The sequence below is a fragment of the Cupressus sempervirens genome, chromosome 4 (genome assembly GCF_028749045.1).
Source record: "Cupressus sempervirens isolate cs-2001-9-10 chromosome 4, ASM2874904v1, whole genome shotgun sequence".
Taxonomy (NCBI): domain Eukaryota; kingdom Viridiplantae; phylum Streptophyta; class Pinopsida; order Cupressales; family Cupressaceae; genus Cupressus; species Cupressus sempervirens.
In genome coordinates this window covers 163,458,555-163,530,643 of record NC_143121.1, presented here as the reverse complement: position 1 = coordinate 163,530,643, position 72,089 = coordinate 163,458,555, and the positions used below count along the sequence as shown (strand labels likewise).

General features: G+C 34.6%; 2 pseudogenes across 2 annotated transcripts in view; both read right to left on the bottom strand.

The window, feature by feature from the left end:
* Nucleotides 1-28,842: 28,842 nt before the first annotated feature.
* LOC149560491 (cysteine-rich receptor-like protein kinase 10) lies at nt 28,843-52,065 on the bottom strand (annotated as a pseudogene). The gene is made up of 8 exons (XR_016364222.1): nt 51,850-52,065; nt 43,644-44,229; nt 42,803-42,946; nt 42,548-42,690; nt 42,255-42,465; nt 41,944-42,178; nt 29,342-29,487; nt 28,843-29,280 (listed from the first exon to the last, which is right to left on the bottom strand). The product of XR_016364222.1 is annotated as a cysteine-rich receptor-like protein kinase 10 (transcript).
* Nucleotides 52,066-66,677: 14,612 nt separating this feature from the next.
* Nucleotides 66,678-72,089, bottom strand: part of LOC149560490 (cysteine-rich receptor-like protein kinase 15) — a 6,357-nt pseudogene continuing 945 nt past the window's right edge. Inside the window, exons 1-6 of the transcript XR_016363696.1 lie at nt 71,863-72,089; nt 71,067-71,210; nt 70,812-70,954; nt 70,505-70,715; nt 70,195-70,429; nt 66,678-67,663 (exon numbers count right to left, since the gene is read on the bottom strand). The exon at nt 71,863-72,089 is cut by the window's right edge and continues 945 nt beyond it. The product of XR_016363696.1 is annotated as a cysteine-rich receptor-like protein kinase 15 (transcript). The remainder of the gene's footprint in view (nt 67,664-70,194; nt 70,430-70,504; nt 70,716-70,811; nt 70,955-71,066; nt 71,211-71,862) is intronic.

Here is a 72,089-nt window from a genome sequence, read left to right as displayed (position 1 = left end):
AGCATGAAAGCAATTCTACCTAGTTCTAATCTAAGGAGGTGATGCACCAAAATAGAGTGTTTAGACTCATTTCTTCCCATATATGCACTACAAAACCAAGATAACATTCAAAATACATACACACCTAGACTTATGTCAATCAACAACCACATACAAATCAAGAAACCAAACTGAATAACACAAGGAAAAGGATTTCACTTATATATTATCCAATAGGCCGAAAATAGATACAGTATGCAAGTCCTAGATCTCAACAGTACACCAACGAGAGGCAAGATGGATGCACATACACATTGATGGCTGAAGGAGATGATATAGAATGTCATACAGCTTAGAGACAAAGGGAATTTTACACTGCAGACCTGCGAGTAGTAGCAGAGAAATCAGAAAAGGAGTCCTTCTCTAGAAAAGATCACAAAATTGCCTTTATAGTTCAGGCATAACTGTGGATTTTTTGCATTACATTTACTTCTTACCTACTGGCATTAACTTCTCACCCTGAAAATTCGATCAAAGATCTAGTTCAAACATGGTTTTGAGTACCAAAAATTTGATATTCCTTTGAGAAAGAGCCTAGAGAAGATAGAATGGCACCAGAAAACATCCCCTAACATAATAGATAGATCTATAATGGTGGTAGAATGTCCTTGCACTTTGCATTCACTTCTGAGTCAGTGGCATTGATCACAGGATTGAAATCTCGTAGCAAAAAACCTGATTCATTATTTTTGGCTCATGAATCCACGAGGTCAAAGCAAGTCAAACAGTTCCTTATGTGCCAACTAGGCCATGCAGGCCAATCGTCTCTCTTTATTTTGCCACCTCCTCAAGGTCCCACGAGCTGACCATTCCTTACGTTGGACTGGGCGCTATGTCGCTATGGGCACCATGCCTCGAGGGTCATTATAGTGACATAGCGCCCCACTATAATCTCTAACCGCGGTGGTCACCAACCTGACTGCGCCACCTTTCCACCATCTAGCTGCAACATCAAAACTAACTGCCATGTTGATTGCGACGATCGCACCGACTATCAGTCGTTAATCGTCAACCCTGGTCTGCCAACGAGACATGTGTCAGCAAGATGCTATGTCGCTATGGTAAAGATCATGCAACTTTTCCATAGCGAGACAGCGCCTTCCGTTGATCTACCCTAATCTAACGATCATGAAGACTCATCATGTTTCGTACTTGCTTTTCAACTTTTGGGCTCGCAAAATGCTGTCAACACACCTGGCATCACCTCAATGATCGCACTTTGGTGAGACCTGGCCCCACTAACACATGGTGAAAGGGTGCCATGTCACCATGGTAAAGATCACACAACTTCACCATGGTGACATGGTGCCTTTCGTCAAATTTCCTTGATCAATGGCAAGCAAGATAGATACTGCCCCCTGCCCCTCAGTGTATCAATCAATGGGAACCAACCACATGCCAACTATCTATATTTCCTACACCTCCAAACTTGGACCCACAAGGACACATGTCCTCTAGGCACCAACTCGCTATCGTAATTCTCGTGCAGCTCCTCCATAGCGCAATGGTGCCTGCCATTGATCTCTGCAGATCTGACAGTGGAGAACTTACCCCTAAACTGCACTGGCCGCGTTGAAGATCTGATCCCACGATCTATCTGTATTCTGACCTAGCATACGTGGTTGTTCCCCATTGGCCTAACGAAGCACCACCTTGGTCTTACAAGGCACCAACCTGGAGGGTTTGTACTGCTTTGACCCTACTGAGGGGACACGTGGTGCCCAGGTGCTATGTTGCTATGGGAAAATTGAGGCCAACTTCCCATAGTGCCATGGTGCCCAACGATGACATGTCTTCTGATTTGCACATGTCTTCCAATGATTCGCCACCATGGTACCAGACTCCACCAACTGGGCAGATGAGGTACAAAATGGGACCCAACCACTTGCCTGAAGCTCTTGCCGTGGTGACTTTTTCGTTGCCATGAACCTTGCCCACCGAACACTAGGACTCACCGTAGAACACCCTCCGGTCGGCTGGGCGCTATGTCGCTATCGAAAAACTCATGAGTTTTTCGATGGCGACATGGTGCCTTTCCGCCTTTTGAACTTTTCGGCCCATGAAACTGATCATTCACTGTGAACATTTCCCGGTGATGTAACCTGCCCATCGAAAGACATTTCCGTCAGGTGCTATGTCGTTATGAAGATTTTCCAGTCAACATATGATAGCATCATAGCGTCCACAGTGCCGTGGAACTTTTCTAATCTGCCAAAACATGTTGCCCGGCCTATTGGACCTACCGGACACGTGTCATCAGGGTGCCATGTTGTGAACATAAATCTCGTGTAGCTTCCGATGGCGAGACAGTGCCAACTGTCGATCTTCCTCAGATCTGACGGTAGAGAGCTTGCGGGCCGCAAAAAATATGTTATAAGGTCTGGAGCTTGGTATTTTAATATTTCCATGGGTATTTGATTATGGACATTTCAAAGGCAAGAAGGGTAATATGAATTATGAATTTTGGCGGGAAGATTAAAATACAACAATTGTATCTCCCCCTTTTTGGGTATCTCCCCCTTTTGGGTCTCCTAATTTATTATCTCCCCCTTTTTGACACTTATGACAAAGGGTTCTATGCATTAATTGAATACTTAGCCAAAAAAGATTTGTTTACCTCCATTATGATCTTTAAAGTAGCATCCCAATTATTTAATGTGATTTCTAGTGCTTTAAGTTCGATGGTTGTTTCTGCTGCAAGCTATACTAGGCCTTCCAATATAGAAAGATTGGGATATTTCTTCAAGACATTATTTGCATAGGGCAGTTCTTTGTGTGAAACTTCCATATGAGGGGTTATAGCGGACTATATTTGTATTAACTTGGCCTTTATGTTAGCCTCATATGTTGTGAGCATAGCTATTTCCTTTTGAGTGTGAAGCATAGTAGCAAAGTGCTTCTCACTCTAAGCTAGATCCTTGGGTAGTTGCATGCTTGATACTTTCAGATCCTCTCCAAGCTCATAATCCTCTGGCTAGTCTCTTATGTGAAAATTGATGGATCACATAGTTTGGAGTACAATGAGAATATGTTTTCAAGTACTGCTTTTACCTTTTCAACTTTCTTAGCTAGTTCCATGTATGATAGTGCTATCTCACTTGATATGTGTTCATTCACCTTCATTTGGAATTTCTTTTTAGACCATTCTAGCAATTTTGCATTTGTGTGTAGGTCTTCATTTTGTACCTGGTCCACTATGCTAGCTAATTGCTCCATTATGGGCTTACTTTCATCAAATACTTGCAAGTTGAATGCATCAAGAAAGATGTCTTTAATTTTAATTAGAGCTTTCCTTTGTTTATACTCATTCCTGAGTATCTCTTATTTCTTCTTCTTCTCTAGTGCCCCTTGCACTTCATTAATTTGGTTTATGTTCATAATTTTATAGTCATACCTTGGAATTACTATCTCCTCATTAAGAGTAGGGTCTCCATAGTGAAGTACCCTTGCAACCTTGGTAGAGCTCGAGCTTGGAGCTGATATCTAAAGTGGTACTAGATCTATGCTCGACTGCAATGTTTTTTCTTATGGGAGTCCCTATTGTAGGAAAGTTTATCAATGTTTGAATTGCCTCTTGTTCTTTCTCCTTAGAGCTCTCCTTGTCCTCTTCAATTCTACCTTGATCAATGATTTTAATTTGAGGTGGTCCACCTTGTCCTTGTGCTGTAGGAATAGAGATGTCCTTCTATCCTATTTTCTCTTTTGTTGGCTCCTTGGTAGTAGAAGTTATTGTGACTGTAACTGTGGAATCAATCCTAGCTGATGCATCTTGTGTCGCTTTCTCTTATGGATGTCCACTTGTGTTGGAATTATGATATATTTTTCATTAGCCACAACACTTATGCGATTCTGAATGCTTACCGAGCTCATCACCTAGTCTACAGTTCACGCCAAGCATTCAACAATTACCTTATAAATTCCACAAGAAAATAGTTGATACTGAGCATTCCTTTGGAAACTGAGCATATGGGCAGTTCAACAGTATTTAACAAGTTCATAGTGGTTACCAAGCAGAACAGTGTTCTCCAAGCAGTTAGTGGTTACCGAGTAGAATAGTGTTCCCCAAGCAGTCAGTGCTCACCGAGTCATCAAAAGAACTTAGTGTTTACCGAGTGATCAAGGTAAATAAAGAACTTAGTGTTTACCGAGTGATCAAGGTAAACAAAGAACTTAGTGTTTACCGAGTGACCAAGGTAAATGAAGGAATCAATATTTACCAAGTGAAGAAGGTTATCAATGGATTCAATTTTTATCGAGTGACACAATATTCATTGAGTCACCAATGGTTACCGAGTTCCAAGCTACTTAGAATGATTAGTATGGACCGTGCCTCTACTCTTACTGAGTGCATGATGATGTAGTGTATTGTAGTGGATGCCGAGTATCAGAAGGTCACCGAGTCAGTTTGTGGAACCCGAGTTTTCTACCACCTAGCCGACTCAGTAATACTTGTTCACTTGTATTTGGACGACCTTACCAATGTAAATATTGGATTGATATATATCATGTGAAATGATGAGATGTTAAAGAGTTGATGATGATGTGTTGCAATTTTTTGAGAAGGAAAGCGAATCACCAACAGAACAGAGAAATACAACAAGGTCAACATTGATGCAGAAAGGATATATTCATCACATTAGGTGATCAAAGTGCAAAGGATCTTATCAGAAATTAGTTGTAATCAGATCCACTGCTTCATCCTAATAGGTGAATCAAATTGCTAAATCCTTTAACAAGGTAGACTTAATAGTCTTTTGTAAATCTCCTAACAGAGTGCATACTTCATTGTATGTTTGTAAATCATTTAACAAGGTGGATCTAGCAATCCTACTTGCTCCTAATAGGTTAGATCATTAGAAGTGATCATTGTAAGCCTTAACTGGCCAACTTTATACTGTAGTATTGAAGTTTTGTGGGTATCATCCCCACCCCAATTTTACTTTCTAATTGGAAGGTTTCTGGCTCACCAAATCTGTGTGTTCATGTGTTACAAATGTTTATCTTTTCATGCATACAATAGTTTAGATGGATGAATGTTAAAAATATTATTATGCAAAATTGAGTTAAAGTTTTAGAGTTACTGATTCGCCCCTCCCCTCTCAGTAACCTTGTTAGTATTGATTATTTCCAACAATTGATATCAGAGCATTGTGGTTCTCAGGATAAAGCTTGACAGCTTGAAGCAAAGATCAAGAACAATGGAGATATTCAGACTTGAAAAATCTATTGAAAATGAAAAGCTAGATCTAGAAATGGCCATGACTCAACTCAAAGAAGCAAAAGAGCATCTTTCTCAATCTTTGAAAAGAAGGAAGGAACTTGCAAGACAAATGAATGATCATCAATATATTGAAGAAAGGATTGAAGACCTTTTACCATCATGTAGTTCAAATGAAGCTAATGAAGCAATCAAGGAACTCCTAGCAAAGAATGGTTCTCTGCAGGAAGAAGTAAGAAAGCTCAAAAGACAACAAGAAGTCCAATCCATCAGGTTATGTGAAGTTTTGGAATAGAGAAACAAGACAAATGAAGACTTAGAGGTAAGAAATAATCTATCCTTCAGCATGAAGATCTTATAGGACAACTATCTAATGCAAATGAAGAAATTATGAATCTAAGATCTGAGAATGAAAGTTTGAGAAATGATTTAATCACTGAAAGACAAATCAATGCAAGTTTGCAAAGTGATTTGAGATCTGAAAGACAAATCAATGAGAGTTTGAAAAATGACTTAAATGTTGAAAAACAAGTCAATGAAAGGATGATAAAATTTCAAGCAGATATGGATCAATTGAATTTCCAAAATGAGCAGAATCTTCATAGACAAAAAGGTAAAGAAGGCCTTGGATACAATGAAGAAGGTGAATCTTCCAAACAGGGTACCCAAAAGAATCAAAGACCTACTTGCAATCACTGTGGAAAGTTAGGTCATACATCTAACAGATGTTGTAGCAATGGTAAATGCTACAATTGCAATCAACATGGTCACAAAGCAAATGAATGCAAGGAAAAACCAAAGTAAAAGAAAATTCAATGGTAAATGCTACAATTGCAATCAACATGGTCACAAAGAAAATGAATGCAAGGAAAAACCAAAGTTTGAGGGCAAATGTCACAAATGCAAGAAACAAGGTCACAAGGCATTTGAATGTAGATCAAAATCATTCAATCCAGCAGAATAGGTTATCAAAGCATTATTTGGTTGGGACTACAATACTTGGTGCAGATGTCACTATTGTGGAGAATATGGACACATTGGAATAAACTGTGCAAGGCATCACCTAAGGAAGAAAGATACTACTATAAGATGTTATACATGTACCAAACTTGGTCATATATCCAAGAATTGCATGAATACAGGAAGAATTGAAGATGAAAAGAAAGCCAGAGCTAACAAAATCCGAAAGCAGATGAGACAACAGTGGATTCCAAAATCTACCGAGCCAAAAAATTCAAATAAGGGCTATGTCACTCAAGAAGTGGGTGACTCTGCCATTTCTAATTAGACTCATCAAGAAAGATCAGGGATTGCATCTTCAAGTAATATCCTAAGCAGTTCCAAAATATAGAAGTACAAAAGACAAATCAGTATTTCAGATACTAGACATATTTCACTGTGATGCGTGTACCGAGCAAGGTTGATTTCAGACTTAACCGAGCTAGGTTGGTAATGTGAAAGGTTTTGTTTGTTTACCGAGTTGCAAGGTTTACCGAGTAAGTCAATGACTATCTGACAAACCCTAGGTCATCTCAGTTGCCTTTGTACCTGAGCATTAATTGCAGATTTTTCATCAAAAAGGCAAAATTTGATCTCATTTTTCATTGCGAATTTAGAATATACAGAGCAAAGAAATTTCCAAGAGTGCGAAAGAGAGTTAAAGTGATTTGAAGATTTTCCAGCGAAGAATTTGTTTAATGAAATCATTCACTCACCAAGCAGCACTGGCATCCACAAGCACTAGTAGTAGCAAGGCAAAAAGAGGCTCTGAAATGCTTGTGAAGGGAGCAGAATGGAAAGCACCCAACTTCAAGCTCGTTCCCGCCATAGCTGAATCACTCGACCCACATGGAGCCCAATCAAAAATTCCACCAAAGGTACTTCTTATAAACGACATTCGTACTCATTTCAAATGCACTATTCAAGAGATAGGGACACTAGATATGGATAATGCCCTAGCCGAGTTGTGTGTGGATGGAACCCTCAAACTTGAGTTCAAACATCTGGAAACCAAAGGTTTGACCCATATCCCACACCTACCAAGGAAATTTCAAATGAAATGGATAAGATACATTTTAAGCCATGTGCATAATGGTCAGTTATGGTTAGAGCAACCCATCTTGATAACAAAGAAAATGATTCATAAGATCACGGGTTTGCCAATGTTAAGTAAATCAAAAACCACCAAAACCCTAAGTCGGGATGAACTCCAGAAGTTAACCCTAGCTGAATGGGATGGCAGAGGATTAAAACCTAATAATGTATCTAATGCAAAGTTAAGATTCGAAATTTATTTAATTGCATATAAGATGTATAGTTCCAGCAGATTGAATAGTGTGCCCTGTGAGGATGTAGATTTAGCCTATAAGGTTGTGAAGAAAAACATGGAGTTTGACTTAGGAGATGTGCTGCTAAAACAACTTAATAAGAACATGGACAGTATAAGGACCTCAAAAACCAATTCTTGTAAATTTGGTTCTTTGTTAGTTTGTTTATTTTTCTATGTACAAAATTTTTTCCCTTCAAAAGGTACAGTTGCATGGAGGAAAGATATTCTAGTTTTGTATCAAATAAATGAGTTTGTAGCAGAGATGGGTGAAAATTTTGATAGTATAATGGATAATTATTTTGAAGACTTCAAGGAAAGAATGAATAATAGATTTAGAATCCCTCCTAAGCTTGTTGAGGACTACAAAGATGATGTGTGCTTCATGGTTGACTGTGACAAGGTATACATTCAGGCAGTCAGACCCCGAGTTGCATGGGTAAAACCTCTTCCTTATGAGCTAAATATTGATGAAACTAGAGACATCATAGAGGCACTAGTAAATGAGCTAGTAGACCCAAGGCAACCAATTTTTGGAACCTATGAAGAAGCTAAGGCCAGAATTGAGCTTGAAATCAAGCTACCACAGGCCATAAGCAAGGGCAAGAGGAAAATAGCAAAATTGAAAACTTCTACCTATTCTCTTATGCTCACCAAGGGAAAAGGTGAAGATGAAGAAGGAGAAGAAGAAGAAAGAGAAGAAGAAGAAGGTGAAGAAGAAGGAGAAGAAGAATCTGTAGAGGAACAACCAAAGAAGAAAGGTAAGGTAATCATTACCAAACCCAAAAAGAAGCCTACTGCAGTATTCACCAGAAGAACTAGGAAAGGTAAGCAGGAACCTATACTAGTTAGGCCTGCACCCACATTCGAGAAAAGGCTCAAACAATTGGAGGAAGGAGCTGGCATCACAAATTTCAAAGCATTGAAATTTGAAACTAGAACTAATGCAAAGAATATGCAGATTCAGGAACTGGTACTCAGCAAGATGGGTAAATGGAAATACTCCCCAGACCAGATTGCCCCTCAAATCTCAAAAGAACTACTAGAGAGATTGCAACTGAGATGGGAGTTAGCCACCAAAATGGTAAAAGATATTTATGAACAATCTCTAAGGAATCTCCGACCAAGTCTCACTAGAGTAGAAGTAAAAGCTGAAATGAAAAACCATGAAGGTAAAATGATGATCAGATTCCGCACTTGTTTGATTTTGATTAAAGACATTGAACATGTTGTAAATGATGCTACAAACATGTGGAAAAATATCTATCACCTACATAAGCCCAGTGTAGACCCAGTAGAAATCAAAGATGATGACAGCGATAGTGATGATGAGCTTGATAGCACTCCATCTGTCACAGTCTCATCAGGAGAGTTGCATGCACTGATGGAAGATAAGGAGGTAGAAGCTGAACAGGCAGATGAGGAAGAGGATGACCCTATGAAAATTGTAGCAGCAATTATTGCATCCCTTCCTCACTCTCCACCTAAAATTGTGATATCATCAAGGTTGGAGTCAGCTTCGGTAGGTTTGGTCACAACTACATCAGATATATCATCTGCACCTTCCACATCTTAGCTCTAGGTATCATCAATGGAAGTGTCTACCACTTCATCTATCAAGCTGCATACCTCCACTTCATCTATTGAGCTACATACCTCCACTTCATCTATCGAGTTTTAGGCAACTCCTTTGGTTACCGAGTCATCCACTGCAGCAATCACCACATCAGAAGTATCTATTACTCTTGTAGTATGTATAGTAAGTTTTCCAATTTGCTCTCCAATTTTGTCAACTTCAGCTACATTAGCACCAATTTTTGCATCAGTGAGCTCTTCAATTGTAAATATTCTAGTATGCACATCAATTCTGGGAAGTATACCAATTTTGGATACATTTAGCCCCTCTCTCAGTCTTCCTTTAGTTGGTCCTGTTCTAGTTTTGATAGCCAGTCCAACCTCATCAACCATTGTCTCTATTTCAAAAGGCAAAGATGTTAGTATAAAAGAAAAACCAAAGACTCCATTAAAACTTCTACTTACAGGCAAGGCAATTGATGATGATGTAGACTTGGATACTGAAATTGTCATTCCAAAGATAGATACAGATACTGCTTCAGTTGATGAACTAAGACTGCTCAGTCAGCGAATAGAACTGAAGGAAAAATAGAAACAACTAAGGAATGAAAGAGATAGACAATTTAGAATTATTGATGAAGCAAAAAATATAATTACTGAGGCTATAGGTGTTGATGTTGATACTTCTCAACACATTTTGCTACAATTAGAAGAGGCAGTCAATAAATTCAATAAGGACACCTCCGATCAAGAAAAGTTGAAAGAGAATGCAGAGAAGAAATTTGATAATAAGGTGCTTGAGCACATTGCTCAGCATATAGCAATAAAATAGGTTGAATTAACCTCAGTTTTGGCCAACATTGAAAATTCTTTTAATAATGTAACATCTCTTTTTGCTAAGCTTTGTGATGTTACTGAGTATACTAAAGAAATAGGAGAGCAATTGAATAAGATAGATGAGGATCTGAAGACAACCGCACAAAATCTAAAGCTTGATCCCAGTTCAACCTCATCTCATCACCTCATAATCAAATTTTTGTCAGAAAAACAAGCAAAATTGCTGAGAGAAAGTCAAGGATCCGATCTACATTGTTAGATATTCAGAATATGATCCTTCCCATCATGGACACAATGCAAAAGCACATTGCCCATTCAAAAATATTGATCCATGACAACAATTTCTCCGTTGCAGACCATGTGATTGAACTCTCTACAAAAGTTCAAATAGCTCTATCCACATGCAAAATCTTGCAAGAGAATTGGGACAAGACTCTGCAACTCATTCTTTAGGTTCATTCAGAGTTTATCTCACATTTTGGTGTTTCTATGTAAATACATTTTTTTTATTCTTTGGCATTATTGTCAAAAAGGGGGAGAAAAAGATACTCAGGAAGAGTTATTGGTGAGATAACTATACAAAATAGACAAAGAGATACTATAAATAAAAGTCATATAACTCAGGTAAATACCTTGTGTATATTATATGGGGGAGTCATATGCAAGGAAGCCATGTATATTCAGTAGAATCAGTTGGCAGTATGTCAGATATTGTATATAAGTTTTGACTCATAAGTGTTTTTGTCACTAATGCCAAAGGGGGAGATTGTTGGAATTATGATATATTTGTCATTAGTCACAACACTTATTCTATTCTGAATGCTTACAGAGCTCATCACCTAGTCTATAGTTCACACCAAGCATTCAACAGTTACCTTATAACTTTTGTGGGAAAACAGTTGATACCGAGCATTCCTTTGGAAATCGAGCATATGGGCAGTTCAGCAGTATTTACCAAGTTCACAGTGGTTATCGAGCAAAATAGTGTTCTCCAAGCAATTAGTGGTTATCGAGCAGAACCGTGTTCCCCAAGCAGTCAGTGCTCACTGAGTCATCAAAAGAACTTAGTGTTTATCAAGTGATCAAGGTAAACAAAGAACTTAGTGTTTACCGAGTGACCAAGGTAAATGAAGGAATCAATATTTACCAAGTGAAGAAGGTTATCAATGGATTCAATTTTTACCGAGTGACACAATATTCACCAAGTCACTAATGGTTACCGAGTTCCAAGCTACTTATATGATTAGTATGGACCGTGTCTCTACTCTTACCGAGTGCATGACGATGCAGTGTATTGTAGTGGATGCCGAGTATCAGAAGGTCACCGAGTCAGTTTGTGAAACCCAAATTTTCTACCACCTAGCTGACTCAGTAATACTTGTTCACTTGTATTTTTCCGACCTTGCCAATGTAAATATTGGATTGATATATATCATGTGAAATGATGAGATGTTAAAGAGTTGATGATGATGTGTTGCAATTTTTTGAGAAGAAGGAAAGCAATTCACCAGCAGAATAGAGGAATGCAGCAAGGTCAACATTGATGCAGAAAGGATATATTCATCACATCAGGTGATCAGAGCACAAAGGATCTTATCAGCAATCAGTTGTAATAAGATCCACTGCTTCATCCTAACAGTTGAATCATATTGCTAAATCCTTTAACAAGGTAGACTTAACAGTCTTTTGTAAATCTCCTAACAGAGTGCATACTTCATTGTATGTTTGTAAATCCTTTAACAAGGTGGATCTAGCAATCTTACTTGCTCCTAACAGGGCAGATCATCAAAAGTGATCATTGTAAGCCTTAACTGGCACCCTTTATACTGCAGTATTGAATTTTTTTGGGTATCATCCCCACCCCAGTTTTACTTTCTAATTGAAAGGTTTTTGGGTCACCAAATCTGTGTGTTCATGTGTTACAAATGTTTATCTTTTCATGCATACAATAGTTTAGATGGATGAATGGTAAAAATACTATTATGCAGAATTGAGTTAAAGTTTTAGAGTTACTGATTCACCCCTCCCCTCTTAGTAACCTTGTTAGTCTTGATTATTTCCAACACACTTGTAGCCATTGGAGTATGTGAAGGTGGTTCTTGTGGATTCACCTTCTCCTTTATTATCTCAGCTACAACTTTTTGAAGTTCCTCCACACTCACCAAAACTGGATTGGTACGTAGTTGTGATTGTAAAGTAGTTTGGTGAAGGATCTTTTTAAGATCCTCTATAGTCAGTGGGTTGATGTTCTAACCAAAGGTGTTAGTAACATCCTTTACAATTACTATCTCTATAGGTGTGGGTATTACAAGTGGAGGACTTGGTGGTGGCATTTGTGTGTCTTGCACACTATTCCTATTATTGATGTGCAGTAGTTGCCTTTTCACTTTCTTGTATATTTTTCTCCACTGTAACATTCTCCTTCTTCTTCCTTATCATTTTCTTCTTCTTCTTTATCATTGTTTCTTCCCTCAAAGGGATCTTCCTATCCTTCCTTTATAGTTTTGAGCCCATAAATTACTTTCCACATTAGAGTGGACTTCTTCACAACATCTTCAATTTTATTTTGCAAAGTATTGACTTGGGTGCAAATTTTCTCCCATGCTTCTTATTTGCCTTGCTTATTTGGCCTTTTGTGAGTTTAGGCATCACACAAGCCAATGTTGACTCTCTTATTTCATTTTCCATGTTTAGGAAATAATGCCATTTATTCTCTACAATGGAATAAAACTCCTTGGGCATAGTATTATCTAGTTCAAGTGGAGTATTCTTGAACTTTTCCATCATGGTGTATATTGATTCTTCTACCATGTTGTGTTCATCTCTTGTTAGTTTATTGAAGTCAATACCTTTGAGCCCTGACAAGTCTTTATTGTCCCTAATGTTGCCAAAAATGTTTTCCAAATCAGATTTAGTGGTGTGACTTACCACTCTAAACTACTTGTTATCATCAGACTTGGTTTTCTCCTCATCTGACTCTGGAGGTGCCACATACTTTCTTTTTTACTTCTCTACTAGTTCTCCCTACTCTATGGCTTTCTTCTTTTCTTGTTCTTTGGCCACCTTCATTATAGGCCTTGTATCTACCCTAGTGGTAGGTTTTGTTGGACTTAGCTTAGCTTTCTTCTTACCCTTAGGCTGAGTAGCAAGTTATTCCTGTGCTTTCCTCTTCTTGGGCTCTACCTTAGGTGCTTCCTCTTCTTCCTCGACACCTTCTTGTTCTTCAACATTTTCACCCATGCCTTGGGTTAGTGCTAGTGGCTCCTACCCCTATTTCTCTTCATCTTCACCTTCCTCTTCATCATCATCATCTTCTTCTTCTTCTGCTTTTTTTGAGCCTTCACCAAATTTAGCCTTGAGCTTCTTCACTAATTCATCCTTTTTCTTCAATGTAGAAGTAGTCTTCAATTCCATATACACTTTAGATTTTACTACATCATAAGTGCCAAAGTTTTGGGCACTTTTATCTACTTCTTCTACAAGAAATTTTGTAATTATTGCAAATGCTTCATCAATATTATCTCATAACCTAGTGGTCTAAGCCATCTTACCCTTATTATGGCTGCTTGGATGTAGATGTAATCAATATCAACAAGAAAAATATATCATTTATCTGCTGCTCCACAAGTGAGACTAGAATCCTAAGTCTTTGTTTCATTGATTTCTTGAAATCTTCAAAATAACTGGTCATGATAGTCTCAAAATTGGCTCCCATTTGTTCTATGTATTCATTTACTTGGGCTACTATAGACCTATTAGTTTTCTAGCTTATTTTTCCATAAGAGGGGAATTCATTATGTACATAGAAGAATATACATATCAAAATTGCTCCAAATTTACATTGAGCTCCCTTTTGTCTTCTGATAGATCCCAAATTCTCATTGATCTGTTGTAATTGTAGTTCAGCTAGATCATAAGTATGATCCTTTTTAACAAGTTTATAAGCAATATCTACTACAATACATGGAACACTGTTGAGTCTGCTAGATTGGTAGAATTTGTGGGATATGACTCTAACAAAAAAATCAATAAGAGGATACATAATAGTATCAATGGTCACACCTCTCTTATTCCACTTTACTCCAATATTCTTCTCAATAGCTACTTTGGAGTCACTTCTAAGGGTTTTAGGCCATTCTAGGGTTGGATACTCTATTACCCTATGAATAATCCTTTTTGATATTTTAACTAGCCCATCTTCTAACCAAAAACTACCATCATGTATCCTACTTGACACAATTATGATCCATTCAGTCTTAAATGAGGTAGGAAAATCTAGGGCATGGGTTAAGCCCTTCTTCTCAATGATTTGGAACTCTTCTTTCAAGACCCCATTTTCACACAATTTATTGTATTCATCCTTGATTTCCATGTCTCCAATAGCACCAATCTTATAGTTCTATCAGCTCCTAACATCTTGAACCATTACAACCTTAGGAGGAATTACGGATAGGGCTCTAATAGGGTCATTTTTGTATGCAACTTTGGGGATAGGTCTGAAATTAGGTTGTTTGACTTCATTTGATACTAATTGGACATCAAACTACTCTTTATCCTAAGGTTTTCTAGAGCTAAAGGCCATTTCTTCAAACTAGGGTTTTAACATGAAGAAATTTTGAAACTACATAGCTCAACACAAGTAAAATACCTTGAATCATCGAAACTATGTTGAATCTCTATTGAAATCTACTCAAATGCTTGGTTCTCTACTTCAAAATCCTTTTTACGCTCTTCTCATTCTTTCTTTTTGCTTGCGATGGTGAAAAATGATTCAAAATATGATCATATACCCTTATTTCATAGCATTTAATGCTTAGTGTATTGATAGCTATCCACTTGACTCCTTAAGCAATTATGCTTTACTCGGATTCCATTATCTTTTTAACACGTGGCATATACTGGAGTTTCATTTACTCAACTTCAATATAAATTTCCTTTTGCTCGACATCCACTACTAACACTACTACAACTAATCACATGGCTTCTACTAATTTTGGTAGACAATTCAACATGCACTAGAATTTTACTTGGCTTCTGAAGGCAAATTGGAAATACTTATTAAAACTTGAAGTTTTAACTTTGCATCTCTATTCATGCTGATCTATCTGTTTCAGTACTTACTTATCTTGGAACTGATGTATGATAAATCACTTAAATATCAGTCCCACACACCTTCTTTTTCTTAGCTAGATGAAGTGTGACCACTTGACCTTTTAGTTGAAGTGATCGCTCCATTAGATGCACTATTTCCATCTTTCTTCTTCCATGTTTTATTCATCTCTCCTCTAATGTGTTCAACATCTATCTTCCCTTTTCCTTTGTTGAACTTTAAGTTGGGTGCCTTTGACCTCATTGGGCAATTTTTGCTAATGTGTCCAATCTTCAAACAACTGAAGCATGTAGTCTATCTCAACCATCTATTGTATTTTCCATTGAAATGTGTTCTTATGCAATTTTTAGGGATATGTCCATATTCTTGACAGTAGTGACAACTCTGCCTAGTGTTATAGTCCCAATTGAAGTGATGTCCATGAATTTTGGTCTTTGCTAGTTGGTTTGGTGTCCACGTAGGCTTTGATCTGCACTCAAAAGCTCTATGTCCATACTTCTTGCAATTGTAGTAGTAACCTTCAAATCTTGTTGTTCTCATGGTTCTAGTCCTGCAGTCATGTGCCCAATGACCTTGCTTATTGCACTTGTGATAGGGACCCATTTTTTTGAGTTTGTCATGTTGATTAGCATTCTTGCTCCTGCACACATTAGAGGTATGTCCTTTTTTACCACAAAAATGACAAGTGGGTTTAGTATTTTTACCTTTGTCACTTCTTTCCTCTGCAATCTTGGATGAGTCTACTTTTTCAGTGCTGGTGTATCCTAGTCTTGAAGTGTCATTGCTAGATCTTGGTGATTTTAGACGTTGTTCAAAATAATTGATGGGTTCATTAGGTTTTTTGAAGCTCTCTACAATTTCCTTCTCTCTTCTCAAGTCATTTTGTATTTTTTCATTTTGCATCTTCAGTGTGGAGATCTCAATGTCCTTGACATTCAACTCATGATGTGCATTCATCATCTCTCTTAGGGTGTCTAGCTACATGTTGGAAATTTTTGCAAGCTCAATTGAATTTTCTTCCAATTTGTTGACAAGGTTTCTCTTGTCATCTTCTATCATAGTCTTATCTTTAATAGCTCTTTTCTTCTATCTAGTCACTTCACAAAGCATCATGGCTTGTGATTCTTGTTCAATCTTGAGAGTTTTGATCTCTTCTTCTTGAGCTCTATTCTTCTCCATCAGGTCTTTTGTTACTGAATCAATCCCCTTGGAATCTCCATTTGCAAACACATTTGAGGTGTTAATCTCCTTGTACTATGTATCATTCTCAACTATGGCAATCTCTCTTCTTCTCTTTAAGGATTTCCTCAATTCTTCTCTGGCTTCTTCTAGAGAATGTAAAATGAGATGTATCTCAATCTCCTAGTTTTATATGATCTTCCCAAGTTTGTAGGCTTCCATTTCTAGATCTTTTTCTCCAAGTTGTAAGGCTTCTCCTTGTGAGAACTGAGCTATAATACCAATCATTGGAATTCACAAGTGGGAAGGATACTTTTGAGGGGAGGGGTGGGGGCTGAATCAAAAGTAGCATCTAATACATCTAATTAACATGAAAGTAAAAACATGCATGAAAATAGATAATGCAAGATTTGATCACCCAAAAACCCTCCAAAATGAGAAGGTAAAATTCGAGTAGGGATGACACCCACAACTTAAAATTGCAACAATATATAACTGGTTAAGGTTACAAAGTTTGACCATCATCAATGGTTTGCCCTGTTAAAGGCTTTACACCCTGTTAATAGTGACCTATTTAAAGGATTTACAAACATTCACTTGGAATGTCACCCTGTTAAAGGATTTAACACCTTGTTAAAGGTTCTACAAAATGGCTATCAAACCAACCTATCTTCATAGGATTTTTATTCTTCTAATATAATGGCTAGAAAGTAAAGCAGAATGTGTTGACCTAATGACTTACAATCTTCGATTGTTAATTCTAGATCCTTGTTCTATCCACTCTGAATTGATCCTTCTTAATCTGATATAATTTTGTTTGAAGTGTTCATACTCTATTCTGAACAACTTAATTCTGCAATTTTATTCTTTCTCTAAGTCTTCACACCCCTTTCACTTCCTTCAAAACTTCACTAGCATTCTCTCATGTATTCCATACAATCCACATGACATTGAATTATGGGATTTTATCCTCCTTAAAAAGGTTTCAAGACTTAGGGTTAGGTATGAATCTACAATCGAGATCCATCTATCTTTCCTACTCAATTCTTTGCATTTTTATGATTAGTTGCATGTTGATTGCATAGGGAATGTAATAGATTTGATCTTATCTTTTAGATCCTTCCAGATTCATCTTGAGTTGGCTCAAAAAAAGATTAGATCTGACTTCTTGAAGGCACAAACTCTTGTGTTGATTCTATGTTAATTAGCATTATTGTGCGCTAATGCTCAACACATATAGGAATTCTATCTTGCTTGGCTTCTATAGTAATTAAGTCTTACTTGGTACCTATACTGGCTTGACATCAATTTTCACTCAACAATTGAAACTTACTCGGCACTTGAATAACTTAGAACCTATTGAATTTCTTGCTTGGCATATATTGTGCCTCAACATCTATATTATTCAGTTTAGCATCAACTTAGAAATTTCTTAAGTGTGTTGACACTCAATTGTCAAAACCAATGTAAGACCAACAAGATCCCTCTCCTCATTTTTGACATCCACAATTATGTATATTGTTATGTTGTAGGTTTGGAGAGCAATTTTTGGAGGAGTTTGAGCATTAAAGCTTTTTGTGGAGAACTTCTATCTTCTTGTCTTCTTCTCTTATGCATCCATGGATTCCATCATCATGGTCCAGCCTTGCATTTTCATATTAGCTTAGGTCCATATTTTCTTTCATAGATTAATTTTGCATTTTTATTTCTTTTCATAGATTAAATTTTCTTTCTTTCATTGATTTGCATTGTCATCATTTAGATTATTCTGCATCTTCATTTGCATTTTTATTTTGATCTTTGAATCTCTCATTTTATGGTGTACTTGTGTGAGCACAAACTAGGTCAAACTGAGGGTCTCCATTACAAACCTTTGCACTCCATGAATAAAGAGCTACGAGTCACCATTTGAGACCTCATTCTTGAGCAATCTTGGATATAATAACTCATAGAGGTGTGTTCACATTTTAGCACACATTTTTTGGTGCCCACCATGGGGCAACACACCTTTACTTGCTAGTTTTAGATATTTTTGGAGCTAACCCTGTTATGCGGATTTGTTTGGAGAGAAAAAATCTTAGATCTAAAATATTTGATCATATCTTCCAAATGGCTTTATGATTTGATCTAAAAAAAAATTGCAGGGTGGTGACACATCAAAGCAACATCAATGAAATTTTCAATTTTTTTTGAAGTATTTTCATTTTTTTATAATTGTTTCTTGATTTTAATGAAAAATTGTTTTAAGGCACAAATTAGCAATCTTTTGGGAAAAGTATACAATTTTGGGAAGGTGTCCAAATTCTAAATAGGATTGGTTCTTTGTGTTTTGGTTTCATAAATCATATTAAGGCTCGATTATTTTATTTGTAAAAACTAGTCTCTTTTAAAAATATGGCTCCCTAGGGCACAAATGAAAAGATCTTTTCAAAATTCTTACATTTTTTGAAAGCTCTCTAATTTTTGATAGGGGTCTCTTTTTTGCATTTAACGTTTTGGATCCAAATTCATATCATATATGTCCAATCTTGTTGACTACATCAAAAGTCTATTTAAAAGGGGCATTTAATAAATAGCTTGCATTTAATGTTCACATGGATCAATGCATGATGTGAGATTTCATTGGGTTATTTATTGATTTTTATCATTCTTAAAAATTAGATTTTTAGATCTAACCCTAGTTTTGCATAAGTTGGATATATATTGCATATCTTGTGTTTGCTTGTTTTGGTTATTGCTTTATTTGTTGCAAGTGAGTGTTCAAGCATAAATGAAAGGTACAATAGAGAAAAAATGTATTGCAAGGATTAATAGGTAATTTTTTGGATCTTTATGAACATTTGGATTTGGAAGTAAAATGAAGCCTCTCATGTGTTTGGCTTGAGTGCTTTTACATGCTTTCATAGATTCACGCTTCATTTGGTGCTCTAAAGTTGGATCTAGATTTACTTTCACACATGTGTTTCACATAGTAATTAGGCCCTATGAACACTATTTATGGAGTTCTTGAGGGAATGTGCTTCATTCACTTGCCTTACATGCGAAGCTCTTCTCGATGATAGATCCCCTTGTAGATAGGGAAAAATATTTGTTATTATCTCACTATTTTTGCTTGGGTTTATTCTCAACATCAATTAGTAATTTGTCTTTTGAGATTGGTGGTGTTTGTTGTTGGCTTTTCTAAAAATTTGGTGAGGTGATTTCAAATTAGCATGTCAAAGAATCTTGTTTGCTATGTTTGGGTAAGATGAAGAGGCTAGATGAGTATGCTCTATTCCCTTTTGGGCACATTAAATACTTGAAACCCTTGAATCCAAACCAAGTTCCCATTTGGTGCAACTTTGTGAGTCTTCCTTGATTAGAGAGGGTTAACTGTAGTGGATATTCTCTTTACTGGGTCAACCATGTGGATAGAAACTCAAGCGATAATGGTCATTTTTGACGTGGTAGTAGCAACCGCTATATAAATGTCCTTGTGGGGGAAATCCTCATGGGTGCAGTCTCTTGTTGGATTGTTAGATCTCCTCAGTATCTCTAATTAATTAAATTCTTGGAATATGTCAAAACTTTGGCGTGTTAGGATTGGATTTCGTCCACTCTAGATTGCAAAAGTTATAGAGTTGAACATTACTAAGATCCATAATGTTGCAAAAATTTTCTTTTCTAGGACTATGTGCATGATTGGAAAATATTTTGAGAACATACACAGTGGTAGTTCTAGGGATTAGATTGATACTATGACACTATTATTATTCATGTGCAAGGTTATTTTGTCCCTCGCTCATTGTTTGAAGATGTTTTCTTGAAATTCCTAATTTTTGTCTTGTGTACCTGACTTATGATTCAAAATTTATCATACCTAGTTGGATGTTTAAAACAAATAAAATCTAAGTTCTTGAATTGAGATTTTATGATCAAACTTCTTTGCTATCCTGTTATTTCCAGTATCCCCAGGTTGATTCAGTTCAGATTAGGCTACTTACCCCATTGTTAGAAACTTGTTTGCACCTTGAGTTATTTTTCTTTGACCCCTTGAATTAGTGATCTTTGATTTCACAAGTGACCTTGTTTGGAGTTGGTGAGTTTTAGACCATCCTCGTTGAAAAAAATATACCCATGGATTCTTTGATATTATGCTTGGAGAGTCTTAGTAATTTCTTGTCCATCCACTTTCATTAAAATTAAATTTAAATTATTTATAATTTGGGTAAGTCATCATCCTAGTCCATATGTGCTAGGGTATTCACCCAAAGTTGTGGGCACCTCTATTGTAGTGTCAATTTATGCCTATTGCGAAATTCTATCTTATCACATCACTTTTGAACAAGTGAGTGCTTTTACTATCCTAGTTTGGTACCAATGTTTCTTAGGTTATCCTATCACCTAGTACTTTTTCTTCCATACCAATTACACCAAGATATCAAGTAGATCAAGGAAAGTGACCTCAAGTTGTCTTTAAACAATTACCTTTACTTAAAACTCATCAAAGACATAAGGGAAAAGAGCCTTTGTTTGTTCAATCACCTAAGAATATTATAGAAGCTTTGTTTGACCCTAGTAGTGACCTTATTGAGTCGAGTACACCCTTAGCATCACCTCACTCGGATATGGATATAGATCTTACAATGGCTCCACAAAAGAAGAGTCAAAGTGGTGAATACTATGTTGAACTTTTGAGTGGTGGTCTCACTCGTGAAAATAGACCAACCTCACCCCATATTGAGGATAGATATTTGGAGGCACACCAAAGGGATGAGAAAGGTAAGCATCATGCCTATGAAGAAGAGAAATCCCAATATGATGATCAAATTAGTGAGCCTTCTAGTGCTCATGTGAATGCAACATTTATTGGTAATTGGTTTAGATAGTGAAGACTATGTACACTGCTAATGACACCTTTAGGTTATGCGAGTGGTAGATGAAAATTACTTGAGCATGAGAGAGAAGCCCTTCTAGAAAAACAAGCTAAGAAGGAAGAACAATTTAGACACCTAGAGGAAGAAAGGAAAGTTATGATTGAGATAGAAAGGAAATCCCATCAAGAAGCACAAGACCTTCTCATGGCTTTGCAACTTGACAATAAATTCAACAATGTGCACATTGGTGGTGGAAAAAACTCTACTCTATCCACCCCTTTTAAGACTCCATGAAGTGGAAGATACTCACAGTCTCCTTCACGATCTCTTAGTACTAGAGGAAGGAGAGCTTTAAGACATGATTATTATAGGAGACCAACACCTCCTAGATTTTCAAGACAACCTTCACAACAAGCTCCTCATGGTTCACAATATGGAGGTGGTAGCTCAAACTTTGACTGTAATTCTTATGATTTCATGGCTATGCAACTAGACTCACATTTTCAGCAACATATGGAAGCATATATGTACCAAAGCAAAGATGCATGCTTTCAAAATTTAATCAACAAGGGTGCTAGGGTCAGTTACAACTTTGATGTAGATAAAAAGATTCAAAAGCATGATCCCTCTATGAAAGAAGAAATTGACCAATTGAAAAAATAGCTGAAGCAAATATTGACACCCAAGAGTTCTTTTTCACTTGATTCAGTTTGCCCTAATCCTTTTGATAAGAGTGTTGACATGAAAGATTTTCCTAGAAAAATTGAGATCTCCTAATATGACAAATATGATGGAAATGGGGATCTGAATGACCATGTGTGTTAATTCTATACTATGAGTTTTGAGTTTTATTATGAGGACTCATACCTTATGAGATTATTTCCAAGGAGTCTTAAGGGTCAAGCAATGGAAATGTTTAAATCTTCATAACTAGAAATGTTTATTGCACAATTCTAAGTTTCAAAGTTCTCATGTGAAATTTTTTCGAATTATATACTTTTATCTCCATTCTTGAGTTTATTTGTGTATACTATTTCATTTCAAAGTATTTTTTTTCAAGTAGATTACTATGGGATAGATATCATATTTCATTTCTAATGTTCCTTTTACTGTCCAAATCTAGGACACATATTTATAAGTTGATTGGGCAGACTAGTTCTAAGGCCTACACATCATGATAAAATAATTCATTCTATGACATGAATTTCACTAGAAAATGAAGTATTTTCACACTAGCGTCCTTTGGAGTTGGTGCAAACCTAGCTTTTCTCTTGACAAGAGTACTCTTGAGTAGAATCATGCATCAATAGTAAAAAATGTGAGCAAGTGGGGTGAAAATAGTTTACATCTTCTCTCATTGTGGAACATTTATAAGTGATTAATACATATCATGCTTTAGTACATGCACTAATATTCTATGTATATTTGCTAGCGTAAGTTAAAGATATTTAATTCAATTCAATTTTTTCTAGCTTTTTGGTAGATGGATATAGAAAAAGTCAAGTACATATTTAGGTTACTTTTGATCTAGTTATGGACAATTATTTACTCATTTGTTTTCACTCAAATGGAATCTTTATTTTTAGAACAAGGTATTTCAATGGATACATTTCTTGGAAACTTTAATGTCCCAATTGTTATACTCTTGATGCTTGATCTTTTTTGTGTTTTAATATGGATACTATTATAGATAATGATAATGTTTAATTTGGGTTTTAAGATCTATGAGAATCCAAAGGGTCTAATTTTGGCATTCTTTGCACAATTATAGATGGTTTATTTTATTTGTATAGATTAAAAGAATTGAACAATAAAGGTCTCGATACAAGTTTCCTCAATGGTTTTTGGAAAATTCCTCTGTATGTCTAATAAAGACCTTATCGGTGTTCATGTATGAAGGCCAAAAAATTTTTTAATATAGAAAATCACTCGATGCGCTAAGAAGCTCTAGAAATGCTCTTTGCGTGGTCTCTATGTCACTCAAAAATCATGTCAACATTTTGCTAGCAATGACTATAATGGACATTAAAAATAGGGAGAATAGTCCTAGTTGGATACCCACAAAGCTTCACCATGTGTTTATGCATCTTTTCTAGTTTCTATTAGCACCCGACTTAATTAATATGATTTCCTATGTTCTCTTTGCTAGGGGATACATATGTGGTTCATTTTAAAACTAGTGTGAAGAAAATGAAGAGCAAGAAACTAATTGATCTATGTATTAAACTTACAAGTATTATCAATTTGTGTTGGACTAGAGTCAAATATTTGATGGTAAAATTTAAGCTCCAACCAAATTTTTAAGGCAATTTTATTATGGTAAGGTCCCGTCAACTATGTTCTTTGTTGATATGTCTATTATTAGCTGGTTAACTCACGAGTTTGTTTGATTTCTAATGTCCTTCATATTTCATAATGTGTGATGATAATGTTTTTTATCATGTTCTTTTCAATGACATTGTTTATTCCATGCTATGATTGTAGATGTAGAGCATTATCTATTTTCATATGTTAAAGACATTATCAAACATGGTTATTAACTTCCTATATATTTTAGTTTGAAAAATCTTTTTCTTGTGAGCAACATAATTTGGGAAACCTTTTTCCACTCTACGTAATTCGATATTGTTGTAACACGATCGGTATTATTTTAACTGGAAACCTTGTTTCACCTCTAGCCTATTGGTTTTCCTTCTACTACAAAGACGGGGATCAAAGAAAAAATTTGAGATTAATTTTTTTATAAACTATCTTTGTTTGAGATAAAAAGGAAATTGTGTATTGTGTCTAAATTTCTTTAATAGAGTGTTTTAATATATTGTCTTAAAAACTTATCTTGATAAGACAAAAATGTTATTTTCCATATTGTCTTCTCAAGGCAATATCTTAAGAAAATATATTAAGATGTGTAGTGAAAGATGTATTTGAGACAATATACAAATTATTTTTGTCTTGGATAAAGATAATTTATTAAAAAATTGTCTTTAACAACCTCTCTATCATAGTGAATTATGATATCTAGCCTTTCAAAGTGACCATTTATCTAATAATGTATAATCTAACTTTAAAAACATGGTATAATGAATCTATGAGATACATTTTGAATGTGAGTTGGATATTAACTTTCATGCCAAAATAAGAAATGATGTGAATCAAACAACTACCATATCAATCTTCCATATAGCAAAAATGTCATCAAATATGGAAGTTCCAATATAATTTTCTATCATCAAATATGCATGTCAACATTTATATGTACCAATGTGATAGACATGATAGGAAAGTTTTTGATTAAGGTTTAAAATAGGTTTTTTTATATGGGAGCCAAAACCCAAAAAAATTTATAAGAAGATTTAAAAATTGAGACATGTGTCATATTTTTATGGCTATGGGGCTTTTCTAGATTTAGATTGTTTCTTTTCTTTTCTATGGTTGGTTTCTAGAGAAGTAATGGTCCATAAATGATTAGAGGGCTTTTTTTCCCCTTTCTTGGTCTAGATAGTTCTTCTATTCATGGCCAGTGTGTGGTGTAGGAAATTGACTCAAATGGCTAGATGAGTGGCTACCTCCCCCATCTTATCTTGGTATCTCATTCTTGATGTGTGTTGTTATAGTGGAATAGAAAGGCTTTTGGACATGACCTTGCCTCTTGTTCTTTTGTTTGACATTGACCCAACTTGAAGTAGGGGTGGGTTGCAGTTGTTCAGCGATTCAATCTATTCCTTTGTTTGTCCTCACTCCTCATAGGTAGCGAGTATAGTGATAGTTTGTACAAAATCAAGGTTGTTTCCTTTTGGTTCCCTTGTTTGGTTCCTCTTGTCCAAAATAGGGATGATTAAGGATTGGTCATAGTAGGTTTGGTACATTTGGATGGCCTCATCTTTCACGGTTCCTATAGAGGTGGATAAGTCCCCTATCAATGTGATGACTACTATTGTGAAGCTGGAGGTGAACATCTCCCCTATTGAGGTGGAGCTTTTTGGCACAGACCCTCTTAGACTTTAGTTACTAGAGATCTTCTAGGCTATCTGTTATGAGAAGGTTGATGATTGGTGTGGCTTCTTTATGGTGTTGTTCATTTAGCTTGTTGCTCCTATTAAGGTGTACCCCTTTTCTATTAAGGTGAGAAGGGAGACTACAATTGGCATTCAGAATGACAGCCAAGTTATTGTTGTGTACAAGAAGATCTTTCTTAAGCTTGCCCACTCCAAAAAAAAATTGAGCTTTCTTTTGTGGGAAGCCACCAGTGTACTATTGTACGTTTAACTATAATGATAGTTTCTTGTAGTTTATTTCCTCCCTATGGTCATTGATTACTGGAAGTTATAAAGAGCTCGCTTTGGTTCCTTATTTTTGCTTTTGGTTAAAGCTTGAAACTTTTGTGGGGGCTTGTCCCATGATGATCTTTGAGAATGTTGACCATGTTTGGTGACTTAGTTGCTTCCAGACATTTTTTTTTTTATAGATGTAGATCTTAGTATTATTTCTTCTAGTCTTGTAGTAGTACTCACTATTAATGTGTTGTTAATGTGTTGCCAGTGTTATGTTAATGCATTGTATAATTGTGTCTAGTGTTGGCCCTTTGGGCTTGCTTTCTGATTGTTCCATAGGTCAACACCCTCTTGCTCTTGTTTTAATCAAAAATATGTTTCCTTGTGATATATTAACAATTCTAACATGACAATTAGATATAGTGTTCATCCAACACATAAGAATTATAGAAACTAAGATGACTTAAACATACTATATACAAAAATAAAAATAAATCAATTTTAAAAATTAATTCAAAGAACAAATTTCTAACTATATAAAATCAATCATATATTCAAATTGTACTTTATATATATATATATATATATATATATATATATTGAAATCTATTTTAAATTTAATATATTTTTTTTATAAAATTAAATTCTTTCATTTATTACAAACATGTCTATTTCAAATAAAGAGAAATTTTATATTCAAAATTATTTTCAACTTTTATCAAATGTCCTAACATTTAAATTTACATACTAATATCTAAAATTAGATACCTAAATTTCATCTAATTAATTATTTTAACATAAATTAAAAACTTTGAAAAGAAATTTTTACCACTTAAAATATTTATAAAGAATATCATATGATTTATATTTTCAACAAACTTTGTTTCCCATACAGACTCCCAAAATGTCACTATAAAATTTGGAAAATACAATTGGATTTGAATTTATTGGACAAGTTCAAAGCTATCATTTAGGAACGGATGGGGACTAAGCTGACAAAAATTATTACAATTTGGAGAAATGGTGGAGCTAATGAAAAAAAATTGTTATAGCTTGGCAATTCAAGGGTCCACATAAGCTACCTTATCACTTTAATTATACTTCTGATAAAATAAAGATGTATTGGCATGGGATATGGGGACTGTTAGAAGTGCTTGCATTTTCTTTGAAATGGGGTGTTGACTGGGGTAATGGGACTGGCAATTGGCCAGTGCAAGTATTCAACTATTTAGCCAATGTCATGGATTCATGTAACCATTTCTTGAAGAGAGGAACCGAGTTAGGAATGCTCAAATTTGGAGCACTTAGAACCACTCTTGGTTGTGTCTACTCAAATATTGAGCATTAATAATCCAAGATGATCAATGACTTTGACTTGATCAAGCAACGTCCATTGAGAGTTAGAAATGCTTGATTTGTGAGTCTTTAAACCCATAAAGTTTTTTTGGCTCAATGGTTTAGCACAAGTAACCTTTCATTGGTTTTGAGTTTGACTTTTATGAGCACTTTGGTTGCCAATTTTACTTCTTTGTCTAACTCAAAAAAGTTGGTTATAAATGCTTGTTTTTTGAGCATTGAGAAACACTAGGCCCCATTTGGCAATGGGAATTAGACTGCAATATGCCTCTATAAATTCTAAAAATCTCAAATCCTCCATTTGGGTGTACCAAATTATAGTTGAGAATGGGAATACATATTCCAATTTTGGCCCAAAAATGAGCATTTTATATTCCACCTAAATAGGTGGAATTTGGAGTACCAATTCCTATTCCAATTTTAACTTTTTCATATTTGATGAAAAATTCAATTCCACTTGATCCACTACTAGACTGATTTCTTTTGTGCCTAATATTTGATGAAAATCCACTTAATCTAGTGCTATTAGAATACTATCAAAATTTTGTCACATTTGCCATTATAGGAACTTCGATCAAGGCACAAATATCATCTAAGTCACAAGAAGCTGCCAAAGGAGACATAAACTACATAACGGGTTATTTTCTTCTGCAACCATTTCCATGGTAATAGTCGACACACAGATCTATAAAGTCTTCACCACTTGGATATGTGAATGTGTAGACAATTAACAAAGATGATATTTTAGATTGTCGATTTTGAGGTTGAGTAAAGGGGAAATTTTTTGATGGTTTATGTTTCATTTATATGGTTCAATATAGATCTATAAAGCAATCTAATAAAGGCCATATTATACTGAAGGTTACCTTACAAAATAATTTTGCGGCTCTTGCACGAAGAATTTCTTCTTTGAATCAATTGAACAAAAGAAATCATCTATTGTTGCCACTAAATGGCACTATGAATAACAAATCCAGAATTAGTTTTGTTGAACCAAATAGATTTAGAATTAAAAATGTAGAATTAATTTTGTCAAACCAAACGAGTCTAGAATAACAAATGCAACAATAAAAAAATCCATAATAACATGTGCCTATCCCATGAACAAACTAGCCCTTAAGTTATGTGTGCTCCAAATTTTTAGCATTTCTAACCTTTTTAGTTAGACTTTTTTTAAAAATTAGTATTTTAAGCAAGAAAGAGTAACTTGTGGAGTTTTCCACTATTTTTCACAAAAGTAGGCTCATTTTAAAGGTAAAATCAAAAGGAATAATCTTAATTATTTACTAGAAATATATTTTGAGCCATATATTTGGTAAATATAAAATAAAATGGATTCACATGATACAAGGCAACAAATACAAGACATTTGAAGACTCTAATTTAGTCTATAATGAACCACCACTTATACCTAAAAGTTGGACATTTTCCCATTATATTACAATTCAATGTTCTTATATGTCAACACTCTTAAAAATAAGAGATTGAAGGAATATAATTAATAATTAATAAATCTAACAACCCAAATAAATGCAATCCTCTTCATCCTAATAAAACAATCATAACCTCATGTCTCTCCAACCCTTTATATTTTTCGTCTACTCTCTCCTCCCTATTTTTGTCCATTAACTCTCTCATTATTTATTTAAATATATTTATCTTCCTCTCTAATTCTCTTACCATATCCAACTCATATGCATACACATCTCATTCTTATTTCAATATTGAGTCCTTAAGACCTTGTCACACAATATTCTTTCTAAATGATCTTATCTAGCACACAAATGTACTTAAAGATAATTAAAATATTCCTTAACCTATTAAACTTCTTGAACTTACCCATTGCACACGGAGATATAATCTCTAATATAAGAACAGAATTGTAGACATCTATATATATATTGACTTATTTCCCCAGCTATCTAAATATTATTCTACTTGCTTTCACTACTTTATACTTGCTATATATTCTAACTTGTTTCCACCGCTTTTCGAAGAAGAAATCAGCTAAACCGTACTAGATTAAACCAACTACAATTACATACAAAGTGATATAAACCATGAGCACTCTGGAATCCATATTTGTGTTTCTACTTACTCTTTTGGGCAATCCTAGACGGCCTCCTGTGGTCAACCTGTTGTTTTCATGGGAACTCGATAATTTAGGGTATGCAAATTTATCTAGCTTCAATTTCTGTAACGGAAGCTTCCTTTACTGAACGAATGATCCCTGATGAAGATGAGCTAGTGGCCCCATATTTCTGGAACGTTATTATTTTGAAGCATGAATCTTGCTACTATTTACAAACGCGGGCCTAGAAGGATTTGGCAATTTTGCCTTACCGCGAGAGAGCATCATAACAACATTAGACATAGCAGGACAAAGTTTTGCATCTGATTGTACACACAAAAGGCCAACATGAATGCATCTTAATGCCTGCTCCTCATTGATTTTTGATGCCATTGAATCTACCAAACCCAAACCACTTCCTCCCATGAATTCTTTCCATGCCTGCATCACATGCCATTAAACCACAAGACTCTGGCGGGAAATTTGAAAAGTTACAGTTATGGCAAATGAGGCTTTCCATTTGGTATGGAAGAAGAATATTAGTGCTTCTTTTTCAGTGACGATCTCAAGTACCAGCACTCCAAAACTATAAACGTCTGCTTTAACTAATAGCTGCCCTCACATTAAGTACTCTGGGGCCATGTAGCCCCTACATTTGAATTGAAATTGTTAACAGTAAATTGGCAGTAAAGCTTAGTAAGGTTAGTTCAAAAAGACTGTGTTGTAGTCCTAAATGAAACAAAAGGAAAAAAAAAAAACATATCAATTAAAAATGTAGTTTATTTGCCAAAATGGGTAAAACTATGAACTGAGATGCCTCCAGTCCTCACTTTTTTTATGGATGAAAAACAATTTGATGCAGCCACATTCGATATTATATTCTTAAAAAAATGGAGGTCTGAAATTCATTAAATAATACTGAGGCAAAACCTTGTAGTTAGGCAGTTAAAGTCGTAGGCACTTTATTGTAATTTGAAGCGATCTGAATTATAAACTTTACATAAACATTAGTCAAGAAAACAAAGAAATTGGACGCTATATGTTGGATTGGTTAGCTTTTGCACATTGGGGTTTATATTTTTCTGTAGTGGGTTTTAAATATTTGTAATTTTTTGGTTCTTCTGGTATATTTTGTCTTTGTAGCAGTCATTTCTTTTTATGGCCATGTCACTACATTTATTTTATATGTATAACTGAACAGATATAGTGGTGGAAAGAATTTTGCAAGGAATGCTTCAAAACCGATCGATGTACTATTCTAGTATGCTGTGATTATCTTTCAGTTCTTGTTCTAGTATAATGAATATATAGTAATTTGTTGCCCCTGTTGAGAAAATGTTGCTTATATAGAATGGGTTGTTTTGTTGGTTATGTTGCTCTTTGGTTTGGGGTGATTGATAAGAAGTAATAGAATGGCGAAATAAAGCATGGTGGGCAGTTTAATCTCATTCTTTACAGCTAGTTGCTTGTTTTGGTATAGTCTTTTGGTTTTCGAGGATACCTGTGTGTGGTTTTCTGATCATTGTTGAAGCACATTTACAAGAATATTTGATTGTTTGTCGAGGATTATTTGACAGCCTGTAAAGAAATAAGGATTTGTATTCCTTGTGTGTCAATAGTGTGTTACGTTGTTTTTAAGGCAAAATTCTGACATTCGAAAAGCTTTTCTGTCCTGCATTTTTCTATGCAAAAGTCATTGTAGTACTTTGATGAATATTATGGGCCTAAGATATTTGAGGTTTCAGTAGTGCCTGCATGTTTCTTGAAATTTGTTTGGATAAAATTTCTGCACTTTTATTTTAAAAACCTTTTTTTTTTTAAATTGAAGAAAGCTGAAAGAATTACAAAATAAATAGTTACAGTTATGAATCTTTAGGACAAAACATGCTGAACCAACATAACTTTAACCAGCCACAAGGCTTAGAACAGCAGACTCACTAAGACAAATAATCAGCCAAATTGTCACATAAAAGAACAATTAGACTCTGAAACTAAGAAATTGCTGAAGCTGCCTGGAACATTTTATTTCACCTTCCTGTAGCTGCAAAAACTGATATTTAATCTCATCTAGCTGTCTCTGATATCATGCTCCATCTTTACACTTAATCTTCAGCTGTGAACATAGATAAACTAGTTCAAATAACATGTCTGAGTAAAACACTAGAATATCTATTTCTTGATGCAAACAATGATTAGTAAAAAGTGCTCGACATCTACTTTTCCATATATGTAACAAAATGCATTGCCGCATAGAATCTAAAACTATGTTCTTATGAAAACCAATCCCGAAGATTGCCTCCTTCCATTTCAAAATATGATAAAAAATAGCAGGAAAACGCTGAAATATAACATTCCATTTCTTTCTTACTCTAGGACAGCTCCAAAAGATATGTTTCAAATTTTCAGGTTGATGACAAAAAGGGCAAGAATTGGCTTTCATGGAAAGGAATCTTAATTTGTCACCAACTGGTAATTTTTGATGTAAAACTTTCCACAACAAAATCTGAGCATTTGCCTCTGCTTTGGATTTCCAAATTTGCGAACTTAAGTTGATCTATGTCTTCTCTGAAAACCTACAGTTCCACTTATTGTTAAGTCGAGGGTTCAATTTTAAGGCTAGGAGAATTTGAAGGTAGATTTTTTTTAAGGGGAAGCTGCAAAACAAAAATTTCTCCAGCCACCACCAATCCTTGAGAACGTTACATTGCAAAGGAGTACACATCTTTATTAGGAGATCTTGGGGCACTAGCGACCTGATGAAAAATAAAAATCCTTCAAACCTATTAAGTAAACCAGACCTTGATATTTTTAAAAACTTAGGAAGCATATATCTGTTGACCATGCTTTCGAAGATGGCAAATTTTTTGATAATGGCAAAGGAAAGTTTGAAAACATGTTTTACGTGGTGTTAAAGGCAAAACAAAAATAAGTTTGAAACGTGGCAAGACAAAGGTATTGGCGCATAGCATTTAATAAAAGTCTGCATGTCTCGCCAGGTGTAATGTTTCTATGGCGAACTTGAAAGGAAACTAAAAAGGAGTTTTTATTGTGGGTATTTGTTTCTTCTTTGCAAATGTATTTGGAATTTCTTCTTTTGTTCTCTGCATAAAATATATGAGGTTGCTCTGTGAAAGAACTTTTTAAAGATTTCTGTGTGGTCTTTGTCATGCAAAGCTATAAATTTGTTCTTGTTTGGCAAGTATTGGTTAATGTGAAAAGTGATTTGGAATATGGAAAGAGTTTTGTTGCCTTTTGCTGATGAAATATGGAAAGAGTTTTTCTTCTCCCTACCTTGTGAAAAGAAATATAAAAGGTTTTGTTGTATGGTAAAGTTTCTTTGAAAGATTTGATGAATTTCTATTCTTGTGCAGTTGCTCATTTATCTGCTTCTTTTGTGATTGCATGGATGGCCAAGGCAAAAAGACGAATAAGGTGTTTACTATGAACAAAGGGTTTCCTTAAAAAAAAGAGGTCGAAGCAAAAGTAGGTATGACTTTTCAATCTATTCAAAATTCCTTTTTGCAAAGAAGAATAAGGTTTTTTGAATATTTTCAAAGACAATCTTTCTATTTGCCTTCCTATGTAAAATATGGAAGTTTCCTTTTCTTCTTCGAATCCAGTATTTTTCTTTTTTAAAAGAAGTTTTAAATCAAAATGTTGGAGGGTTTCTAGTTCGAACCTTAAATGGCAATATTTGAAAGTCTTTCATTTATTTCAAAGGCAATTTTTTGGGGGTTTCGTACAAACCCTAATGGCTGTTTTTGAAGAATTTGAAGAAAAGCTGGATGTTTTTTTGGCACAATTTGTTGTTTATAAGGCTAGTATTCAAAAGGCATGAATAATTCCATGGCATAAATGATAACAATTTGTTTTAAAATTGCATATAACAAGGGCATTTTTGAAACAGCCCTAACTAGTTCTATTTTTTTTAATAACTGATTACATACGAATCTCATCTTTATTTAAAGAGATTATTGTAAAAATCTGAATGTATGAGAGTGATACAATGGTATAAAGGAAGAGACACAAAATAGTCTTGAAGTTGTAAAAGGCTAAAAGGGTTGATTATAAACTTATCTACATGTATAGGTGTATGATTTATTACATACAGTTATATGTGTATGTAAGGTTGTAATATCATTAAAAAGAGACAGACAAGGTTAAATTCCTAAGTAGTTGTTGCTGCTAATTGTAAAAAGTTGAAGCTCAATAAAGATTACGAGTTCATGGAGTCATTTTTTCTCCCTATGACGAATCCTTTTTGAGGAATTTTGAGGGTTTCCCACTAAGAAAAATACATGTCTCTATCTTCTGTGAGTTCATGTTTTTCATACTCATGCATGGTGAATGATATTTATTTGAGTAAGATTTGAATACATTCAGTTTATGAATCTTTAAAGTTGGAATTTGAAAATTGATAAAGTAAAAGCAGTGTCACTGATTTACACACTTCCCCCCCCGAACTCTAATACTTCCAACAAGTGGTATCAGAGCATAGGATTCCTCTTAGGAATTGTTCTAGGGATTTTTATTGGAACTTTTAGCACAAGCTAAAGGAGATTCTCTTAACTAGGCTCCACTATTTGATGGTAATGACTATGTTTCTTGAAAAGTTATGATGGAGGCATTTATACATTCTTTAGATGTTAGAATGTGGGATGTTGTTATTACAAAGTATATTGTCCCACCAACAATACCTACTAATGCTAATGATAAATTGACATATGAATTGGATAAAAAGGAAAGATATGCTCTTCTATGTGGTCTCACCAAAGATGTGTTTGCTAAAGTAGTCTACTATAAATCAGCAAATGATGTTTGGAAAAAAATGGAACTATCAAGGAGATGAAAAGGTTAAAAAGAGTTAAAATTGTTAACTCTCAAAACGCAGTTTGATAATTTGAAAATGAATGAAGATGAAAATATTTCAGCATATTTCTTAAGAATTGATGAAAATATTTCAGCAAAGGTCTAGATGAAAAAATTGAAGAACATGACGTAGTCATTAGGTCAATTTTTCCTAATTTTGAAACTAAAATTTCTACTTTAGAAGAAAAGAAAAGTTTTTTCTAAAATGACTCTGCATCAATTACAAGGAACCCTAACTGCATATGAAATGATAATTAGCAATCAAGCTAGTTCTACATCAAAAGAGACAGCCTTTAAGGCTGAAGAGAGTGATTCAGACTTAAAAGATGCTCTAGAAGCCTAATTAGTCAGGAAAATGAGAAAGAAATACAAAGGAAAACCAAAATGTTTCAGCTGTGGTCAGTTAGGACATTTTGCTGCAAAATGTCCAAATGTAGAACTAGAAGATTGTGATGAGAAAATTGAAAAGTTTTTGAAAAAGAATCATTGGAATCAAATCAAAAGATTCAAGGATATCAAAAAGAAGAGTCTTCTATGAAAAGAAGACTCAAATGAAGAGTCAAGTGATGCTGATGTAGAATGGGAAAGGTTGTTCATAGCTGAAATAGTTAACACTCCTAAACCCGAATCTTCATCTGATTCAGATGAAGAAATTGATCTTGAAGAAGAACTTCTCAAATCTTTGCAAGAAGTTAAAAGATTAAAGAAGTTAATTTCAAATCATGAGAATGAAAATAAAAGACTTCAAGAAGAGTTAAAAGAAGCAAATCAAATTATAGAAAATCACAAAATCTTACTTGAAGAAAAGGATAAAAAACTGAATGCTTTGCAATATTCATTTGAGGAGTTTTCTAAACAGAAAACTAAATTCTTCTTCAAAAGTTATTGCTTTAACTGTAATTTCTTGGGGCATAAGGCAATTTTCTATAAAAATAGTACCAGTCAAGGTAAGAAAAGAATCATCAGATGTTTCAGATGTTTTCACTATGGTCATTATGCAAATTAGTGCAAACTAAATTTAATACCAAAATAGATTTGGAAACAAGTTAAGACATCTAAAAAATCTTGAATTGTTAAAACAACCCTATTTGCTAAAAAACCTCCAAAATGGGTTTTGGATAGTGGTTTCTCACATCATATGACTAGGTGTAAAAGTAAGCTCAAAACCCTAGAAGATTTTGATGGAGGTCTTGTTCGCTTTGGTGATAATTTAGGAGCCTATATAATAGGAAGAGGCTCAATAATTTTAAATAAAGATACACCAATTCATGATGTATACTTTGTAGAAGGTTTGAAACATAATCTATTAAATGTTAGTTAGATTTTTTATAGTGGGTATTCTATTTACTTTAATGCTAAAGGATGCTTTATAAAAAATGGAAGGGATAAAGTAATTATTAGTGGCCTAAGGATAGGTGGTAATCTTTATAACTTGATTGATTCTACTATTTAAGAAACATCATTGATTAATACTTGTCTTATGAGTTAGGTAGAAGAAAATTGGTTGTGACACAAAAGATTGTGACATCTTAGCTTTGACAATCTTGTTAGAATTAGTAAGAATGAAAAAAGTTAGAGGATTACCACAAATTAGAAAACTAGTGAATATCTGTGAAGAATGTGTAAACGGAAAACAAATGAGAGTATCTTTTAAAACAAAAGAATACTTATCAAATAGACCACTTGAACTTATATATACTAATCTATGTGGACCATTTAAAACTGCAACATTAAATGGTGAGAAATATTTTATGTTATTCATATATGACTATTCAAGAATGGTTTGGGTAGCATTTCTAAAACACAAATCAGAAGCCTTTGATCATTCCAAAAATTTTAGAAAAATGGTTGAAAGGGAAACTGATTTGAAGTTAAAATGTTTAAACTCTGATAGGGGTGGAGAATTCACTTCTCAAGAATTCATTGAGTATTGTGAGAAACATGGCATTAAAAGACAATACTCTACTACTAGAACACCATAGCAAAATGGTGTTGTGGAAAGGAAAAATAGAACAGTTAAAGAAATGGCTAGAACTATGCTAAAGGAAGCAAAACTATCTCACAAATTCTAGAAAGAAGTTGTTCATATAGTCGTCTACATTCTAAACTAAGCACAAATAAGAGTTAGAATAGCCCATACTCCATATGAATTATGGAATGGCAAAACAGCTAATGTTAAAAAAAAAAAAAAAAAATTGGCTATAAATGCTTCATCAAAAAAAATGATGATTCTTTACAAAATTTCAGTTAATCTAATGAAGAAACTTTTCTTAGATACTCTACACACAGAAAAGGTTATAAATGCTATAACAAGAGGTTGAATAAGATAGTGGAAGCCATAAATGTTGTATTTGATAAAAAAATTTGTATGTTGCAATAATAAAGAGGATCCTGAAGAAGCATCATTCCAAAAATAAAAAACTTTGCATGATGAAAATCTTGAAAATATTGCCTAAAATTGTTGATGAAACTGAATAAAAGAACTATTCAAGTCCCAAAGTAACAATTACTAGTTCAAAAATAAAAACTTCATCTAAGATAATTGCTAAGAGATATCCCGAGTCTCAAGTTATTGGAGATGTACAAAAATGAATCTTGACTAGAAGAAAGGCCAAGATAGATGAATAAGAAAATATTGTTGAACATTTCTATTTGATATTAGATTTCGAGCCCAAAACAATTTTTGAAGCCTTATCAGACTCCTATTAGCAAAATGCTATGCAAGAAGAAATAAACCAAATTGAGAAAAATAAGACCTAGGAACTTGTTCCTAGACTTGATGACAAAAATGTCATAGGTGGAAAATGGGTGTTTTGTAACAAATTGAACGAAGATGGAAAAGTTATAAGGAATAAAGCTAGATTTGTATGCAAATGATATGCTTAGTAGGAAGGAATTGATTTTGGTGAAACATTTGCACCAGTTGCAAGGATGGAATCAATCAGAATCTTTCTTGCATATGTCAATTATAAAAAGGTTTACTATTTACCAAATGGATGTTAAAACCACATGTTCTTGAATGGGTATCTTGAAGAGGAAGTCTATATGGAACAACCAAAAGGATTTGAATCTTCTGACAAATCTAATCATATTTATTGACTCAAAAAGGCATTATATGGTTTAAAGCAAGCTCTTAGAGCTTGGTATTCCAAGTTGGATAAACATCTAATTGAAAATTGATTTTCTCATGGAAAACCAGATAGCACTTTGTATATCAAAGTCATAAATGATGACATCTTTGCAGTAGAAATCTATGTAGATGATATTATTTTCGGGTCTACTAATGATGAATCAGCAAAAACATTTTTCAAGAATTATGGAATTTGAGTTTGAAATGTCTTTATTGGGTGTGCTCACATTTCTTCTTGGACTGCAAGTCTCACAGCTTGAACACGGGCTTTTTCTTTCTCAAACAAAATATGCAAATGAAATGTTGTGGAAGTTTAATATGGTTGATTGTAAACTAGTAAGTACTCCTATGGAGACAGGCTGCAAACTAATGAAGAATGATGACTCACCTTCTATAAATCAAACTATATATAGATCCATGATTGGAAGCCTATTATATCTTATAGCATCTAGACCTGATATAATGCAAGCAGAATGCATGGTTTCAAGATTTCAATCTAATCCAAAACAATCCCATCTTAATGCAGTAAATCTAATTCTAAAGTACATTCAAGGTACACTTGATTTTGGTTTATGGTATCCTCACAATAATGATTTTACACTTTCTAGTTATACTAATGCAGATTGGGGTGGAGCTAATGACAAAAAGAGTACTATTGGTGCAACTTTCTTCCTTGGTAATTGCTTAGTTGCTTGGCATATTAAAAAACAAGATTGTGTTACATTGTCTACATGTGAATCTAATTATGTTGCTGCTACTGCCTATTGTACTCAGCTGATTTGGATGGATTATCAATTGACTTATTTAGGAATTCAAGTCCCAAAACCTATCTCTATCATGTGTGATAATATGAGTGTTATTTAGTTAAGTAAAAATCTAGTAATGCATTCACAGACAAGACATGTGGCCATTAAACTTCACTTTTAATGTATTAAAGTTCTTAATAATAAATTCAAGTTGATCTATGTGCCCACTCAAGGACATGTAGCAGATATTTTCACTAAAGCTCTACCTAGGGACTCTTTTGAGTGCTTAAGAACTTGATTGGGAGTTTTCTCTCAATCAATGTTGATATAAAAAAAAATTGCATATAAATTTTGTGTTACATTTCTACTCCTATACATAAAATTTTCTTCTATATTAAAAGTAGATGGTCAAAAAAAATTGGTGGAGATATCAATTGGTTATTTCAGTTGTTCGGCATATCTTCCATTAGTTGTTTAGCATATTCATCAGTTGGTAATTTTTCATTAGTTGACATTTTTTATTAGTTGGTTCAGTTGACATATTTAGTTGGTTGCATATGGTAATCTGCATTGCATATTGTGATCAGTGTTATATTGGTTATATTGTGATTAGTGTTCTATGTGTTCAGCATTCTTCAACGACCAGTTTTGTATCAGCATTGTGGTTCAGCATATTATGTGATCAACATCTATGTTCAGCTTTATATTCTTTCTTCAGTGATAGTGATCTACTTGCATATTTGTTCATTATCTTATATATATGAGAAGAAATTTGAATTCTACTTTTTCTTTTTCATCTTGTATATATGAGATGGTGAAAATTTTTGCCTCCAAAAATGGGGGAGATTGTTGACCATGCTTTTGAAGATGGTAAATTTTTTGATAACACAAAGGTGGCAAAATGTGGCATAAACACGTGACAAAGGCAAAACGAAAATAAGTTTGAAATGTGGCAAGACAAAGGTACTGGTGAATAGTATATAAGACTTTAAAACATTGAACATGAACAATACATGGCATTTAATAAAAGTTTGCATGTCTTGCTAGGTGTAAGGTTTCTATGGCAGACTTGAAAGGAAACTAAAAAGGAGTTTTTGTTGTGGGCATTTGTTTCTTCTTTGCGAATGTATTTGGAATTTCTTCTTTTGTTCTCTGTGTAAAATATATGAGAAGGATCTTGCTGCTTTGTGAAAGAATTTTTGAAAGATTTTTGTGGGGTCTTTATCATGCAAAGCTATAATTTTGTTCTTGTTTGACAAGTATGAGTTAATGTGAAAAGTGATTTGGAATGTGGAAAGAGTTTTGTTGCACTTCATTGATGGAATACGGAAAGAGTGTTTCTTCTCGTTGCCTTGTGAAAAGAAATATAAAAGGTTTTGTTGTATGGTAAAGTTGCTTTGAAAGATTTGATGAATTTCTATTCTTGTATAGTTGCTCATTTATCTACTTCTTTTGTGATTGCATGAATGGCCAAGGCAAAATGAAGAATAAGGTCTTTACTATGAACAAAGGGTTTCATTAAAAAAGGAGGTAAAAGCAAAAATAGGTATGACTATTTCAGTCTATTCAAAATTCCTTTTTGAAAAGTAGAATAAGGTTTTTTGAATGTTTTCAAAGGCAAATTTTCTATTTGTCTTCCTGTGTAAAATATGGAAGTTTCTTTTTCTTTTTCAAATCTAGTATCTTTAAAAAAAAAGAAGTTTCATATCAAAAATGTTGGAGGGTTTTTGGTTCGAACCCTAAATGGCAATTTTTGAAGGTCTTTCATTTATTTCAAAGGCAATTTTTTTTGGGGTTTCTTACAAACCCTAATGGCTATTTTTGAAGAATTTGAAGAAAAGCTGTAAGTTTTTTTGGCACAATTTGTTGTTTATAAGGCTGGTATTCAAAAGGCATGAAGAATTTTGTGGCATAACTAATAATAGTTTGTTTTGAAGCTGCATATAATAAGGGCATTTTTGAAACAGCCCTAACTAGTTCAGCTTGTTTTTTATAACTAATTCTATATGAATCTCATCTCTATTGAAAGAGATTATTGTAAAAATATGAATGTATCAGAGTGATACAGTGATATAAAGGAAGAGACACAAAATATGTTTGAAGTTGTAAAAAGCTAAAAGGGTTGGTTATAAACTTATCTACATGTATAGGTGTATGATTTATTACATATAGTTATATGTGTATGTAAGGTTGTAATATCATTAAAAAGAGGCAGACAGGGTTGAATTCCCAAGCAATTGTTGCTGCTAATTGTAAAGAGTTGAAGCTCAATAAAGATTACAGGTTCATGGAGTGGTTTTTCTCCCTATGATGAATCCTTTTTGAGGAATTTTGAGGGTTTCCCACTTGGAAAAATACGTCTCTATATTTTGTGAGTTCTTGTTTTTCATATTCATGCATGGTGAATGATATTTATTTGAGTAAGATTTGAATACATTCAATTTATGAATCTTTAAAGTTGGAATTTGAAAATTGATTAAGTAAAATCAGCATGTTCTAATTCACACACCCCCCCCCCCCCCCAACCTTCCAGAACTCTAATACTTCGAACAATATCTCAGTCCATGTTAAGGGGTAATTTTTCTATGTGTGTCAAAAGTACTTTGAAAACTGAGAAGAATCAACATCCATACTCTATTAAGGTCAAGTTATGTACTCTAACTCAAGATTTGCACTAATGGGATTTTATTGCTTTTGTTGCTATTTAACAATTGATTGATAGAGATTCATTGCATATTTATTACTGCTTTGGGGTTTGTCTTAATGCAAAGACTAATCAAAATCTTGTCTAATGACCATTAATCATGAATTACTTTTGGACTTGTATGTGTTTGGACTTAGTTTTTTTTTTTCCAATATTTCTTAAAGGAATAGAAATTTGAATTCCAATTTCTATAATTAGATGCTATGCCAAGAAATGCTCCAGTTGGAGACATTTCAAAACTATGGGTAATGAAGTTTGCTTGTAGCATTTGGGGAGAAAGTGAGGATGTGTTTGACAGACAATAGTATAGGCAAGCATCTTATTTGTTTCTTGTGGATGAAAAAGGCATTCCTTTAGATGGGTGTATGCAATATTCCCTAAGTTTTTGTCATCAAGTAAAACCCTCAAGAATTAGTTGTTGATTTTTATGTTTGGCAGTTCTTACAATAAATTCCATTAATATTTTGAGTGTGCGTGGTAATATTGATATTATATTGTTGAGTATAGTACAAAACTAGGAAAGGGAATTTGGTCAAATTCTAGGAATCCTTGCTTCTATCTAAAATTTTAACTTTAGACCATGAAACATAATGTCATATTAGCATTGTTTTTAATCAAGGTGTCCTAAAATATTAAAAAATGAGACCATGCTTGTGCATTGATGTTGCATCAAATGATTGGATATTTTTTAGGTTCAAGGAATACATTTTATTCTATCATGAATAGTAGTCATCTCCACTGACAATTTCAACTTTGCAACTATTGATGTGATATAGGCAAAAAAAAATTGAAAATTAAACCAACAAGTATTATAACAATTATTAGAATGCGTTCAGCTATTATAAAAAGTGTTTTTTAAAATTTAGTTTGATCTTTCTTGTATTTGGAAAAATTCAAAAATGAAATCTAAAATAGAAAATTAAAAAATATGTCCAGGTTAATGGTTGTGACTGTAAAATAGAGGTTAAATAGTCCCACTTTCATTGACAGTTTTTTAGAATATAATGTCCTAAAAGTTAGTTGAAACAAGAATCAAATAAGATTTCTACATCTTTTATATTTGAACTGTTAAGAGTCTCTAGTTTAGTGTAAATATGTTTTTGATTCATTGAGTTTGATCTCGTCTCTATTAGAATATTTGTAAGACCTTATTGAGGTCAGTTGAATGTTATATATTTGTATTCTATTGATGAATAACATACCGAGTTATTTTACTATTTTGTTCTGTATCTTTCCTGCTCTTTAATTTTTCTAATTCTTTTTATCCAGGATTTCAGCCAATGATGAATCTATCTTAAGAAAATTAGAAGAGTTCAATTATATAAAATATTTCATTGCAGATATGTGTATACATGGTTTGTCAGACAATTGGATCATCACTCTGTTCTTTTATCTCTTTCAATTTAACAACTGATTTAACAAATAATTACTTGTCTAACAATATGTTTTACTTTTCCTAATTATTCAGAACAAACCTAAAATTTACATTTCACACTTCAATTATTTCAAGCAAGATTTTCTAAATTATTGCAAACAAAAAATAACTGATGCATGAATATAATAATTATATAATTTAGAAAATAAAACTTCAAATGGTTAACCATTAGCAATCTATACTTAAAATCAGGTAAAGTCCATAATCACCATGATGCTTACCATGTGTCTGCAACTATTGTATGGATATGCGTCTCATCCTAAGAGAAAAATCTTGCTAAGCCAAAGTCAGCTATTTTTGGAGTGATTTTGTGATCAAGCAGAATGTTGTTTGCCTTTATATCTCTATGAATGATTCGTACAGGTGAGTCCTCATGAAGGTAGAGAAGCCCACGAACAATTCTAATGATGATATTATAACGTTTTTGCCAATCTAGCTCTCTGCATTTCTCTGGATCTGTTATTCCTATTCTTAACACATTAGTCACCTCTTCATCTATTCCAGAGCAAATTAAGATATTATGAAAACTTACCAAAGAGAAAGTTGTCCAAACTTTTGTTGGGATAATACTCGTACACAAGCAACCTTTCATTTTCCTCCATGCAACATCCTAACAACCTTGCAAGGTTTCTGTGTTGAACATTCGTCACAAATTTAACTTCATTCATAAACTCTGTTTTGCCTTGTGTAGATTTGGCATAAAGTTTCTTTACTGCTATCAAATTTCCATCCCTAGTTAGTCCCTGAACATAAAAGACAGATTTAGATCTCACCATGTGTTGTTAAACTAACTCTAGTTTAGACTAGAATGAAATATATAACTACCTTGTACACAACACCAAACCCTCCTTGTCGAAGCTTGTTGTGGTCATGGAAATTTTTTGTGGCTTCTATCAATGCTTGTAATCTAAATACAAATTTATGCTCGTGAATAAGCAACTCAGATACAGGGGATAATTCACCCCTTTCTGTAGCATTACAAAACAATAAGAGTAAAATGGGTAAGCTTAGTCTATTCATCACACTAGACTACAACAGCAAGAGGAATATTGAAATAGAAATGGATTTCAGAGAGAACACCTTGGTTGGTTGTAAGAGTAGTTATTGCCTTTCCAAATAGGGTAGATTTAACTACTTTTCTCCATACAATCAGACAAATAAAGAGCACCAGAATGCTGCTTCCCACAGAGCCTAAAACTATTGGTAATGTTTTTGAGGACTTCTCTGTACAATACAGTCAATAATTAGGATTGTGGCCAGTGGCACTATAATATTTTCAAAAATGAACATTAGAATAAGATAATTGAGATAGCTCCATTCACGTTAAAGAATTACATCTGCTCATAACTGTAGCATCTAGCTAATGGCTACAACCGAAAACATAAAATAAAATATAGAAGAGGTTGTATTTTTAATATCTTATTAAAAAGAAGTTCATAAAATATTATATATGACGTGTTAATGACAAGTTAAGCTTCTGACTGTAGAATGGCTTTTGCATCTAAAAGATTGACCTAGCTATCCAATCATGGACCAAACAGAAAATATTAAATAATAAACGTTATGAAATGGACTGAACGTGCTTTTTATAAGTTAGCTATTACTTTAATCTAAATTGTAGATTTATCTAATAGTAAACTTTGACTGGAGAACTCTCTTTTCGTATTTAGAATGATAAAATGTGATCTGTTTTCTAAATCATTTACTGTAACACTCTTGATAATTTAAGACTAATCTACTTATATAAAAGGAGGAAACAACAGAAATAACTCATGTAACATGTAATGTGACAAATACAATACAATATCTTTTATACAATTATCTACTCAAAAACTGTTTCTCATTCCACTAAAAATTCCAATGAACAAAACCCAGCACCCCAACAAGAAAAAGTTTGAATAGGTAGAGGAGGAGCTCATACTCTTTGAGGTTGGAGGCAGGGGATTAATTTCCTCAGGGGAATGAGAAGGCGACTGAGCAGAGGAATAAAATGAGTACACTTCATATCTCGCCATGCAGCTGCCATACCTAACCTCGGCCCCTTGCTTTGTAGAATACTCCAACTGTGCCCTTGCTTTAGCAAAGCATTTTCTGCAATCTTCTATTAATATGTCCCTCCAACACTGAACCAAACCATAAAGCTTTCCTGAAGAAGAATAGTTGGCAGATCCCGCAGCGAAACCCTTGTTTGCAGGGACGTAACCTTTGTTGAACAGATCCGACAGAAGGGTTTTGATTGTGGACTGGAAAGCGTTAATATCGCTGCCGATGATCTCCCCCTCCGACACAGAATCTCCATCAGTATCAAGTATTGAAAAGAAATTAGTGCTGCCATAGCGCAAGAAGCAATCATCCAACCATATTTTCCCTCCTTTTGCGTTGGGGCAACGCTCTTTAATAGTGTTATCCGCTTCCCGCACACAGTTTGAGCAACTCGCTGCTGTTATATTTCCAGTACACTGTACCAAACCGTAGACCTTATTGGGAGATTGGCCATGGGAAGAAGTTGTCATGTCCCCAAATTTTTTGTGACAGTTCGATTTAATTAATTTAATTAATGGTTGTCCAAGGACGACTAATTAATTATTTTAATTAAATAAATAATATTAAAAGATAACCTTGTATTTAATAAAGTGACTTGGAAAATATTTAATAAAGTCACTTGAGGGATAAGATCAAAAAGGTTCTAGAAGTCTCTGGAGAGGATGGAGGGAAAAGAATAAATAGGCACCCCGGGGCTTCATTCGAATAAGGCAGTTGATTATCTCTCTTTGATTTTTAGGTTGTGATTCAATCACAGGTGCATTGTGGAACCTAGGGTTTTCGCAATTGTCACAGTTGGCCATTGAGAACGATAACTCTCAATTGGTACGCAATTTTGAGGGTGTGAAATATCATCTGAATTATTGCAGATTGGAGGTGACGCTGCAGTCATTTCATCAGGCGATTATTTGTGGCTTAAGGCCAATTTCTGTGGTTCAGATTTAATGCTTCTAGAGACTGATATCAATTTAGATTTGTAAGAAGAGTTTGAAGATTATCAAAGATCATTTTCCCAGCCTGGTATTTACGCACCAAGTGGAGGGTTTGCTACGCAAGGCTGAATGCGTCATTGAATTTCCCGACTGCTGTCTTGAATACTCCTTTGCTACCAAGCCAGGAAATCCAGTACCTATGATTACGGGTTTCATGCATATGGTGATTACTGTCATCATTCATGAGAGCACCTCCAAGCTTGTTTGTGCAGGCACAGGAGCATCTACCAATAAAGGGCCATTCAATTCATTTATAGACAAATCCTACAACTCCTCAAATTCAAGTTCCGAAGCTGAAAAGGTGGAATCCATGGCGCCGAGTCAATGTTGATATTCAACCCACTGCGAGACAAATCTAATTCTTCCAGCCTCGAACTGTTCCGCAGGAGAACATGATCTGATACTGTTCCTGTCATGTTGTCGTTGGACATCCAGAAAGATTGCAGGGAAGAGGGTAGCGTGAGCGAGGAAGGAATACTTCCATTCAATTGGTTGTTTCTCAAATCGAGACTGACAAGGGAAGACAATTGAGCAAATGACAACGGAACATCTCCAGTCATCTCGTTGTCCGAAATGTACAATCTTTTCAGTGTGCTAATTTTGCCTAAACTGAATGGTATACTACCTTCCAACTGATTGTCATGTAAATCTAACACTACAAGGGACAGGAGATTGCCCAGAGAAGGAGGGATTGGACCACTAAGCCTGTTGCCGCTAAGATCTAAGTAAGTAAGATTGACAAGTAAACCCAAGCTGGACGGTATGTTACCTTCTAATTGGTTCAGGTGAAGGTCTAAATACGAAAGTTGGCCCATATTATTATACATTTTTATGTATGGTATTCCGGAACAACTCCGAGGTCATGCACCAGTCATAGCGTTTGAAGCCTCTCGATTGAACCGCGGCTCGGTTACAATTCTGGGATCCACATCGAGGGTGGACAGTAGAATTTGGTTCCATTTACATGCGATTCACTTCCCTGATACAGGCGAATTCAGTTTGGGAGCTGGTAGAAATTCATGTTAGGGAATACGGTCGGACTCCATTGAATTCTTAATGTGCTGTGGCGACAAAGATAATGGAAGTAGCATGAATTAAAGCATCAGACTCTACCGGGTATAAGAGACTAGTTCAGAATCGGCACATTCCATAGAGGCCAGTAATCCCAGGTTTCTTTTTATTCCTATACAATCCGGGTTCATTGTTTGATTATTGGTTTATGGAAACATTGATTCTTTCCTGAACATCATTGGCATTATTGTCTACTGCTTGGTTATATCTATTCTAATTGCTGTATTATTTGAGACACTCCCTTGCCTAACAAACTTCATAGTATTACTAGTTTTTGAGCGACTTTGCTTGCTAATTGTTTGATGAAATGTCAAACCTTTGAAGTTTTAGTACTTTTTGGTGCTGGAGAAAGCAATAATCTGTCAGGGTTATTTCAGTGGTATCAGAGCCTGTTTGCAAACTATTTGACGAATTGCCACAGTACATTGTTGGGATTTAGCGACCTTTAAAGCTAGGGTCATTTCAGTGGTATCAGAGCTGAAGAATAAAGAGTTATTTTTGGTGTTTAAGAAGCAATAATCTTGTCGGGATATTTCAGTGGTATCAGAGCAGTTTTCTTGCCATCCTGTGGGGTGAGAACCGACTTACATGAGTGATCAGCACTCTACTTCAACCAAGATGGACAGGTACAGCACAAAGTCTCCGAGGACACAATCTTGGACAAGTAATAGACACAGTATTCAGAGTCGGAGTTGTGGGAAGGAGGACTATTCAGGCATTCAGGATGAGCTCAGAAAAATCAAACATAACATGTTCGAACTGTTGGTTAAACACCACCGTATGCTTGACAGGCTGTCCGTCCCAGCTAAGGTGAGTAAATCAACTGGATTTCATTTTGGCAAATCTTCTCACGAAGAGTTGACAGATACAATGAGAGATGTTACGAGGAACCTTAATGAGGAGTTCGAGAAACAAGTGTGCAACCAGTCAGAGGCTTCAGTTCGGTCACAGGAAGAAGCGGTGAAGGACATTACTCTGATGGATAGTAACTGTCAACCTGACACTCAAGTTGAGACAATTGAATACGAGCTTTCCAAGGGTGATGTCTCAGATACTCAAGGTAGTTTGGTTCTGACAAGCAATGATTTCAGTGAAGTGAGTTTAGATGATGATGAAGATGTCATTGTGCATGGTGATGAGATACCTGGTGAAAATGAGTAGACATCGAGCATTTATGATTTTGCTAACAAAGAGTACCAGGCTCAGTTAGATGCTTCGTCACATGAGGATGAAATTGGCGGTACTTCACATGATTTGTCCAGCCAGCTGAAGGTAATCAAAGATAGTATTGTGGCTTCTTTATCTCATCATGACAGGATGCGAGAGATGTTAGAAGAGCACATCCAGATGGTTCAGTTACAAGGAAGACATAAGGGAGTTCAGGCTAATTCTTCTTGCTGTGACTTACATGCAATTGGTGAAGGAATGGGAACGACGAAGTTGAGCTATTTGCATCTTCTATCAGACCGTGATCATCTTCTAAGCCTTGCCAAAGACTATTCAGATGCCTTGAGGAGGAAGGAGGAGGAAGTTGTCAAGCTTTCTTGCGAGCTTGAGGACACTCGAGCAACTTTGGCATTACAGGACTGGGAGAGACATGAGAATGAGCATGGCATGGAGCTAAGTTTAATTTCATCTGGTACGTCTAACACTCAGCTTTCTACACTTGACGGATCATATATGGTAGCTGATAATGTTACGAGTTCATCTTGCATTCACATCCAGGATACAAGGACAATGGCAGACAGGTATGTGAAGTTAGTTGATATTGGTCACATTACTCAGGTAAGGAGTTTGCTTGAGTTACCAGCTGTTTCTTGTTTACGGATATGGACTCGAGAACATTTCAGCAGCATTTTGGATTCAGTTAACTGGAGATCTTTAACACTTAATGGTAGCAATGATTGTCTAAGTGCTATCATGGATTTGATTAGCAGAGTATACGGTGTTGTCTTTCCTTGTGCCAGCAGAACATCCGATGTTGGTATTAGTTTTTATACACCGGTATTGGGCTTGGTTCATATATGTAGACGACCCTTCTTGCTGAAAGGTGTTGGAGATTTTTCATATTTGCCCATATGTACGGATGAGTCCCAGGATCATTTTGGCCTTGATGACATCCAGGAGGATGAAATGGACAGTTTTGAAGACACAGCTTCTTTGACAGTTTCTTTAGGTACAGAAGAGCTTGACAGCAGAACTACAGATTTTGACATTCTGGATGTTGATATGAGTTTTGAAGTTGATTCGAAAAATATGGATGGTAATAATCCAGAGACCAGTATCTTTGAAGATACTCCTTTAGGCAATGCGTCAGAGGGAGTTTATAGAAGACAGTCTAGCCAGAGCCATCATGTGGTTAGCCAGTTGAAAGTTAGTGAGCGAGACATTGCTATCGCTTGTGAGCATTTTGATATTGCTCGTCAATTGTTGGTTGTTACTGGTTGGGGTTCTTCTATGACAGATGAGTCCAGCGGTGGTTACTTTTCTTTGGCAGAGATTCATGCCTTGCGTGAAGCTGTTCGGATTTTGAAGCAAGATTATTTACGATTGGTAGCCGACCGTGATCACTTGGGTTAGTGGGGGAGTACAGCATATGAGGCCCTCTTGGATCGTGAAGAGGAGGTGAGTGAGCTTTCCCAAGAGCTCATAGCGACTACTGAGGCGTTAGAGGACACACAGCGGGATCTACAAAAGTCGCAGTTTCAGTTGAAGGAGGTGACCGTGGAGTTGGAGCATTTGCGGTCAAAACCAGCCCCAGACCCAGTTCATTTGTCTAATGAGGTAGATGACGGTAAGTACACTCCTACAGTAGCTTTTGAGGAGCTTATTGTTGAGACTGACATACATGTTCAGGGTTTGGAAGAAGTTGGTCTTAATGAGTTCGGGATACCGGTAGAGTCAAGTTTCCAGATTGATTCTTCTCAGTTAGTTGATAGTGTGGTACAGTGGGGTATGCCACCTTCACAGGAGGATCAGTTGTGGTGTGCAGGGAAGTATATTGATGCTTCCTCTTATAATTTTTACTGCACTAAACCGTTCATGGAGTATTTGTTGGATAGTGCATGTGTTCATTTGGACCCGTATAAAGTGACAGAAGGTGTTCTCATCCATGATACTAGTGTTATTTGCAGATTGGTTGAGAAGATTATAGGGGTCCTTTCTACTATGCTACCTCACAGGGATCTCGAGGAAGGGTTTGTTGAGAAGAATGCACGAGATCCTATCCAGCCTACAGTCACTCGGAGTCAGAGATTGGAGCCATATATTGATTACCAGTTCAGTGATGATGAGCTAGCAGCAGAATTTGGAGGTTCTTACCGGCATTATACGGTAGGGTACGCTCATCATTTCTCTTTTGACACAGAGGTAGAAGATTTTATTTCACGCAGATGTAGATTGGCTCCAGTTTCTTATCATCCATTAGGGGATAGATTGGCACCATCTTTTGAAGATAAAACTGGTAGTAGCAAGTTACTCGGCTTGCCGCATCGACACGCCCGGAGTAGTTTTTCAGAGATTGGATTTGCTGGCAGTAATTCAGGTACCTATAGCTGTTGTCATATCTACAGTGCAGTTGGGTGCAAGTGTCATTCTGACGGGGGCTTGAGTTTTGATAGAGTTGATGTTTCAGTTGGCTTGAGTTCCGTAGAATGGTTTCTTCTACTGACATCTACAGTTGGTTTACAGATAATTTCATCAGAGTTGTCAGTTGTTTGTATGTTGAATACAGTTTCTCAGCTACTGGTATTGATGATTTCTCCATGGGAGTATGATGAGGATTGGGATGATACACAGATTTACATTTGGGATCCAGGAAGACTGATTGGTTCATGGTTCAGCCATTGCTTGGGGACAAGCAATTTCAGGAAGGGCGGACTGTCATGTCCCCAAATTTTTTGGTGACAGTTCGATTTAATTAATTTAATTAATGGTTGTCCAAGGACGACTAATTAATTATTTTAATTAAATAAATAATATTAAAAGATAACCTTGTATTTAATAAAGTGACTTGGAAAATATTTAATAAAGTCACTTGAGGGATAAGATCAAAAAGGTTCTAGAAGTCTCTGGAGAGGATGGAGGGAAAAGAATAAATAGGTACCCCGAGGCTTCATTCGAATAAGGCAATTGATTATCTCTCTTTGATTTTCAGGTTGTGATTCAATCACAGGTGCATTGTGGAACCTAGGGTTTTCGCAATTGTCACAGTTGACCATTGAGAACGATAACTCTCAATTGGTACGCAATTTTGAGGGTGTGAAATATCATCTGAATTATTGCAGATTGGAGGTGACGCTGCAGTCATTTCATCAGGCGATTATTTGTGGCTTAAGGCCAATTTCTGTGGTTCAGATTTAATGCTTCTAGAGACTGATATCAATTTAGATTTGTAAGAAGAGTTTGAAGATTATCAAAGATCATTTTCCCAGCCTGGTATTTACGCACCAAGTGGAGGGTTTGCTACGCAAGGCTGAATGCGTCATTGAATTTCCCGACTGCTGTCTTGAATACTCCTTTGCTACCTAGCCAGGAAATCCAGTACCTATGATTACGGGTTTCATGCATATGGTGATTACTGTCATCATTCATGAGAGCACCTCCAAGCTTGTTTGTGCAGGCACAGGAGCATCTACCAATAAAGGGCCATTCAATTCATTTATAGACAAATCCTACAACTCCTCAAATTCAAGTTTCGAAGCTGAAAAGGTGGAATCCATGGCGCCGAGTCAATGTTGATATTCAACCCACTGCGAGACAAATCTAATTCTTCCAGCCTCGAACTGTTCCGCAGGAGAACACGATCTGATACTGTTCCTATCATGCTGTCGTTGGACATCCAGAAAGATTGCAGGGAAGAGGGTAGCGTGAGCGAGGAAGGAATACTTCCATTCAATTGGTTGTTTCTCAAATCGAGACTGACAAGGGAAGACAATTGAGCAAATGACAACGGAACATCTCCAGTCATCTCGTTGTCCGAAATGTACAATCTTTTCAGTGTGCTAATTTTGCCTAAACTGAATGGTATACTGCCTTCCAACTGATTGTCATGTAAATCTAACACTACAAGGGACAGGAGATTGCCCAGAGAAGGAGGGATTGGACCACTAAGCCTGTTGCCGCTAAGATCTAAGTAAGTAAGATTGACAAGTAAACCCAAGCTGGACGGTATGTTACCTTCTAATTGGTTCAGGTGAAGGTCTAAATACGAAGTTGGCCCATATTATTATACATTTTTATGTATGGTATTCCGGAACAACTCCGAGGTCATGCACCAGTCATAGCGTTTGAAGCCTCTCGATTGAACCGCGGCTCGGTTACAATTTTGGGATCCACATCGAGGGTGGACAGTAGAATTTGGTTCCATTTACATGCGATTCACTTCCCTGATACAGGCGAATTCAGTTTGGGAGCTGGTAGAAATTCATGTTAGGGAATACGGTCGGACTCCATTGAATTCTTAATGTGCTGTGGCGACAAAGATAATGGAAGTAGCATGAATTAAAGCATCAGACTCTATCGGGTATAAGAGACTAGTTCAGAATCGGCACATTCCATAGAGGCCAGTAATCCCAGGTTTCTTTTTATTCCTATACAATCCGGGTTCATTGTTTGATTATTGGTTTATGGAAACATTGATTCTTTCCTGAACATCATTGGCATTATTGTCTACTGCTTGGTTATATCTATTCTAATTGCTGTATTATTTGAGACACTCCCTTGCCTAACAAACTTCATAGTATTACTAGTTTTTGAGCGACTTTGCTTGCTAATTGTTTGACGAAATGTCAAACCTTTGAAGTTTTAGTACTTTTTGGTGCTGGAGAAAGCAATAATCTGTCAGGGTTATTTCAGTGGTATCAGAGCCTGTTTGCAAACTATTTGACGAATTGCCACAGTACATTGTTGGGATTTAGCGACCTTTAAAGCTAGGGTCATTTCAGTGGTATCAGAGCTGAAGAATAAAGAGTTATTTTTGGTGTTTAAGAAGCAATAATCTTGTCGGGATATTTCAGAAGTGTTAAATCCTGAACTTTGAGGGGCGTTTTGAAACAGATCATTGATAACTAGATTCAAGTTTGTGGAATAGATGCTGCCATCGGTGAAAGTCGGGGATTCATTACAGGTGTGATATATGTAGGTACGAGTTACTGAAAGAAAGTTGATTAGAAAAAGGAAAAATAGGAGGATTGGAAGAGAAGTTAATCTTTCTTGCTCTTTTACTTCTGAACCCATTTGATATTTGCTCAAACGCTCAGAAGTTACAAGGTTTGAATTGGGCGAGATTTTTCAATGTCAAAAGAAGTCTAGCAAATGTCCAGGTTGAGGCAAATATTGACCCAAGTCTTAGAAATTTCAATTCAGGTGAGCAGTAAAAGTCCAGTAAAAGCGCAGGCTGACAATTTAGTAAAGAGTAAAATGTTGCCGTAGGTTCCAGTCTTCCAAAAATTGGAGGGTTTTAATTACTTATCATTAGGTGAGATGTTTCAATGTCAATTGAAGTCATGAATAAAGTCAAGGCTGAGCCTTCAGTAATGGTAGGAATCGGTCTATGGTGTAACTTATCTGCATTGTATGCTACTGAAAATAATGTAGACTTGTCAATAGGTCTTTGGTCTATCGGTGCAATTGAATGACTCACAAAAAGCTCACAAGAATCAAGTCTTGCTGAGTGCAAGGCTCCAACATCATAAGGGATGAGGTCGGGATCGTACCCTGGGTGATTTTTGGCTCTAAGACGAAGAGGTTTCAGACATGAGTGGGCCCGTATCAGGTATATAAAAAGTCTATGTGGTGGCCTTCGTTGTTTGGTAGCTCGCAAGTTTTGCGTCTCCCTAGGTTGACTCACAGGTCTAAGCCCTCCATCAAAAATAATAATATACACTTATATTATTTAACACTAGCTACGGGTGCATATAAGTGCCCTGTAGCCGCCTATTGTGTGGAATGGCTATTTAGATGAAATATGGAAGGAGAGTATACATGTAGGATCTAAAATAAGTTTGAAAGAGGTATAGACATTAAATTTCCACAATCTATTATAACTAGTAGTTCCAAGCTTTTGTGCTTGCAACTATCAATCAGTAGATTTTTGCTAATATTTTTTATAACTATAATTTAATGTGCATAAATTATATTAAAATTAATTTTCAATTTAAGTAAAATAAAATTTAATTCTTTCAATAAACTAAATAAATATTATTTATTTATTTAATTTATTATATATTATTAAAATATCATCTAAAAAATAACATGTATAAAGTGAATAGTAAAAAATAAACTAATATGAAAACTGAAAATTAAACTAATTTAAAGTTTGTCAACTTAAATATATAAATAAAATAATCATTTAAAAAAATCTCAAACAAAATTTTTTTTATGAAAAATTAATATGAGAAATTTAAAAATATATTAAAAAATAGCAACTTCTCGTACAAATATTCTATTAGCTAAACTAATTTAAAAACAAATTAAGTTAATTTAAAAACTAAAACTTCAATCAATTTTAAAAATTAAAAGTTAAATAAATAGAAGAAAAATGTGACTTAAAAGTGGATATAACAATTAATTAAGTTTCTAAAAAAACAAAAAAAGAGAGAGTCAAATTTAGAGATAAATTATAAATTATAAATTAAATAAAATCTCTCAATAAGTCCAATTCTAAATAATTTCTAATTAAAATAAAATCATATTTAAAATCAATAAATAAACAATCAATAATAACTAATTAAGTTAAATAAATAATTTTAAAAATAGTAGTTAATATTATAGATAACAGCTAATTAAGCTAAATAAATAAGAAAAAATAATAGTTAACAATGTAAATGATAACTAATTAAATTGCATAAGTAGATAAAAGAAGAGTTAAAAATAAAATGAGATGAAAATTGAACAATAGTTAACATTGTAGATGATAGCTAATTAAATTCAATAAATAGATAAAACAAGAGTTAAAAGTGGAATGAAATGAAAATCGGTCAAAAAAGTATTAACGGCAAGGGTTACAATTTAATGGTCAAAGACTAACAATTTTCCAACCAAAAAATAATTTTACAAAAAAAAAGTCCTCACATATAGCCTATCGACTACTAGCAATTGCAAGCTTTTGTGCTTGCAATGATGAGCCGATAGGTACTTACTTTATGTAAAATAAAATTTAATTTTGCAATAAATAAAAAAAATAAAATTATTTATTTAATTTATTATATACTAATATCATCTAAAAATATTCCCAAAAGATTCTATTATGAAAAATTAATTAAAAAATAACATGTATAAAGTGTATCAAAAAATATAAACTGAAATAATTATATAAACTAGGAACTAAACTAAAGGAAGTCTCAATGTTTCACCTCTGTGAGCATCACCTAGATCCAATGACAGCTAAGTGTTCTATTTAATATCATGAGGGATGGGTTATTGTTAATCACTACTCGTTAAACATGAGTCAATGAGTTTGACTCAAAAACTACATATTTAAACCCTTATAACAATATCACAATCTCCTTAAACAAACTATTATGAAAAAATGGTATGAGAAATAATAATAATAAATATTAAAAAGTAGCAACCTCCACAAATATCATATTGGCTAAACTAAAAGTCAATATTTAAATAAAAATTATACTAATATAAAATAATAATTAAAACTATTTAAAAACAAAAATTTCAATCATACAACTATCCTAATCATGAATCCTATTTGCTAAACACAAAATCAAGATTTAAAATAAAAAATTAAACTAAATTTTAAAAAAATTAAAAATTAAAACTTTAAAAAATAATTATAAAAGCTAAAAATTTAACTAATTTAAATTCTATTGGCTTAAATATATGAATAAAACATTTAATTTAGGAATCCTTAAAAATTAATATATAAAATTAATATCAAAATTTTTTTAAAATAGTAAAAAAAAGTAACTCCTCCCACAAATATCTTATTGACTAAACTAAAAATTAATATTTAAAGTAAAACAACTAAACTAATTTAAATAATTTTAAAACTAAAACTTCAATCAATTTTAAAAATCAAAATTAAATAAAAAGAAAGAAAAACATGAGTTAAAAGTGGAGATAACAACAAATTAATTTTTTAAATAAATAGAAAAAATAGTTAAAAGTATAGATACATTGATTTATAAATTAAATATAAGAGTTAAAAATTAAGATAAATAAATAAATAAGGAAAAAAAAGAGTTAACTGAAGATAATAGCTAATTAAATTAAATAAATAGGAAAAAGAAAGAGTTAAAGTTGGAGTGAGATAAAACTAGTCAAAAAATAATTAACGACAAGGGTTGATAGTTTTCTAGTCAAAGTCTAGTCAAAAAAGTAATTTTACAGGAATAAAGTTCCCACATATAGCCTAATGTCTAAAACATATAAAATGAAAAAGAGGGGGTAAAAATGTATTCAACCAAAATAAAAATACAAAGCAAAGCCACACGACCCACAAAAGCACTACATATTCATGTCACCCAATATCAGCTGCTCAACAATCCCACTAAACTCATCAGGTAACTCCTCCCTTCCACTAATATCCCAGCCATCCCCATTCTTTCAAGCCCATTTCATCAAACAATCAACCATTATGTTCCATTCTCTAGGAATATGATGAAAGGAGACAGAGTCTAAGGAATTACAAAGACTTAAAGTCTGTCTAACCAAAGCAACTAATTGCCAACTAACATTCTCCAAGCTTTGACTATTCAATATGTCCACAACAATTTGAGAATTAGACTCACAGATAATCTTCTTCCAGCATAAAGAACAACCCCTCTCAACTGCAGTCTTAATAGTAAGGGCCTCCATCAGGTTATTAGAATATTGACCTTTGTAGGTAGAGAAGAGAAAAACCATACCACCATCATTATCTCTAATTATGTCCCCAATACCAGCATGACCAGGATTCCCACAAGATGAACCATCTGTATTAATCTTCAAAGTTTGAGCTGGGAGGGGAGCCCACCTCCCATCCCAAAAAACCCTTTGCTTGCCATGGTGAGGTCTTTTTCCAAGGGTGTCACCACGTCTGCTCTCTCCCAAATTCAAATTTTGCATAGTAGCAAAATCACTAGAATCAATACTTTCAGACATATCACACTTTGCAGAGATAGTCTCCTAAAGCCTATGGAAAATAATTCTCCATAGACGCAAACTTTCTAAATTGGAGTTACAGAAAATTCTACAGTTCTGCTCCAGCCAAAGGTTCCATAGAATGAGAGGCTGCCCGACCATCCAAGCAACCCGCAAAAAAGAAGTCTTCACTGGAGGTCTTCCCAAATCTTCCACAAGTCAATTAAAGAGGATGTATGAGCACAACCCCATTGCCAAGCCTCCCACCATCTATGCCATATCTCTCTCGAATAAGGGCAACAAAAAAACAAGTGAGAAGTACATTCCTCATTCTTTGAATAGAGGAAACAGATAGAAGGTCCCCGAAAACCTCGTTTGCGAAGATTCTCCCAAGTGAGGCATTTGTTCTGAGCCAACAACCATAAGAAAAAATCACATTTTGACCGAGAGAAGTTAAACCAAACCTACTTCCACCAGTTCACCTCATTTGAACCATGCAGGTTCCTGTCAAGCATAGCATAACCTTGGGCCACAATAAACTTGCCTTTTGAGCTAGGACTCTAGGCCAAGACATCTCGCTCATGGATAGAGTTGCAAAACCTATTGTCCAAATTTTTACTAAGAACAATACGGTCCTCATTAGAGCCACCTACTGGCCACTCCTGAGAGTCCTCTTAGGAAGTCACCTCCACCTGGCCCAAACACTTGACCGTATTAAAGTGCTCCACAGTAACCCATCCAACATTAGTAAAAATGTGGCAAAGAGTCTGAAGCTAGGGAAAGCTAGAAAGAATGGGAGGTTGGCTATCCCAAGAGTCTTGCCAAAATAGGGCATCTGAACCACTATTACAAATCTAGAAGAGGCCTTCCTTGATAAGTTGAGTGCCCTTCTTAAGAGTGTCCCAAATACAAGAACCTTTACCTGCCAGAGTGAGTCTTGGAACATCAAGATAATCAGCACCCGAAAAATACTTGTGGACAAGAATCTTGGCCCAATCCTGATCCTAACATTTACACCATCTCTAGTACAACTTGGCAACCAAAGTTGTGACAACAAGAGCCATCGACCTAAAACTAAGGCCCTCGGCCGGCTTCAGCCTACACATAGAATCCCACTTAACGAGGCTCCATTTTGAGGAAAGAAGGCTGCCAGACCATAGGAATTGCCTAGATAAAGCATCAAAATCCCTCACAAAATTGGAAGGGGGAACCTGAACATAGCATCTATAAATTGGGAGAGACTGCACCACAATCTTAAGCAAAACCACTCTCCCATCTGAAGATAACCATCTGTAAGTCCAATGACTAACCTTACTCTAGAATTTATCCAAAATCCCTTGCCGGTAATCTCTTCACTGAGAACCCAAGACTAAAAGAACCCCAAGGTACATCAAAGGAAGAGATCTGATTTGAAATCTAAAAATCCTTGCAATCTTATTTTGAATAAGATGAGAAGTGTTAAAGAAATAAATAGATGACTTATCATCATTAATATGTTGCCCTGAAGCTTTCAAATAGGTATCCAAAGCCCACCTGAAATTCACAACCTCACTAATTCTAGCCATGCCCATTAACCTAGTGTCATCCACGAATTGTAGATGGGAGTAAGAGGGAAGATTAATATTCTAGCTCCAACCTTGGATAAGACCCTGCCTCACCTGTGATTTTAAAAATCTACAAAGACCCTTTGCCATGATGATGAATAAATAGGGAGATAAAGGATCCCCTTTCCAAAGTCCTCGAGAAGTCCCAAACAAATTAGACAGTTCCCCATTAATGAGAACTAAGAAGGAGGGAGAGGTCACATAGCTTAGAACCCAATTCACACACTCCTCATCAAAACCAAAAGCCAAAAGAGTTTTCTGTAAGAATTCCTAGCTCACCTGATCATAAGCTTTAGCCATGTTGAGTTTAACAAACATAGCTTTCTCCTTAGATGTCGACATAGAGTGGATCACCTCCATTGCTATCACAATCCCATCCAAAATCTGTCTACCTTCAACAAAACCACCCTATTCAATAGAGATGAAAGAATCAAGGAGAGGTTTGAGTCTCTCATCGACTAGTTTGGTAATAATCTTATAGACAACATTACATAATGATATAGGGCTGAATTGGTCCAACCTATTAGCCTCTTCCTTCTTAGGTATAAGAGCCAAGAAAACAGAATTCAAAGACTTCAACATCTATTTATTTCTATGAGATTCCTGAACCACTTCAAGGAGATCAAACTTGTTATTTCCTAGAACTCATAGAAAAATTCAATCGAAAAGCCATCTGAACCAGGGGCCTTGCCTTTTTTCATATTAAAAACAACTTTCTCTAGCTCTGGTAACAAGACAGGGCTTAAGAGGGCCTCATTCATCTCAATAGAAACCAAGTGGGGAATACAATCCAAAATGGCACGCTCCTTAGTCTCAGCAAGATGGACTTCCCTAGCAAAATTATTAGAAAAGTAACTGATAGCTTCCCTAGAGATTTCTCCACAAGATGAGATCCAGTCCCCATCAGATGAGACAAGAGAGGAGATAGAATTACCTTATCTCTAAGCCTTCACCGAGCTATGGAAGAACGTAGTGTTCCTATCCCCTTCTTGTAACCAATCAACACAAGATTTCTACTTCCAAAAAATCTCCTCCTGAAGCTCTCATTCCTCCAATTCTTTTAGAGCTGAGATCTTAGCTTTACTCAAATCAGATGTCATCCCCTAATCTCTAATGTGACGGGTAATAATATCTAGCTTGGTTTGAGTAGCTACCTTCTGAGCATGGAAATTCTCAAAATGATGTTTATTCCATCTCTTAAGCATGTACTTCACATGTTGGAGCCTCTTACTGAAAGTGTACATAGCCGTTCCATGGGCAGGCTTCCCCTCATACCACCAATCCACCATAAGGTTAGGTAAAGATAGGTCTCTGAGCCACATCAACTAAAATTTTAAGGAGGGTCATTTGGTGACACTATATGAGGTGATGGAAAGCTTAATGGGCCAATGGTCAAAGCCCCTCCAATCCAGAATTTCAGAATTGGTAATCCACATGTTGTTCATCCAATAGCAGGAAACCAAAAATCTGTTAAGCCTTTTTGAGATAGCCTCTCCCCCACATCTTTGATTATTCCATGTAAAGACACCATTGGATGTCTTCACATCAATAAGATTCAAAGAGCCAATCATATCCATGAGGATATTTGAAGACGGGTCCAACCTAGCTAGCCCACCCCATTTTTCCTCAAAACTAGTAATAGCATTAAAGTCCCCAACCATAATCCATGGGAGAAAAGGGTCCAAGGACTAGATGAATTTGATGTGAGCCCATAAATGTGATTTACCTGAAAAATCAGTAGGAGCATATATATTGGATAAGAGATGCCTTTCTCCAGTTTCAAAGCTAGAAGCAACCAAAGAGATGGAGAACCGACTCGAGATCCACCATAAGGGGGAAACTTTTCTAGGGTCCCAAGAGCAAGCCACCCCTCCCGAACTGTTCAAGGAACCTACTCCCTACCAAGAGCCTTGAGGCCAAATCCGCGAGGCACAGTTAGCCAATCCTTCCATTGAAAGCTTGGTTTCTTGAATAAAGATTGCATTCAGAGATTGAGACTCAATTAATATGCAAAAAACCTTTTGTCTAGGGATGATGTTCAACCCCCTTACATTCCATGACAACACAATCATTTATGGGGGATGAGAGAAATGAGAATCAATGGGTTTCGCAAACCCAGACTCAACCAAATTTTCACCCATTATCTTAACCTTCTCCTGATCAGTCTTCCTACCACTCTATGACGATTTATCCAAAGACCCCTTTTTGAAGAAATTTTGTTGTATGCCTAAGACAAGAGGAGCCTTATTACCTTTTGTAGAATCAGGTGTCCTATTGGGTTTATTGGGGATAGCAGCCGCCAAGACAGGACCCATCAAGCCCTATGATTCACCAATATCTCCAATATCCTACACTAGAGGAGGAAAATCAATATCCAATTGCCTAGCCTATTGTTCCCCTATAGATAGAAACTAATACTCACTTTGTATATCCCCAACTTGAATCTCCCGCTACCCTTTTGCCTCAGCAAGAAGCTCAACTAGGGTACCTTCCTCTTGGGCCAAATCTCCAAGAGCCTCAAACCTGTTAAAGGTGTCATTGGTCTACTTGTCCCTCCAGGTTCTCTTCTTTCCTTTACCTTTGTTACAAGACTTGAGTAAATTCCTCGCGATCAATAGGTCCCATACATGAAGTAGCCTTCTCCTTGTCCTCCCTAGGGGGTCCAGGAGCAGCCAAGGTGGGGGACTTGTTCCTAGGACAGTTGCAATACAAATGCCCATATTCGTGGCAAATTTAGTATCTGAATGGTAGGGTCTTGTAATCCAGCTGTTGAATCCAAGAAGATGATCCCATGCAAATTTCCATAGAATCTGGCAACAGATTATTTAAATCAACTTTTACACAAATACGAGTAAAATAAACTACCTTACGATCCTATTTCTGTGTAGTTGAACCCATAGGTTTCCCAAGAAGCGGCAAGATTAAGTGTAGAATATCTTCTCTCCAAAATTCCAAAGGTAGCCTCTATAAGAAAATCCACACCAGAACTCATGAAGGGATTTCCTCAACAGAGTTAAAGCCCATATGCTAGGGCTTGATGAAAAGCCCCACCTAATTAAAGAAGGAAGGGCCCCCTTCAAATGTTGTATTCCTATCTATCATGGATGACCATAAAGTAGTTATTGGTTGCTAACAGAATCTCCATATCTCCTTCTGGGTTCCACATCCAGTGAGCCCATGATTCTAGTATAGGCAAGGAAAGGCAAAGACTGAAAAACTTACAAATAAGGGCATGATTGCTCTAGTATTCAACATCCTCTGAGACTTGCTCAGGTTGTATAACCAAAATTAGCTAGTCCTCATCTCTCTGCAAACATCCATTCACTTTCTTTAATCAAAACACCTCTTTTGAAGAGGATTCACTATACCCTAATTGAGGCTTACCATTCAGATCCTTGATATTAACATGCAATGAAGACGAAGGCTCCTCCATCACCGCATCACCAACAGGAAGCTAGGAGGAGGGTATACCTCGATCCTCCATTCAAAACTGAATTAGGACTCAGCAAAAGTGAGGAGGGAATGGGGCACAGGCCCCACCAACTCAACCTACCATAGCGCCCAACAAAAATGAATCACAACAATGTTTAAATCGTGCAAAAATCTGCCATGAGCTAGAGAAACGTGACCACCCTATCAACCAGCGTCGGCCAAGCCAAAAAATAGAAGACCAGCAAACAAATGACCATCGATCCTCCCACTCTTAGGCCAAAACATTGGAGGGGCTAGGGCATGAGGGCCCTAGTGGAGACCAAGTTTTCACATGCACACATTCATCTCTCTGTCCAGTTAAAACATATAAAATAATAGTTTAAATAAAAAGTAAATTATTTTTCATACATATAATTATATAATAAAAAATTAAATTTTAACAGCTAAATTTTGAGTGTAAACAAATTTCAACATTGTGCTTAAATTGGTAGGACAATCTAAATAAAGTCTTTATTATGTGCAAAGTTGGCTCCCCACTTTACTTACATGTTAAATCATTATTGAAAACAAATCAAAAAAATACAAGAATGAGAAATCATCTAAAAGATCATAGATTATAATTTTATATATATTTTTTGATGTGTTTACATGTTAGTAATTATAACATATTGTCCATCAAGAAACAATACATGCAACAAATTTTTACAATCACAACAAATTAAATTCTAAGCATCCCAAATAAAATCTACCTATAAGAAAATTAAAAACTTAAAAAGAAAAAAGAAATAGAAACATTGTAATTATTAGCTCTTTTATGTGTCGAAAAAAAAAGTTAAACTTCTATGATTTTTTAGATTATGAAAAAAAAGTTATATTTAATTAATTAAAATTTTAGTACATCATTGAAAAAGGAAAGTTCAATTTTACGAATTGGTTTTCTAAGATTCAATAATTTTTTTACATTTGAAAAAGGGAAAAAAGGAAATTAAATTTCATGAATTCATCATCGCTAAATTATAAAATTGATAAGGTCTTATAACTTTTCTATCAAAATGTTAAATTCCTCCTACAATAAGTGTATGACTTAATAATTTCATTCGAAAAATATTTCTTTCTATACAAAATTATGTGCAATTTGATCTAGCTTAAGCTTGTCTTTTTTTGTTTAATCGATAAATGACCTAAGCCTTCTATTATAATAGATAAAAGAAAATGAAGTTACAAAATTCTCTTTTCAAATGGGCACTAGTAGGAAAGAACAGAATAAGAAAATCTTCGGCCTCACATGAGACTGAAGTCATATATTATACAAATTTAAAAGGGGCATACCCCCAGTTTTAACATAATCTCTTTCCTACCAATTTATTCATACATGGACAAGCCAATTGCAAAGAAACTTCCTTGAGATATTGAAAGTTGTATGTTCAAGTAGAAGCCATATTCCAATTTTGCATCGAATATCCTTCCTAGGTTTAGAGATCCGATTGACATCTTCATAACAAAACACAACTATCTTTCAATTTGGGGTTAGTTGTCAGCGTCTAAGATTATTATAAAATGAAATGAGTGAAAAATTAGAGTGCAAAGAATAGAGTGTCTCATAACAGAATCCTTTCTCAAAGTTACCTTTCCTTCCATATTAATAGTTGGTGTCTCATATTATCTATTAACTAGAGGGGACTACCCCATGTAAATCTGTGTTGATTAGAATAATCATTTTGTTTTAATGTTGTATTTGTAATTATTTCCTGATCTAACTCTCTTCCCATTAATTTCCATGACTTTCTAAGTTTGTAATGTTATCTAGCTCCGACCTAGTCCATAATGTTCATGTATAGTCTTCTTATCAATCATGTCTAATTTAACATAATGTCTACAATTATTATACTCATTATTCTTTTAATTTATTTACTTATGTGTCCTATTAATTATAGATTCATGTGTATACTTCCTTATTTGTTAGAGTCCAATCATTTCCATACTATTGGTAGTTTAGATTGTGTAACACCTTGCTCAAGAACCCAAAAGAAATAGACTTATTATGTTACAATGTTTAATGAACTATTTTTTTTTAAAGTTTGACAACATCAAGATAACATTAATGCGGAAGCAATATGAACATGCACATTAAATACACATAAGCAATTACAGATACAATTTCAATTACTTAAAGTTTCCTTTACGTTGAGTCACATTTAAGAAGTTTAAATTAATTAATTTAAGTTTCAAGTACAATGTCTTCTGAACATAAAGAAATAATTGATACATAATCACATAAGAAAATGCATAACTCAAAAAATGAAAGTACATCCAATAAGTAACATCACATGTCACAAGGTAATGTGAGAATAGATACAATACATCCGAATACATGATAACATATATACATCAATTGAAAAGAAGTCTCTGAGATAAGAAATAAGAATGATAAAGGTACAATTGCATCACCGAACATCCAACAATTGGAAATGTGAAGGGGACCCAAATGGTAAGAAGACACTACCTTCTGACTGCGTGGTTACCTAGTTAAGCTTCCACTCCCACCGTGCAGGGAAGATAATGAATGATCCACAAATGGCTAATCAAACATAAAACATTCCTAGGATAGGAATCTTAAAACCTAAAACTACCTCAAAAGTAACACATACTACTCAAGAAGATAAGATACTCCAAAAGAAAGAGCACTTAATCCAATACCAACATCGCATAACAAACATCATACATATACCAATAATATATCAAATCACCAAAATTATAAGATAAAGTCACTGAAAGATATCCACCTCAAGTTAAGGAACACATGACAAAATTACAATATCCATAAACCACCAATCGCCATCAATGAAAGTAAATAACCACATTAAATGCATCCAACAATAAGTACACCACTAGAGGTACAAACAAAATCTACAAAGGAGACTCATGCTACATTCTAGGGAGTGTCATCACATTGTTAAACTACTTGAGTCACCTTGGACTGGTCTCTCAATAGACCCCAAACCCTCAAGCATTGAGTTACCTAGGATTGTTACTCTAAACTTCGGACACTCAGCGTGACACATGTAGAACCAGAGAACCCTCTCAAGAAGATGAACTGAACCAGTCATACTGTCATCCCATTCCCATCCTTAGTCAATACAAGAAATCAAGGCATGGGTGGGGAAAATATCTATAACTTATACTTTTATTGTGTTTCCCCAAAATATGAAATACTAGATTATCACTTATTAAATAACTTATAATAGGTTACCCTGACACTCACCGCTTTGGGTCCCAGACCTACTGCAAGTCACTTCCAAAGACATGTACCTAGACAACCTCTCCTAAGTACATAAAACACAATTGTGTCCCATACCATAACAACCATAATGATCAAACCTAGTTCCTTAATAGGCAACCTAAAAATCAATTGGTTCTCCCAACTAAAGTAGACATAAATGCACCACATAGAAAAATTCATAAATGTTCTTCTAAATTTAAAAGAAAACACAAGCTCATCATAATATTTGGAATAAATATACATCATAAAAGAAATCACAAAGACAACCTCTGGTGCACATCCTAACTTGGCCAATTTAACAACCCACAAAGAAAAGTGTCAAGAAAATAAACATCATGAGACTATAAATAGAATATTAGAAAACACATAATTTTCAACCACATGATTTAATTTCACCAATTCTCTTGTTTAGTTTGGGTCATAAGGATGTGTTTAGAAATAAAGTAAGAATATACATGTTAATGTAAATTGTTATGCTAATAAACTTATTTAAAACAATAAGTATTTAAATATCCAATCTTTCTGTACATATAAAATATTATCATGCTATTAATTTAAATAATCTTAAATCATAAATGGTTTAATTAATAACATAAACGTATATTATTAGATTAAATAATAATATCAATTTCATTTCTAAAATATGTATTTGACTTTTATTTAAGTCCAATATTAATATTTACTTTTCCTTTAATTCATAATGCAACTAGAGATAAAATTATAAATTTAATTGAATTATTTATAATTTTTTCCAAAGTCAAATAGTTATTAAACTAGATGATTACAAAGTGAATTCTACCACAACTTTTCTTAAAATATAATAAAATTCTAAATATTTATTTGTTAACCTCCCTATTGCATTAATAGATATAAAATTATTTATATGCAACTAAGAGATTAATTAAACTTAAATAATCACTAATACTAACATTCACTTTAGAATTAAATGGATAATTTTTATTTAATTTTACAAATTAATAATTTTAATTTTTTTTTAAATAAGTAAATTTGAAAATTAAATTATATAAAATAAAATTACACATGCAATTAATATTTTTACATGTCTTTGATCTCTCAAATCATGCAATCATGCTATGCTTAGTTTTTCTATTTTTAACATATTTGTTTTCACGTGCATGTAACCATGCTATACTTAGCTTTTTATTTTTAGCATATTTGTTTTCACATGCATGTATATGTTTAGTTACAACATGTTTCCCTGTCAATTAATCTTTTACTTTCCAAATAAATATTGTAATTAAGTTATTTTAGATGTAAAAGTAATATTCATCTATATTTAGAAAATTCATGATAATCACATAGTTCTAATGACAAACTTAAAGTTGAAACCCTAACTATTCAATTTATTGTTTTCTTCCAATTTTCAATAATCAAATTTTCGTTATACTAGAAAAGGGTTATAAGAATAGAGTCAATAGTTTTCTACAATTTTTTCTAGAATTTTCTTCAATCAAGTTTTCTTTTCTCAAAATCTACAACATAATTCTTTATTCAACAATCAATACAATAAATTAATAAAAAATATGCAAACATTGAAGAACACACAAAGTGCACAGATCTTTCAATGAAATTTAACAATGGATTTTCAAACCCCACCTCAAAACCATAGCTAAAATATCAGACAATCTGTGAATGCGTGCAAATCCAAACCAATTCTTTTGATCCCATTCTGAATTTTGCTCCCCAAAACCTGTGTCATTGCAAAATAAGCTTTAGATCTCTGGTAAAGACTTCTCCTCTAAATTGGGACTCTGATTGTGCAATCACAAGAGGGAACTCACTAATATATTATTGTTTATTACTTTATTACCTTTTATCTTTTCATAAACAATTTTATAGATATTTAATTAAAATGCCTTTATTAGTTATAATTTTAAAAAATTTAAAAATTTTAAACAATAAAGAGTAACTTGAGGAGTTTTCCACTATTTTTCACAAAAGCAAGCTCATTTTAAAGGTATAATCCAAAGGAATAATTAAAAATTAAAATTATTCCAAGAAAAATAATTTTAATTATTTACTAAAAAATATAGTTTGAGTCATATATTTTGGTAAATATAAAATAAAATTGATGTACATGATACATGGCACCAAATACAAGACATTAGAAGACTCTAATTCAGTCTATAATGAACCACCACTTATATCTAAAAGTTTGGCATTTTCCCATTATGTTACAATTCAATGTTCTTATATGTAACAACACTTTGTAAAAAAAAAAAGAGATTGAAGGAATATAATTATAAATAAATAAATTTAACAACCCAAATAAATGCAATCCTCTTGCATCCTAATAAAATTATCATAACCTCATATGTCTCTCCAACCCTTTATATTTTTTGTCTAGTCTCTCCATATTTTTGTTCATCAAATCTCGTTATTTATTTAAATATGTTTATCTTTCTCTGTAATTCTTCTACCATTTCTAACTCATATACATACACATCTCATTCTTATTTCAACATTAAGTCCTTAAGACCTTGTTGCACAATATTCTTGCTAAATGATCTTATCTAGCACACAAATGTACTTAAAGATGACCAAAATATTTCCTAATTAACCTATTAAACTCCTTGAACTTACCCATTGCACACGGAGATATAATCTCTAATATAAAAACAGAATTGTAAACATCTATATATATTTTGACTTATTTCCCCAGCTATCTAAATATTATTCGACTTGCTTTTTCTACTTTATACTTGCTATATATTCTAACTTATTTAACCGCTTTTCGAAGAAATGAGCTGAACCAACTACAATTACATGCAAAGTGATTTAAACCATGAGCACCCTGGAATCCATTTTTGTGTTTCTCCTAACTCTTTTGGACAATCCTAGACGGCCTCCCTGTGGTCACCCTGTTGCTTTCATGGGAACTCGATAATTTAGGGTATGCAAATTTATCTAGCTTCAATTTCTGTAACGGAAGCTTCATTTACTGAACGAATTATCCCTGATGAAGATGAGCTAGTGGCCCCAGATGTCTGGAACGCTATTCTCTTTTCACACTCCTCCAACTCCAATCCTGACTTTGATTTTGAAGCATGAATCTTGCTACTATTTACAAAAGCGGGCCTAGAAGGACTTGGCAATTTCGATTTACTGCGAGAGAGCATCATAACAACATTAGACATAGCAGGACGAAGTTTTGCATCTGATTGTAGACACAAAAGCCCAACATGAATGCATCTTAACGCTTGAGGCTCATTGATTTCTGATGCCATTGAATCTACCAAATCCAAACCACTTCCTCCCATGAATTGTTTCCAATCTACGAAGCTTTCCATTTGGTATGGAAGAAGAATATCAGTGCTTTTCTTTCCAGTGACGATCTCAAGTACCAGCACTCCAAAACTATAAACGTCTGCTTTAACTGACAGCTCCCCCTCGCATTACGTACTCTGGGGCCATGTAGCCACTACATTTGAATTGAAATTGTTGACAGTAAATTGGCAGTAAAGCTTAGTAAGGTTAGTTCAGAAAGACTGTTGTAGTCCTAAATCAAACAAAAGAAAAAGAAAACATATCAATTTAAAATCTAGTTTGTTTGCCAAAATTGGGAAAACTATGAACTGAGATGCCTCATTAAGTCCTCACTATTTTTATTGTTGAAAATCAATTTGATGCAGCCACATTCGATATTATATTCTTAACAATATGGAGGTCTGAAACTCATTAAATAATACTGAAGCAGAAGCTATTAGTTAGGCAGTTAAATTCGTAGGCACTTTATTGTAATTTGAAGCGATCTGAATTATAAAATTTACATAAACATTAGTCAAGAAAACAAAGAAATTGGACGCTATATGTTGGATTGGTTAGCTTTTGCACTCTGGGGTTTATATTTTTCTGTAGTGGATTTTAAATCTTTGTAATTTTTTGGTTCTTCTGGTATATTTTGTCTTTGTAGCTGTCATTTCTTTTTATGGCCACGTTCTACATTTATTTTATATGTATAAGTCAACAGATATAGTGGTGGAAAGAGTTTTGCAAGGAATGGTTCAAAACCGATCGATGTATTGTTCTAGTATGCTGTGATTATCTATCAGTTGTTGTTCTAGTATAATGAATGAAGACCAGACTCTTTACAAAAAAGGAAAACTTTAAAAGCTTGAATATACAGTAATTTTTGGCCCCTGTTGAGAAAATGTTGCTTGTATAGAATGGCTTGTTTTGCTAGTTATGTTGCTCTTTGGTTTGGGGTGATTGATAAGAAGTAATAGAATGGCGAAATAAAGCATGGTGAACAGTTTAATCTCATTCTTTACAGCTAGTTGCTTGTTTTGGTATAGTCTTTGGGTTTTCGAGGATCCCTGTGTGTGGTTTTCTGATCATTGTTGAAGTACAGTTAGAATAATATTTGATTGTCTGTAGAGGATTATTTGACAGCCTGTAGAAGAAATAAGGGTTTGTATTCCTTGCGTGTCTATAGTGTGTTAAGTTGTTTTTAGGAGAAATTCTGACATTCGAAAAGCTTTTCTGTCCCGCATTTTTTTATGCAAAAGCCATTGTAGTACTTTGATGAATATTATGGGCCTAAGACATTCGAGGTTTCCCCAGTGCATGCATGTTTCTTGAAATTTGTTTGGATAAAATTTCTGCACTTTTATTTTTAAAAGTTAGGAAGCATATATCTCGGTCCATCTTAAGGGTAAATTTTTCTCTGCGTGTCAAGAGTACTTTGAAAACTGAAAAGAATTAGCATCCTACTCCACTAAGGTTAAGTTGTGTCCTCCACCTCAGAGATTTGCACTAATGCGGTTTTATTGCTTTGGTTTCTATTTGACAATTGATTGATAGAGATTCATTGCTTATTTATTACTGCTCTGCGGTTTGTCTTAATGCAGAGACTGATCAAAATCCTGTCTAATGTACATTAATCATGAATTACTTTCGGGCTTGTATGTGTTTGGATTCAATTTTTTTTTTCTCAATATTTCTTGGAAGGAAATTGGATTCGAGTTCTATAAATAGATGCTATGCCAGGAAACGCTCCAGCTAGAGACATTTCACAACTGTGGGTAATGAAGTTTGCTTGTAGAATTTGGTGAGAAACGGAGGATGTGTTTGATAGACAATAGTCTGTGTAATCAATCTGTTTGTTTCTTGCGCATGAAAAAGTGTGTTCAGTTTAATGGGTATGCGTCTAAAATAGAGGTTAAATAGCCCCACTTCCATTGATTGTTGTTGGAATATAATGTTCCAAAAGTTAGTCGAAACAGGAATCAAATAAGAATTCTAGATCTTCTATATTTAACTGTTAAGAGTCTATAATTAATTAAGTGTAAATATGTTTTCGATTGATTGAGTTAGATCTCATTTTATTAGCATATTTGTAAGATCTTTTTGGCGTCAGTTGGATGCTATATATTTGTATTCTATTGATGAATAACATACTGAGTCATCTTACTATTTTGTTCTGTACCTTTCCTGCACTTTAATTTTTTTCAGCCAGTGATGAATCTATGCTCTTTAATTTTTATAATTTTTATCCAGGATTTCAGCCTGTGAAAAATCAAACTATTGCAGTCAATTAACACAGCCAGTGATGAATCTATCTTAAGAAAATGAGAGGAGTTCAATACGGATCTATTCAATTAAGTAGATATTTCTTTGCTTCTTTGCATATAAGTGTATACATGGTTTCTCAGACAATTGGATCATCACTCCGTTCTTTTATTTCTCTTTCAATTTAAAAACTGATGATTTAACAAATAATTACTTGTCTAACAATAGATTTTGTTTTTCCTAGTTATTTAGAACAAACCTACAACCTACATTTCACACTTCAATTATTTAAAGCAAGATTTCCTAAATAATTGCAAACAGAGAATAACTGATGCATAGATATAATTATTATATAATTTAAATAAATGAAACTTCAAATAATTAACCATTAGCAATCTATACTTAAAATCAGGTCAAGTCCATAATCATCATGATGCTTACCATGTTCCTGCAACTCTTGTATGGATATGCGTCTCATCCTGAGAGAAAAATCTTGCTAAGCCAAAGTCAGCTATTTTTGGGTTGAGTTTGTGATCAAGCAGAATGTTGTTTGCCTTTATATCTCTATGTATGATTCGTACAGGTGAATCCTCGTGAAGGTAGAGAAGCCCACGAACAATTCCAACGATGATGTTATAACGTTTTTGCCAGTCTAGCTCTCTGCATTTCTCTGGATCTGTTATTCCTATTCTAACACATTAGTCACCTCTTCATCTATTCCAGAGCAAATTAAGATATTATGATAACTTACCAAAGAGAATGTTGTCCAAACTTTTGTTGGGATAATACTCGTACACAAGCAACCTTTCATTTTTCTCCATGCAACATCCTAACAACCTTGCAAGGTTTCTGTGCTGAACATTTGCCACCAATTTAACTTCATTCATAAACTCTGTTTTGCCTTGTGTAGATTTGACATAAAGTTTCTTTACTGCTATCAAATTTCCATCTCTAGTTAGTCCCTGAACATAAAAGACAGATTTAGAGCTCCCCATGTGTTGTCAAACTACCATGTGTTGTTAAACTAACTCTAATTTAGACTTGAACTGTAAAACTACCTTGTACACAGCACCAAACCCTCCTTGTCCAAGCTTGTTGTGGTCATGGAAATTTTCTGTGGCTTCTATCAATGCTTGTAATCTGAAGACAAATTTATGCTCCTGCATAAGCAACTCAGATACAGGGGATAATTCACGCCTTTCTGTAGCATTACAAAACAATAAGAGTAAAATAGGTAAGCTTAGTCTATTCATCACATTAGACTACCACAGCAAGTGGAATATTGAAGTAGAAATGGATTTCAGAGAGAACACCTGGGTTGGTTGTAGGAGTAGTTATTGCCTTTCCAAACAAGGCAGATTTAACTACTTTTCTCCATACAATAAGACAAATAAATAGCGCCAGAATGCTGCCTCCCACAAAGCCTAAAACTATTGGTAATGTTTTTGTAGACTTTTCTGTACAAGACAGTTCAATAATTAGGATTGTGGCCAGTGGCACTATAATATTTTCAAAAATGAACATTAGAATAAAATAATTGAGATAGCTCCATTCACATTAAACATAACTGTAGCATCTAGCTAATGACTACAACCGAAAACATAAAATAAAATATAGAAGAGGTCGTATTTTTAATATCTTATTAAAAGGAAGATCATAAAATATTGTATATGACATGTTAATGACAAGTTAAGCTTCTGACTGTAGAAATGCTTTTGCATCTAAAAAAATTTACCTAGCCACCCAATCATGGACCAAACAGAAAATATTAAATAATAAACATTATGAAATGGACTGAACATGTTTTTTATAAGTTAGCTATTACTTAATCCAAATTGTAGATTTATATAATAGTAAACTTTGACTGAAGAACTCTCTTTTTGTATTTAGAATGGAGTGTGATCTGTTTTCTAAATCATTTACTGTAACGCTATAAAAAGAGGAAACAAGATAAATAACTCATGTAACACGTAATTTGACCTGGAATACAATACAATATCTGTATACAATTATCTACTCAAAAACCGTTTCTCATTCCATTAAAGACTCCAATGAAGAAAACCCAGCACCCCAACAAGAAAAAGTTTGAATAGGTAGAGGAGCTCCTACTCTTTGAGGTGGGAGGCAGGGGATTAATTTCCTCAGGGGAATGAGAAGGCGACTGAGCAGAGGAATAAAATGAGTACACTTCATATCTCGCCATGCAGCTTCCATATCTAACCTGAGCCCCTTGCTTTGTAGAATACTCCAACTGTGGCCTTGCTTGAGCAAAGCATTTTCTGCAATTTTGTATTGATATGTCCCTCCAACACTGAACCAAACCATAAAGCTTTCCT